Source organism: Motacilla alba, chromosome 7, assembly GCF_015832195.1.
Source record: "Motacilla alba alba isolate MOTALB_02 chromosome 7, Motacilla_alba_V1.0_pri, whole genome shotgun sequence".
In the NCBI taxonomy this organism is placed as follows: Eukaryota; Metazoa; Chordata; class Aves; order Passeriformes; family Motacillidae; genus Motacilla; species Motacilla alba.
Genome location: NC_052022.1, coordinates 9,005,791 through 9,077,372, shown reverse-complemented (window position 1 = coordinate 9,077,372; position 71,582 = coordinate 9,005,791). Strand labels below are relative to the sequence as shown.

Here is a 71,582-nt window from a genome sequence, read left to right as displayed (position 1 = left end):
AAAAGAAGGAAAAAAAAAAAAAATAGACACACAAAAAAGAGCATAAGGAAGAAGGAAGAACATTTGGGGATGAATGGGTAAAAGGTTCCCTCTCGGGACTGGAGGTGGACTCTGAGATCCTGCTCGGGGATGAGAGGTGCAAAGGTCGTGCTGATGTTGGGGCACGTGGGCTGCAGTCCTTGCTGGTTGCTGCAGCAGCTCTGGCACTTCAGCACGTGGCCAGGGAGCTGAGGGATGCCCAGTGCCAAAAATAGAGAAGTTTGTCGAGGTAGAGAAGAGCTTATTTTCCTGTGGAGAGAAAAAACCCCATGGAACAATGCATGGGCTGGTTTGAAGAGGGTTTTGGGTTGCCAAGGCTGCTGCATTAGGCTCTGCTCTCTAGTATAAGCCCACAGAGCCGTTCTAGAGACCAACCATTATAAATTAAATCCCTTAATTATGCTGTAGTATACCAGGAAAATGATTTGCCTGTGAATGTCTGGGGGTGGTTTTCCACTTTCCCTGGGGAGGTGAAAATGAGCATTGTGTAACAGCTTAGGCATTTTTCAGAGTATTAAACTCTCTCCAACACAAGTTGGAGAGAACACGCAGAATAAAAAACATTTTCCTTCTTGGACTCTGATCACAGGTGTGTACGTCACGTCCGACCTAACGGTGCCATTAATGTCAACACGACTCTCGGGCAAACTCGGGCACACCCGGGCACACTCAGGCACACTCAGGCACACCCGGGCACACCCGGGCACACTCAGGCACACTCAGGCACACTCAGACACACCCAGGCACACCCAGGCACACTCGGGCACACTCAGGCACACCGGGCACACTCAGGCACACCCAAGCACACCCGGGCACACCCGGGCACACTCAGGCACACTCAGACACACCCGGGCACACTCAGGCACACCCAGGCACACTCAGGCACACTCAGGCACACTCAGGCACACCAGACACACCCAGGCACACTCAGGCACACCCGGGCACACTCAGCACCAGGTACTCAGGCACACTCAGACCACTCAGGCACACTCAGGCACACTCGGGCACACTCAGGCACACCCAGACAGGCACACTCAGGGCACACTAAGGCACCCTCAGGCACACTCAGGCACACCCGGGCACACTCAGCACACTCAGACACACTCAGACACACTCAGGCACACCCAGGCAGACTCAGACACACTCAGGCACACTCAGGCACACCCGGGCACACTCAGGCACCCTCAGGCACACTCAGACACACTCAGATACACCCGGGCACACTCAGGCACACTCAGGCACACCCGGGCACACTCAGACACACTCAGGCACACCCGGGCACACTCAGACACACCCAGGCACACTCATGCACACCCAGGCACACCCGGGCACACTCAGGTACACTCAGGTACACTCAGGCACACCCAGGCACACTCAGACACACTCAGGCACACCCGGGCACACTCAGACACACTCAGGCACACTCAAGCACACCCAGGCACACTCAGGCACACTCGGGCACACTCAGGCACACTCAGGCACACCCAGGCACACCCGGGCACACTCAGGCACACTCAGGCACACCCAGGCACACTCAGACACACTCAGGCACACTCAGGCACACCCGGGCACACCCGGCACACCCGGGCACACTCGGGCACACTCAGGAACACCCGGGCACACTCAGGCACACTCAGACGGGCACACTCAGGCACACTCAGGCACACTCAGGCACACCCAGGCACACTCAGGCACACCCGGGCACCCTCAGGCACACCCGGGCACACTCAGGCACACTCGGGCACACTCAGGCACACCCAGGCACACCTGGGCACACTAAGGCACCCTCAGGCACACTCAGGCACACCCGGGCACACTCAGACACACTCAGACACACTCAGGCACACCCAGGCAGACTCAGACACACTCAGGCACACTCAGGCACACCCGGGCACACTCAGGCACCCTCAGGCACACTCAGGCACACCCGGGCACACTCAGGCACCCTCAGGCACACTCAGACACACTCAGATACACCCAGGCACACTCAGGCACACTCAGGCACACCCGGGCACACTCAGACACACCCGGGCACACTCAGACACACCCAGGCACACTCATGCACACCCAGGCACACCCGGGCACACTCAGGTACACTCAGGTACACTCAGGCACACCCAGGCACACCCGGGCACACTCAGACACACTCAGGCACACTCAAGCACACCCAGGCACACTCAGGCACACTCAGGCACACTCAGGCACACCCGGGCACACTCAGACACACCCAGGCACACTCGGGCACACCCAGGCACACCCGGGCACACTCAGACACACTCAGGCACACTCAGGCACACCCAGGCACACTCAGACACACTCAGGCACACCCAGGCACACTCAGGCACACTCAGACGCACTCAGGCACACTCAGACACACTCAGGCACACCCGGGCACACTCAGGCACACCCGGGCACACTCAGGCACCCTCAGGCACACTCAGGCACACCCGGGCACACTCAGACACACCCAGGCACACTCAGGCACACCCAGGCACACTCAGGCACACCCAGGCACACCCGGGCACACTCAGGCAGACTCAGGTACACTCAGGCACACCCAGGCACACTCAGGCACACCCGGGCACACTCAGGCACACTCAGACACACTCAGGCACACCCAGGCACACCCAGGCACACTCAGGCACACTCAGGCACACTCAGGCACACCCAGGCACACTCAGGCACACCCGGGCACACTCAGGCACACTCAGGCACACCCAGGCACACTCAGACACACTCAGGCACACCCAGGCACACTCAGGCACACTCCAGGCACACTCAGGCACACCCAGGCACACTCAGGCACACCCAGGCACACTCAGACACACTCAGGCACACCCAGGCACACTCAGGCACACCCAGGCACACTCAGACACACTCAGGCACACCCGGGCACACTCAGGCACACTCAGACACACTCAGGCACACCCAGGCACACTCAGGCACACTCGGGCACAGTCAGGCACACTCAGGCACACCCGGGCACACTCAGGCACACTCAGGCACACCCAGGCACACCCGGGCACACTCAGGCACACCCGGGCACACTCAGGCACATTCAGACACACTCAGGCACACTCAGGCACACCCGGGCACACTCAGGGCACACTCCAGGCACACCCGGGCACACTCAGGGCACACTCAGACACACCCAGACACACTAACACCCGGCACACTCAGCACACCCGGGCACACTCCGGCACACTCCGGCACACTCAGGCACACTCAGGCACACTCAGGCACACCCGGGCACACCACTCAGGCACACTCAGACACACTCAGGCACACTCAGGCACACTCAGGCACACCCAGGCACACTCAGACTCAGACACCCAGGCACACTCAGGCACACCCGGGCACACTCAGGCACACTCGGGCACACTCAGGCACACCCAGGCACACCTGGGCACACTCAGGCACCCTCAGGCACACTCAGACACACTCAGACACACTCAGGCACACTCATGCACACCGAGGCACACCCGGGCACACTCAGGCGCCCTCACACTCAGGCACACCCGGGCACACTCAGGCACCCTCAGGCACACTCAGACACACTCAGATACACCCAGGCACACTCAGGCACACTCAGGCACACCCGGGCACACTCAGACACACCCGGGCACACTCAGGCACACTCATGCACACCCAGGCACACCCGGGCACACTCAGGTACACTCAGGTACACTCAGGCACACCCAGGCACACTCAGACACACTCAGGCACACCCGGGCACACTCAGACACACTCAGGCACACTCAGAGCACACCCAGGCACACTCAGGCACACTCAGGCACACTCAGGCACACCCGGGCACACTCAGGCACACTCGGGCACACTCAGGCACACCCAGGCACACTCAGACACACTCAGGCACACTCAGGCACACTCAGGCACACTCAGGCACACTCAGGCACACCCAGGCACACTCAGGCACACCCAGGCACACCCAGGCACACTCAGGCACACTCAGGCACACTCAGGCACACCCGGGCACACCCAGGCACACTCAGGCACACCCAGGCACACTCAGACACACTCAGGCACACCCAAGCACACCAGGCACACTCATGCACACTCAGGCACACCCAGGCACACTCAGGCACACTCAGGCACACTCAGGCACACTCAGGCACACCCAGGCACACTCAGGCACACTCAGGCACACCCGGGCACACTCAGGCACACTCAGGCACACCCGGGCACACTCAGGCACACTCAGACACACTCAGGCACACTCAGGCACACCCAGGCACACCCGGGCACACTCAGGCACACTCAGGCACACCCGGCCACACTCAGGCACACTCAGGCACACCCGGGCACACCCAGGCACACTCAGGCACACCCAGGCACACTCAGACACACTCAGGCACACCCAGGGCACACTCAGGCACACTCAGGCACACCCGGGCACACTCAGGCACACCCGGCCACACCCGGGCACACTCAGGCACACTCAGGCACACTCAGACACACTCAGGCACACTCAGGCACACCCAGGCACACCCGGGCACACTCAGGCACACTCAGCACACTCAGGCACACTCAGACACACTCAGGCACACCCGGGCACACTCAGGCACACTCAGACACACTCAGGCACACCCAGGCACACTCAGGCACACCCGGGCACACTCAGGCACACTCAGGCACACCCGGGCACACTCAGGCACACTCAGGCACACCCAGGCACACCCGGGCACACTCAGGCACACACACTCAGGCACACTCAGACACACTCAGCACACCCAGGCACACCCAGGCACACTCAGGGCACACTCAGGCACACTCAGGCACACTCAGGCACACCCGGGCACACCCGGGCACACTCAGGCACACCCACTCAGGCACACTCAGACACACCCAGGCACACTCAGGCACACCCGGGCACACCCAGGCACACTCCAGCACACCCGGGCACACTCAGGCACACTCAGGCACACCCAGGCACACTCAGACACACTCAGGCACACTCAGGCACACCCGGGCACACTCAGGCACACTCAGGCACACCCAGGCACACTCAGACACACTCAGGCACACTCAGACACACTCAGGCACACACTCAGGCACACCCGGGCACACTCAGGCACACTCAGGCACACTCAGGCACACCCAGGCACACTCAGGCACACCCGGGCACCCTCAGGCACACCCGGGCACACTCAGGCACACTCGGGCACACTCAGGCACACCCAGGCACACCTGGGCACACTCAGGCACCCTCAGGCACACTCAGGCACACCCGGGCACACTCAGACACACTCAGACACACTCAGGCACACCCAGGCAGACTCAGACACACTCAGGCACACTCAGGCACACCAGGCACACCCAGGCACACTCAGACACACTCAGGCACTCAGGCACACTCAGACACACTCAGGCACACCCAGGCACACTCAGGCACACTCAGGCACACTCAGGCACACCCGGGCACACTCAGGCACACTCAGGCACATTCAGACACACTCAGACACACCCAGGCACACCCAGGCACACTCAGGCACACCCAGGCACACTCAGGCACACCCGGGCACTCAGGGCACACTCAGGCACACCCGGGCACACCCGGGCACACTCAGGCACACTCAGGCACACTCAGACACACCCAGGCACACTCAGGCACACTCAGGCACACCCGGGCACACTCAGGCACACTCAGGCACACTCAGGGCACACTCAGGCACACCCGGGCACACCCAGGCACACTAAGGCACACTCAGGGCACACCCAGGCACACCCGGGCACACTCAGGCACACTCAGACACATCCAGGCACACTAAGGCACACTCAGGCACACTCAGGCACACTCAGGCACACCCGGGCACACTCAGGCACACTCAGGCACACCCAGGCACACCCGGGCACACTCAGGCACACCCAGGCACACCCAGGCACACTCAGCACACCCAGGCACACTCAGGCACACCCAGGCACACTCAGGCACACTCAGGCACACTCAGGCACACCCGGGCACACTCAGGCACACTCAGGCACACCCAGGCACACTCAGACACACTCAGGCACACTCAGACACACTCAGGCACACCCGGGCACACTCAGGCACACCCGGGCACACTCAGGCACACCCGGGCACCCTCAGGCACACCCGGGCACACTCAGGCACACTCGGGCAGGCACACTCGGGCACACTCAGGCACACCCAGGCACACCTGGGCACACTCAGGCACCCTCAGGCACACTCAGGCACACCCGGGCACACTCAGGCACACCCAGGCAGACTCAGACACACTCAGGCACACTCAGGCACACCCGGGCACACTCAGGCACCCTCAGGCACACTCAGGCACACCCGGGCACACTCAGGCACCCTCAGGCACACTCAGACACACTCAGATACACCCAGGCACACTCAGACACACCCGGGCACACTCAGACACACCCAGGCACACTCATGCACACCCAGGCACACCCGGGCACACTCAGGCACTCACCCGGGCACACTCAGACACACTCAGGCACACTCAGACACACTCAGGCACACTCAAGCACACCCAGGCACACTCAGGCACACTCAGGCACACCCGGGCACACTCAGACACACCCGGGCACACTCGGGCACACCCAGGCACACCCGGGCACACTCAGACACACTCAGGCACACTCAGGCACACCCAGGCACACTCAGACACACTCAGGCACACCCAGGCACACTCAGGCACACTCAGACACACTCAGGCACACCCGGGCACACTCAGGCACACCCGGGCACACTCAGGCACCCTCAGGCACACTCAGGCACACTCAGGCACACCCGGGCACACTCAGACACACCCAGGCACACTCAGGCACACCCAGGCACACCCGGGCACACTCAGGTACACTCAGGTACACTCAGGCACACCCAGGCACACTCAGACACACTCAGGCACACCCGGGCACACTCAGGCACACTCAGGCACACCCAGGCACACTCAGGCACACTCCGGCACACTCAGGCACACCCGGGCACACTCAGGCACACTCCAGCACACCCGGGCACACTCAGGCACACCCGGGCACACTCAGGCACACTCAGGCACACCCAGGCACACCCGGGCACACTCAGGCACACCCGGGCACACCCGGGCACACTCAGGCACACCCAGGCACACACCCAGGCACACCCGGGCACACCCAGGCACACCCAGGCACACTCAGGCACACCCGGGCACACTCAGGCACACTCAGGCACACCCAGGCACACTCAGGCACACTCGGGCACACTCAGGCACACTCAGGCACACCCAGGCACACTCAGACACACCCAGGCACACCCGGGCACACTCAGGCACACCCGGGCACACCCAGGCACACTCAGGCACACTCAGACACACCCAGGCACACTAAGGCACACTCAGACACACTCAGGCACACTCAGGCACACTCAGGCACACCCGGGCACACTCAGGCACACCCAGGCACACCCGGGCACACTCAGGCACACCCGGGCACACTCAGACACACCCCGGCACACTCAGGCACACCCGGGCACACCCAGGCACACTCAGGCACACTCAGACACACCCAGGCACACTAAGGCACACTCAGACACACTCAGGCACACTCAGGCACACCCAGGCACACTCAGGCACACCCAGGCACACCCGGGCACACTCAGGCACACTCAGGCACACTCAGGCACACTCAGGCACACCCGGGCACACCCGGGCACACTCAGGCACACTCAGGCACACCCAGGCACACTCAGACACACTCAGGCACACTCAGACACACTTAGGCACACCCGGGCACACTCAGGCACACTCGGGCACACTCGGACACACTCAGGCACACCCGGGCACACTCAGGCACACCCGGGCACACTCAGGCACACTCAGGCACACCCAGGCACACTCAGGCACACCCGGGCACCCTCAGGCACACCCGGGCACACTCAGGCACACTCGGGCACACTCAGGCACACTCAGGCACACCCAGGCACACTCAGGCACACCCGGGCACCCTCAGGCACACTCAGGCACACTCAGGCACACTCGGGCACACTCAGGCACACCCAGGCACACCCGGGCACACTCAGGCACCCTCAGGCACACTCAGACACACTCAGACACACTCAGGCACACCCAGGCACACCCAGGTAGACTCAGACACACTCAGGCACACTCAGGCACACCCGGGCACACTCAGGCACCCTCAGGCACACTCAGACACACTCAGACACACTCAGACACACTCAGGCACACTCAAGCACACCCAGGCACACTCAGGCACACTCAGACACACCCGGGCACACTCAGACACACCCAGGCACACTCATGCACACCCAGACACACCCGGGCACACTCAGACACACCCAGGCACACTCATGCACACCCAGGCACACCCGGGCACACTCAGGTGCACTCAGGTACACTCAGGCACACCCAGGCACACTCAGACACACTCAGGCACACCCGGGCACACTCAGATACACTCAGGCACACTCAGACGCACTCAGGCACACTCAGACACACTCAGGCACACTCAGACGCACTCAGGCACACTCAGACACACTCAGACACACTCAGGCACACCCGGGCACACTCAGACACACCCGGGCACACTCGGGCACACCCAGGCACACCCGGGCACACTCAGGTACACTCAGGTACACTCAGGCACACCCAGGCACACTCAGACACACTCAGGCACACCCAGGCACACTCAGACGCACTCAGGCACACTCAGGCACACCCGGGCACACTCAGGCACACTCGGGCACACTCGGACACACTCAGGCACACTCAGGCACACCCGGGCACACTCAGACACACCCAGGCACACTCATGCACACCCAGGCACACCCGGGCACACTCAGGTACACTCAGGTACACTCAGACACACTCAGGCACACCCAGGCACACTCAGACACACTCAGACACACCCGGGCACACTCAGGCACACCCGGGCACACTCAGGCACACTCCGGCACACCCGGGCACACTCAGGCACACCCGGGCACACTCAGGAACACTCATGCACACCCAGGCACACCCGGGCACACTCAGGCACACTCAGGCACACCCGGGCACACTCAGGCACACTCAGGCACACTCAGGCACACCCAGGCACACTCAGGTACACTCAGGCACACTCAGACACACTCAGGCACACCCGGGCACACTCAGGCACACTCAGGCACACCCGGGCACACTCAGACACACCCGGCCACACTCGGGCACACTCAGGCACACCCGGGCACACTCAGGTACACTCAGGTACACTCAGGCACACTCCGGCACACTCAGACACACTCAGGCACACCCAGGCACACTCAGGCACACTCAGGCACACTCAGGCACACCCGGGCACACTCAGGCACACTCGGACACACTCAGGCACACCCGGGCACAGTCGGGCACACCCGGGCACACTCAGGCACCCTCAGGCACACTCAGGTACACTCAGGCACACCCGGGCACACTCAGACACACCCAGGCACACTCATGCACACCCAGGCACACCCGGGCACACTCAGGTACACTCAGGTACACTCAGGCACCCTCAGGCACACTCAGGCACACCCAGACACACTCAGACACACTCAGACACACTCAGGCACACCCAGGCACACTCAGGCACACTCAGGCACACCCGGGCACACTCAGGCACACCCAGGCACACCCGGGCACACTCAGGCACACCCAGGCACACTCAGACACACTCAGGCACACCCAGGCACACTCAGGCACACTCAGACGCACTCAGGCACACTCAGACACACTCAGGCACACCCGGGCACACTCAGGCTCACCCAGGCACACCCGGGCACACTCCGGCTCACCCAGGCACACTCAGGCACACCCGGGCACACTCAGGCACACTCAGGCACACCCGGGCACACCCAGGCACACTCAGGCACACCCAGGCATACCCGGGCACACTTAGACACACCCGGGCACACTCAGGCACTCTCGGGCACACTCAGGCACACTCAGGGACACTGGGTTTGGGTTTGTTTGTATTAGGACATTCTTCTGGAGCCCAGCTTGTGAAGTCTTCAATCACTTAAAGCCCACACAACACACTTGGATTTATCTATTGAAACATAACCCCCGTGGCAGGGAGGAATGATGAGGAGGATGCCATCTGCTCAGAAGGCTAATTAATTACTTTATTATACTATATTTTTCTATATTATTTTACACTCTGTTACATTTCATCTAAACTGAATCTGCCAAGCACTCAACTGCACTCCACTGCACAGAATCTCGTGGCTGTCCGCTGGCAGTCCCAGCACTCACACACACACACTTGGCCCTGACAGGCCAAGGAAACAAAACACCATCACTTTGGGTAAACAGTCTCCATACTGCATTCTACTTTTGCACAAACACAGGCACAGCGAATGATAAGAATTGTTTTTCCTTTCTCTGAGGTTCAGAGAATGTGAAACCCGGAAATATTCTTGGGAAGAATTGTGCTTTGCTTTTCTCTGTGAAGAGGAACATGGCTACATTCATCCACAGCACTTTCGCGTGTTTAGTGGGGAGTCTGGCGTGGCATTGCACAGTGCAGGTACTGGAGTGTGTAGTGTGCAGAATCTGTTTGTTTTGAGACCCTGTTACTGCTCCAGTGGGAATCACAGCAGTGAAATCCTGAAAGGCACAATGCTGTTGGATTTCTCACAAAAAAGAATTTTATTCTTTACACGAGGCCCGCCTGCACCTCCTTTTCCAGCCGTGCTTGTAGGCAGAGGAAAGGCAGTAATTCCTCCCTTTAATGTTTCCCAGGTCATTCAGAATTCATTCTCATGTCAGCAGAAGGCTCGACTGTCACGGTTCGCCTGGTGCGCTCCTTTGAGCACCGCAATTTCCGGCCCGTGGTGTACCGGGGCGTTCCCTTGGACCAGACCGTGCGGGACTTCATGGCCTTCGTGCGCCAGGGTGAGCTCTGCCTGCCTCGTTTGTCTGCTTCAGTCCCACGTGTGGCTGTCCCTCCACTTCCTTGTGGGGCAAGTGGCTCTGGTGGAGATGCCAAATTCGTGTTGACATCAATGGCACCGTTAGGTCGGACGTGACGTACACACCTGTGATCAGGGTCCGAGAAGGAAAATGTTTTTTATTCTGCATGTTCTCCAGCTTATACACTCTTAGCAAAGCGTGGTCTTAAGCCATTAACTACATCATAATTTATTATATTCATTGGTGCAAAGCAATTAACATCAATATAACTGGCAAAAGTTTTACAGAAATTTAATAAGGCACTTATACACATCTACTTATGCACGCAGTCCAGCTTACAAAGATTTTCATGTATCTTCTCTAATCTGTTTCCATGCTGATGGCTTTGTCTTCTTCCTTGCTATGGGTACACTCAAAAATCATCAATTGTTATTTCTTCTATTAACTCAGCTTTGCTTGCAGGCCAGCTGCCAAGCCCCTCCATACATCCCCCTGTGTGCTCTCCTTCCTTAGATGAAAGGTCTGGAGTTAATAAGAGCTTCCATGGTCAGTGTGCCTTGCTTGAATTTGGATGGACTGCTCCCCCATGCCCAAATCCCCACGTTTAGTCTAAAAGAAACAAGGGCATTGCTGCATTTGGCTCAGTGCCTCAGGCTCCTTGAGGGGTGCTGTCAGGCAAATATTCATCGATTAATAAGAATAAATTAATAGAATTTAGAACGGCTTTGATCCTAACTACGCAAATATGTGGAATGTGGGAACGCAAGTCTGTTTGCTATTTGTGAGAAAAGAGAATCTTGAAAATTTGTTTTTGACACTGTGTGGTCTCACTGAGTTTCTGTCTCCTTCTTGAGCTTTGTGGTGCAGATCTACTCATCTGTGAGCTTTCTCTTTCATAAGCCTGGTTGAAAGTGACAGTGAATCTAAAAGTTAAGTACTGCAGACCAGCCCACACAGTGACTTGATCATTAGGGTGTTACCCTTAATCCTGCAGGTGTATTTCCACACACCTCAATGGAGACATTCAAAGGGTACAAAATAACATAATTTGTTTGTTTTGTTTTGTTTTTTTTCATGAAGTCAGCTGAAACAAGTCTTGAGCTGTTATAGCTGGTAACATTTGAGCAACTCCTAGGACATTGCCCTAGGACTCATGGGTGTCTTGTGGAAATTTGGAAATTTCCATACTTCTAGACAGTGATAGGCATGGCAAGGTCTTAGCATGCTGTTGGAAAACTGCAAGCACTTTCAGAACATATGGCACAGCTGCTGTTATGAACAAGAAACAAAAAACCAATGCTACAAAACTTGCTTTTGATGTGTGCAATATTGCAACTCGCTGTTATTTGAGACAAACCAATGTTTTGAACAATACTTGGAACCTTGTTCCACAGGGGTGCAAAAGCCCTGTTCCTTCCTTTACAGTAATCTGTTTTGAAGAGGCAGTTTAAGATAAATGGTTAAACTACTGAAGAAGTCATGGCTTCAGCCACCTTGCTGCTGGGCACCCCACAGGTGGCTGGGCCTTCTGAGATCCTGCTGAAGTCACAGGGAGCATTGGCACCAGGGAAGGTGACAATGTTCCTGCAGTTACATATGGACTGTGTCCTGCAAGCAGCTAAAGAGTTAATTTTCTACAGTTTGGCTTCCTTTCTGTGGCATGTTTACCTAAGGATTCAGTTCGGGATGGCAGTTGTCAGCTGTTTGTATAAGGTAAAAAGAGATGCTGGGCAAACCATTAAAAGGATGTTCCTGGCAGATTTCTGAAGGACCAGGCTCCCGTGATCATACCCTAATTGCACTGACTCACCGTCCTCCTGGGGTGTTTTGTTCAGAGAGGCTTCATGCTCAAATGAAGTTATTCACATATGGAGTCGCTACAGAATCTGGGCCAAAGGCCGTGTTTTAGCATTTGATGCTCAAACAAGTCTCCTATGTTGCAGATTTATTTTCACTTAAAGGCTGCCCAGGGGATGCATACATTGCACAATAATGGAAAATGAAGGATTGGAAATAATTAAAAAAGAGAACTTTGTTTTAACTTTGTGCTTTTATTTTAATAGATGTGTCTTCGAGGTCAGGACTTCCTCCTCCTTTTAAAAATTACAAGTATGGTAGGTGGTTTTTATTTTTCTTGTTGTAATTACCATCAAATGACCACATGATATTTTACACCAGCCTTCATACAACTTAAAAGATAATTGCTGTACAATACTAATGTTGGTGCCAGTGCCTGCTTACATGTGCAACTCTGTCAAGCTCTTGTAGCTGGAGTAATGCCACTGGGATCTTGTCTGCAGAACTTGACCATTATTGTGAAGATCTGTTTTAATCTTTGCATTAGGCTGCATGGTTTACATTATTTGCCATTGGGAACTGATGGGTTTTGATATTAATTTTTTATTACATTTTTAAAGTTCCTTTTAACTCTGTCTTTACCCTAATGAGCAGCTTGTGATCTCAAAACACTTTGAAATTGTAGTTCTCTGTGTGTTTATGTACTTCAGTATCTGTTTACTGATGGTGAAGCAGAAGCTGAAGGCAAAAAGTAGAAAATGCTTAAGTCTTATATACTTAAATAGCTTACACAATATAAGAGAAACAGGGGAACTTTGCTCCAAGTAGATATGAAAGCCCTTAAATACAAGCTGGTGGTATGAAATAGCATGATGTGAAATTTAAGCTGACTTTATCAAAGCTATATTTATATTTCCTTTTTGTGCAAATTGGCATGAACATGCTCAATTCATCTGTTTGGGACAGAGAAAACTTTTTAAATAGACTGAGTTACTTCCTTTCTTGGAGTTTTCCTGCTAGTGATCCTCTGTGTCCCATGTTCTTGGAGTTGACCAACTCCTTCCTCTATGGTCATTCAAAGAACTGAGTGAAAAATCTACTTAACACATGTGAAGGGTAATTAACTCTATTGCCTATTTAAAGAAAAAAAACCAAAGGATTTAATTTTGTGCTCTTGCTGATGGTGAAACAGAGAGTGCAAATTGAAGCTAGAAAAAGAGTTAGGAATTAAGATTGATGATACATCAAGTGGCGGGGACTTGAATGTTTTTATTATTATTTTTAATGTGTTTCTTAAGGTCATAACATCTGGAAATGTAAGTTTGAGTTTGGAGGTGCCCTTCACCCCATTTGTGGTTTTGACTCTTTGAGGGGTTCCTGTCCAGAACTGCTGCTCTCAGTTGTATCCCTGGTGCTGCCCATCCCAGCTGCTTCTTCCATCACTTGGAGATCAGTTTAGCTTTTCCCAAGACATGTCTGGTGGCTGAGGGCCTGGCTGTGCCCTGTAGGACTGAGCATAACTTTAAAACCTGTTGCACCAGTTACTGGGAGCCTACTCTTACTGTGATGGTGCTAACTGCAGGAAAATTTTTCACACAGGAAAATCAAAGCCAGGTTCCTCACCTTCCCCTCAGGCTGTGAATCATCCAGGTTCATGTTTCTGGCATCTCTGCTATCTCTGTTGTGCTCTGCTGTCTTTCCTATGTTTTCTGTGTCTTTCCTATGTTTCTTGTGTTTTGTTATGAGGAAAGGGCACTGAGATTTCTGCATTAAAAGCCACATTTTTTCCTCCTGTTTTGTTTGGCAGTGCCAGAAATCTCAGTTGGATCTGGTTGTCTCTCACCTTGCCTGTTTCAGCTTCCTTCCCTGCAGAATTCAGCACCACTTCGTTTTAACATCATATATAATGCCATCACATTTTTGCTCTTGGATCAGTGCTGCAATTCACATCTCAGAGCTTCTGACTTCCATTTTCTCTTCATTTCTTTGTATGGATTATCCTGGTTCTTGGTCTAGAACTCTTCTGAGTCAGTCTTCTCTTAGCACCTGGTCATTGCCATCTGTTCACTGATGTTGGCAGTCTGGGTGCCAGCTTGTTCCACAAGCTGCTTCTCAGTTTTGTTACTTTCACCCATGAATGAGGAGCAGCATGGCAGGTAGTTCATAAAATCACCTAGAAAGTGGTATCTTATCAATTGCCATGGTAGACCTATTATCAGAAAAGGCAAGATCAAAACTTGGCAGTATGATTGAGTGGGGATGAAATAGCGAAGGCCAGTCAGAGGACTTAGCTTATGGGAAGAGATTATAGTTTCATCTCTGTGACAGAGTTAAAGAAGCCATCTAATAGCTCACATGAGCCCATGGTATACTGCTGGGTGCCAGTGGTGGAGTTCTGAGCAAGTAGAACTGAGACAATGCTTCGGGGCATGACTGGACAAAGACTAGAGAAAAGGGAATGTATCAGTGTAGACAGAGTCACTTAAAGCTAATAGGCACAGGCTGGGTTTATTTCCTGTAGTAGAAAGGTTTCATGATTGCAATATATTTTTTTCTGTTTGGTCTTTTTGTAATGTTTCTATGCAAGGTGGATCCTGGTGATTGCAATTTAGTGTCTCTCTTGCTTGTAATTCAACAGTTATCACAACATGCCAAGGCTGCCTTCTCAGTGACCTCTGCAGTGAGAATACAGAGTACTTCTTACCTTATGTAATGCTTTAAATAGTGTTCAAAATGGGCCAGAATGCTATGGAAGCAAACTTCTGAGTGGGAATGGGATCTCTGTTATTCTGAACATCTGAATACTTGCTCCTGGTAATTTGAAAGTTGGTTTAGCCAATAGTTAACTTGGCTGCATGCTTCTCTTACCAGATTATTGCAACATGAAATGTTCACACAATGCACAAAACTAAACTAGAACAGAAAATGAGCAGACAAGCAGAACTGGTTTTTCTTCTTTGCTGGGAAGGGATTGATGTGTTACTCCAGATTTGTTCAAACAGAGTCTTCAGGTTTCTTTTTATTTTTTTAGTGTTGCATGGCTTTAAGCTGTTCCCTCTGGATCTTTGCACTCATCCAGTTGCTTTAGTGACTGTGTTATTTTCCCCTGTGTTTCCCTTCTATTAACAAAGCCCTGCCCATGTTGCCAGGAGAAAGTGGTACTTTGTTTTTGTTTTTTTTTTTAATTTCTAAAAGCACTACACGACACAAACGTAAAATAAAAATTATTGAAGAGGGTATAGCATTAAAGAGAAGAGGCTATAGATATTCATGTAACATGAACTTGCTTAATGAAATTTCTACTGTGGGTGGTGGGTGTTGTATTCATGAGAAGGAAAATTTCAAGGGGTGATCTGAAGTGATCAGGTTACTGTGTCTTAATTACTTGCTGCCTATCAACTTGGCTGTAGCAGTTGACAGTGCATAAATGCTGTTGGTCCTGCCCCAATTGCATGTGTAAAGCCTATTAAGTTAAAACACCCTAAGTGGCATTTAAATTGATGTGTTTTGACTGGCAATTGAGATGGTCATTAGTTGATTATTGTAATTCAGCCAGAAGCCCAATAGGATGTGGTACCTTAATGTTGCATTGACTGCTTTAAGGCTGTGGCCGCAGAACTGTGAGATTAAGATGTTTTCTCCTCTTTCAGGTTGAATACACAAAATTGTTAATAACAAAATATTTTGAAGCTTCCCCCTTTGTTTGTTTTTTTTTTTCCCCAGTACAACTTTCAGTGCTGCTTATTAAGCCTTATTTTAGGAAAACGCTGTTTTTTCTTTCAGATACAATGAAGATTATTCACCAAGCACACAAAGCTAAGGTAAGATTATTAGCTGTGTTCTTCCCCTTTTGCATGCTTTGATGCAGGCAGATCTCTGCACTGTCAAACAAGACTGGAGCAGAGGAAATTCTTATTTTTGTATTCTGGTTCTCTGATTTGTAGACTGGTGAGCTTGTAGTGAGTTTGGAAGATGACGACAAACTGATTTTGAAGGAAGACAGCACGCTGAAAGCAGCTGGAGTAGGTAGGAGTACATTTGTATTGACTGAAGATGCTGTTCCTTGTGGCAGCATTAAACTGATAGCTGGCTGATTATGTTTGGACAGGCTGCTGAAAAGTAAATGCTATTTCTGATGCTCTTTACACGACTTGATAATTATTCAGGGAAGCATTATTCAAATCATTGGTCTGAGGGCAGCAGGTATCTGCACTCCAAATGTTCAGAATGCAAATTGTGATTTTTAGAGGCTATGCTTATAATTCTGCTGAGAGTAATTTTAAATGATTGACAGATAGGTTATTAGTACCTTGTCTGCTTAGTCTTATCAGTAACATTTAAACTGATGTTTTGGTTAGAAATGTAAGTAGTGGAACCAGCATGGAATAATGAAATAAGATTAGATTTGTTTAATGTGCAGCATACAGTGTCTGATAGCCAGATTGCTCAGGAAAGCTCGAGCAGTATCTCTTAGAGAATGTGCTGAACATAGCAAAGAGTTGAAACTTGACCTGATTTCTCACATTTTGACAGGAGACTACATATAGGGCATGTCTTTTGGTAATAATGTAAAGAAATATCTGTCATGGTAAAATTGATGGTGCCTGGATGTCCTTTGGGCTTCTCATAAATGTGGCTGAATGACTTTGTGGCAGCAGGGTGCTTAAGGGATGTGGTTGTATTCCACCTTGATATGGACATTTGCTCATTTGAATCTGATTTGCCTGGCTGGAAAGCTTTCCCTGCCTGTGCTCTAAGTGCAGGGGCTTCACCGAGGAGGCTCCCTCCTGCTCCTGCTGCTCACTGATTGCTCCCCAGCTACTGAATGGGATTTCTTTCTCGTAGGTTACTTGGCTCTCCTGTTTCCTGTGATTTATTTTCTGGTTTTAAGTGACTTGGGATGTCTCTTCAATGTTTTTCTCTGGTGTGAACTACAACTGGCTCCAATATACCTTCCCTAAAGGTCTTTGAGTGTTCCTGTAATATGAATCATAGTTTTTACTACACCAGGTCTTTTTGTCTGCAGGATGGGGGGGAAAAAATGAGGATTACTGGTACCCAAGCCCTGCAGATTTGTAATTTAGTTACCAGAAGATTCGTTTAACCATGATCTTTATCTGTGTAAGGCATAAGAGACAGTGCAGCTCAGGAGAGGGACTGATGACAGTGCCAAATGTTGAATTAGAAACAACAAAGCTGTCTTCTTTCAAAAAGGTGTGGATGAGTATTTGTATATATTATCTGTCTGTGAAGCTGGGTTTGTAGCTACAGCAGTTAAACAGTTGGACGTGATCTCAAAAAAGGTGTCAAAACATCAGACTAAATGTTACACTGAAAGGAAATAGGAATGCAGCAGCCTGTTCTGTGTCTCTGTACAAAGGGAGGGCTGGTTCCTTTAGGGCAGAAAATGATTTAATGCTGCTTTTTTTTTTTCTTTTTCTTCTGAATAACAACAGTTGTTAGTAATTAGAATATAGAGGATATTTGTGATAGAAGAGGAAAACCCATTCTTTGGAAAATGCAATGTGCCATTATGCCATTTTGAATTTGGATATGTTCCAGTGTATCTTGACATGAAAATTAGCTAAGTTAGGAGTGGGGTCTTTGTAGTAAAATCTTGAAGATTTTACTTTTCTCCTTCAACAAGAAGTAGAAAAGAGTAAGCTAAGGAGGTGATATCATGTATCATGTACCACTGGTCCTCATTTTGTGCAAAACAATAAATTTTGCACATTTTCTATAAATCAGTAAGAAAATTTGAAATCTCCTATTGAGATAAGAAATTTTTCCCACATCTAGTCTGGACAAGACTTACTAGAATAAAACAATCAGAATCACCATTAGGAAATCTGGGAAATTCCGATACATGCAGAACAGTTTTCCTAAGCTGCAGTTGATTGCCCTTGGCACTATGCAGGGTTGGGCTGGAGAGTTATAAATGATGAGGACATTAGATAAGTATCCTCAGGAAAGCCTCTGTAGTAGTGATTATTATTACAGTTATTATCCAGTCAGCAAAGTTAATGCTTGCACTTTTTTAAAAAAGCAGAGTGTATGATAATAAAGTGTTCAGTATTCATTACAAATAGTCTTGTCTGTTTTCTAGTTGAGATTCTAAAATCCCTTCTACACTTTTTTGTTTCTTTTTTTTTTTTTTTTACAAGACAGGCAGACTTCATTAACTTGAGGTTTAATTTAAAAAAAACGAATGTGGAATTTATTGGCTCAGCACCTTAAAGAATTTCATGTTTAATAATTGTGAAGGCATTCCATCAGATTTGTCTCTGTTCTGAATTAGTAATGTTGCTGACTTATTGTTTTAGAAGAGGAAGTCCTTGACCTACTGGGTTGAAAGAATTGTGACTGTTCTGAACCTTTGTGGGTCCTTTAGCTCTGCCATATCCCCTGTGAATAATTAGAGGTATTTGAAGGTATTGCTGGAGAAGCCAATTTGTGTCTTTCACTTTGCATATTGTCGAAGCCTCATGAATTAATCATCAGCAGGGCAAAAAATTAACTTCTTCAGACACATATTTTGATGGGTCATGAGGGAGAATGTAAAGTGATCTGTAAAATATTCTACTGATCCTCTAAGTATTAAATTATTATACCTACAGGCTAATTTAATGGGAAAAAGAAGTTTCTTTCTCCCTTCCCTAACAGAAAAATGCACAAAAAAAGGAGTGTATCACGCTTCATTACTTTCCTAGCATTTGAAGGTGTTGGAAATGCAATCACTTAATTTGCTGAATGCTTTTACAAACAATTCTGAATACTGTGTTAAACAAATCTTGACATATTTACTTCTATACATTCATGTTCTCGGTGGTTTTGTTTGTTTGGGGTGTTTTTTAATGAGGTTTAGTGGCATCTTTAATAATATTTTTCAAAAACATGATGAAGAAGAAAAAAAAGCATGTGGTGATTTATAATTGTCTTTGACCATAAAGTTGATAATTGTCTTCTAAGAGTCTAAATAGCTGGCTGTTGGTTCATTTGCTGGTGTGCTAAATATTTAATTTTTTTATTCCTTCTAGCAAACGAGACGGAATTAGCATTCTTCTGTGAGGAAGATTACAGAAACTACAGAGCTAATCCTGTTTCGGCCTGGTGAAGATCCCAAGAGATTGTTTTGTTTTCCCATACCTGTTGTAAATTTTCCTTATTCTGCTTAATGAGATTTTTCTTAAAGATCAATAAATCCTAGAGGATTTCTTTGCAAACAGTGCAATTCCCTTCCTATAGAAATTAATTTCTGTCAATATGCTAAGGCTGAGAGAGGAAAAACTGGGGGACATAAATGACTTTTTCCTTCCTCCCTTTTCTTTTTGCTGTGCTTGGCTCTTGAGCCTCAGGCAGTGCCATCCCTGACCCGTGACACAGTTCTTGGTGTGATCCCACAGCACACAGTAACTGCATATGGAAATTATAGAATGCACAGGATGATCCCATCACAGTACTAGCTTCTAATGAAAATGAAGTGAAACCTCCTTCAAATAAAATGAAATATTTTATGACCAAATCACTGGATATTTTAAAGAACTTGAGAATCTCTCTGTTTCAAGTCACAGCTTTACTCCTCTCATTTTATGTTTGGTCTCTTTTGTTTAAACAGTGCAGGCTGGCCAGTGTTTCATGCTTTTCAGTGGTGAATGCTGTCCATTATCCTCTCTTCCAGCCCTCTTTAGCATGCTGAAAGGGACAAAAGTCTGTTGGAGGCTTTTGTGTCGCCTGTTTCTAGCTTCACTTCATGGAGACACCTTCACACAGGGGTAGCAGCTCGAGTTCTGCCAGGACATCAGTGTGCCTAAGTAGGAACTGGGCATTTCTCCAAGTGGAGTGAAAGCTCATGGTTTCAGTTTTAAGAATAAAACCTGAATGATTGCATTTTTTGCAAGGAGAGGCCCAGCCTGTGAGCCACATGTCTTCAAGACTGGAATTGATTCCTTTACGCTTTCCATGAGCCAAATACTCTGTTGCTATGTGTTTGTTCTTGGTAATGCTGGCCTTTCCTACTACATGGACCAAATTAAGAGTAAAAGAAAATAATCATGCATCCCATAAAGTGCCTGTAGGTAGACATCAGTTATGAAATGCTTTTTAAGGGGTACCAGCATGAGACACTGTGCCTTTAAGCCTCCCCTCACTGAAACAGGAGTGATGCTGGCTCTCTGCCCTAGCAGGCTTTTTGGGCTCTGCTGAACTGAATGAGACCTCACGTGCAATTGCTTCAGACCCACACATCTATGCTGAGCTCTGGGTGAGGGCTGACAGTGCTATAGCCATGAGACTTCCTGGAGGAGTAACCCTGCCATTTCCTAGAGCTTTGATTATTGTTTTTATTGACATGTGTGGTTTCCAAAGTATCTAAGTAAAATTTCCCTTTGTTTTAGATGTAGGGCCAAAGAACCCTCTTTGTATTGTTCCCACCTAATTTTCTTCATCCTTCCTGACAACTCTCTGGTTTAGGCTGTTTTACTCACCAACAGCTTTGCTTCAGAGTTTTATTCTCTAGTGAAAGACCTCTACCACCTTCTCGACTGTGATTAAATTGTTGTATCTTTGTCTTGTAAGGAGAAGTCCTGTGTCACTGAAGTCACCTATGTTCTCCTGGGATGTAGATGCCATTATGCATGCCCTGATGAATTTATGAGGAGAATTTACCTCTTGCCTTCTCTTTCTGTCCAGGCAGCCTCTCTGTTGCTGGTACCTGCTCCCCAAACATGGGCTCACAATCAGCCTTCTTACAGTCTGTCGTGTTTGCAGATTTATGTGGTTCATACAAGTTTGTGCTTATCTTCTCAGTTCAGGCTGATGCACTGCACTCCAGGCTATCTCATCTTTGTTCAGCCAAATTTACAATAAGGAAGGAAACTTTGTAAGAACAGATAGTGTACCAGAGACATCAGTGTCTCAGGCTGGCCTGCCAAGGCATCTAAATGGTGTCTGTCAGCACATGCAGGCTCTCAGACGGAGCATGACTGAATTTGGTCTCCAGCCCTTCCAGACAGATTTGGATTAGTTTTGTGATCCCTTTTCTCTAAAGCATTTATGTTTGAAAGAGTGACCACATTTTAACAATTGTCCTTTCTGGGCTTGTACAGTTCCAAACTTGCAGTGTCACATCGAGTGTGGTGCAGTGGAAGAGCAATTCTACAGCATCAGGGAGAAAAACTGTAAATGTTCTACTGCAAATAGTCAAGAATGATGTGACTGGCACTCCAGATTAACTTCTCTTTCCAAGGGAAGAGTTAAACTACTGCTTTGTGAGCTCAGTTCACTCTGGCAATGGCACTTCATTGGCTTCTGTCTCCAGCAGCACAGTGGAGCCTTTTGTAATGCTCTCAATGGCCATACTTGTAAACTGGTTTCTTCCTGAAGTGTTTTTCTACTGTGGTTTTTTATTTATTTATTTTACTATAAAAACTTTTTTTGGTGTGACTTTCAGTAATGCTTCTTTCTAGTAAACACCACAAAACCACAGATAATAACTGAAAACTTGTTAGGAAAAAAACCATCTTGTTAGGAAAGATGCTGTTCCAACTTTTTTTTTTTTTTTTTTTGGTGGGATATGGTACAGCCTTGTATCAAAGCATGTTTGGTTCCAGGATTGCTGAGTACTGAATGAAATCTCTGAGCACTGGCTGATAAATTAGTAAAGACTGAGATGTCTTTGCCCATGTTGTTTTGAAATCCTCTTTGTGTTGAAGGAAATCACAGAGCTGGTGCTGTGGTTTGTTATCCTGGCAGAAATCATGAACTGCATTGGTTTACAGCTGCTTTTAATCAGAGCTGCAGTGGGGTAAGTCATACTGCTTTGCCAGTGGTCTTAGGCATGGTGGGGTTAATAAGGATTTACAGTGGGATGTTCTTGGAACCACTCACCATTTTTGTGTTAAACAAAAGAGCAATATCCAGAAAGGACTCTGAAAGAAGATAAAATTTCTCCTGGGTTATAACACTGCAGCAGGGAAAGGCAGTCAAACTGGAATCCTGGGGTGGTGTGTCAGGCGTGGCTGTTTCTTGGAGAAAAAAATCACTTCAGAGAGACTGGAGTTTTGATTAGGAGGTGTGAAAACTGAAGAAGGAGAGAGGAAATTTTGAAAGGAATTACCATAAATAGGAAGAAGAGATAACAGTGAAGTAAATACACAGCAAAATTTGCATGTGCAACGCTCTTGGTGCAGAGATACCAGAGCAGTGCTGCTTTCTGTAGAACTAAAGGTATAAAAATGGTGCTTTTTCATAAATTTGGAACTGAATTAATGAACTGCTCCAATAGGCATCTTATTCTTTCTGGCTTTGTCACATTATACTTTCTGCATCCAACAGTTTTAATGATTTTTTCTGCCCAGAGGTAGTTATGTTGCCTTTTGAAGAAGCAAGAGTAAAGAAAAATCTGCTGACATGGACAGCTGAGTTGACCAATGGCATAAAGGAGAACTCAAAGATCTGATAAGCACCACTTTTACAGTTAACTGCTTTATCTGATGTAAACATTGTGACTTAAAGGTGATCCAGAAATATATTGTAAGCTGTGGTGTTTCTCTTTCACTCCCAGGCAGTATTTAACATTCCCTGACAGAACACTTATTTAAAAATGAGCCTGCAAATAGCAGTCCAAGAGTTCCCACAGCCATGATGGGACATCCATGGCCTGTCCTTGGAAAATAATAGCCACAGAAATCCAGAGAGTCCAAAGAAGCTAAAACCAGAGCATAGGATGCTCATTCGTAGTGTCCTGTGACTGGTGGGATCCCAGATACAGAGTGGGCAGATGACTGGAGGAATTGCAAAGGCCTGAGGCAAATGCCCACTTTTGTTTATTGAACAGCTTGGACTGAGCCCAGGCTTCCTGGCTGGCAACTGATCCCCCTTGCATGGCTTCCTTTCCATAGAACTGCTTGGCACAGATTTGCAAGTGATTAATGAGTCAAGAAATGCCCAGCAGACAACTTTTGTTGCTTTTCATTTTATCAGGATATTGACTTTTCTCTACTCCCCATTTCCTATTGAGTCAGAGACACACACAGAGCTTCAAACGTTTCTCCAACCACTTCCCTTTGCTTCTTGCTGCCACTTCTGCTGATTTGCAGTGCCTTAGTGGTGAGCTTGACACCTCAGCTGATATGCAACAGCAGCGTTTCCTGTGGCAGCGAATGTACACTTTTAAAAATTTGTTCATGAGAAAATATGCTTTGATATGGAGACTTTTTCTACACTGTAGCTAATAGTGCACAACAAAGGCTCTTTTCTTGCTTTGCAGCAAGACTTGCATTGGAGGACAGCACTGTCCCCCAGTCAGTGGAAACAAAAATGATTTTATCATAATGCTTTGAATCTTGTAAGGAGATGAAGGAGTTACATCAGGAAAGGAAAAAAGAAAAGAAAAAAAAAAAAAGGCAGTGAAAAGCCAAGACCTCTTGCCATGAACTCTGCCTGCAGAGAAAGCCACCAGATGTCAGCACAGCCTGTTCTTTGCTTCTCCAGAACCTCTGCAAGCTAAGAGATGTGTCATGTTTATGAAAAGTGCTTATCTGTGAACTGGTTTAGCCTGTGAAGTCTGTGCTAGGGTTCTGGTGATGAAAGCTGAGTCTTTCCTCGCAGAAAGTATTTCTTTTTATATTAAAATCAAAAAGCGGCAAATTGAACTGGTTTCAGTGCTTAAATTCCTCTTGTTAGAGAGCATCCTTTGCAGAGCCAGTTCCCAGCGTATCTAAGTCTTTGCATGCTGTGAGGAGGCATTTGCAGAACATTCATTTGAAGAATTGTCTGGAAAAGATCAGTGTTAATTTGCTGAGGTTTTGTAAAGTAGATTTTAAGTATGCCTATTTCTTTTAAACACGAGGAAAACCACCTGGAACAGGCACACATGCAAAGCAGAGAAAAACATCTTCAGCAACACAGCTTAAACACACAACAAATGTATCCTCCATGCTTCTGACCCTAAGCTCCCACTCTTTCCTCCTTGTAGTGCAAGGGCTAAGCAGAAACTGGTACTGCATTCTCCAGGCTGTGCTTCCTGAGCTGGGATGTGAGTTTCAGAGCTCAAATCCAAGCACTGTGCACAGCTTTATGCTGTCAGCGATTAGAGCATGCATAGATGCTGCCTGGTTAAAAGGCAAAATTTGAATTTTTGCTCAGGGACAAGGTGCGACAGAGCTTTCTGCTCAGGTTCCCATCACTTTTCTTGCAGCAGCTTGCAGGTGCCAGGGAGGTGCCAAAGAGAGGGAAGTTAAAGTGGCAGCTAGAGCCTGGGTGATGTAAATATTCCTTCCTCCTGTGTTGGGCTGCTCGTTTAGTTCCTTTCTTCTAGCCTCATCACACTGGTGTCCTGTTAGGGGTTTGCCACAGCTTGCTGTGTATGGGAACTGCTTCTCAATTCAAAACTACCCCTAGAACCCTCAAACACTGCTCACATTCTGGAGGTGATGCCAGAGAAATTGCAGCTGTGTGGTCTTAGGCTGGGTGCAGGGGAAGCCTGTGGTGTGCATGGGTGCAGCCAGTGTGGTGTGCAGGTTGTCTGGGAGGTGTTAGTCTTGCTTCTGTCCCTTCTGCACAGCACCGAGTTCTGCTTTGCTGGGGACCAGGACCTGGTCTGGGAGCTTGGCACACGTGACAGATAGATGAGAGGAGAGCTAGGTGTTTAAGTGTTTTATGTCCCTGCAGATGTGGTATTTTTGATCAGATATGGATTGTAACTTCTGTTCGTTACCATCCTCTCCCTCTGATACCAATAGATTCATTCTATTGTAGTGGGACAGGAGCAGCTAGCCAGAAGAGTGGCACTTCCAGCTGGTAGTGAATACATTAAAGGGCTCAGTGTGACAGATTAATGTAAGAATTTACCTTTGTCTGTCCATTCCTGCTCTCCGGCAGGTGACTTACAGTGTTGTGGACCAGGAATGTCAGTGAGAACTGTAAGAACTGCTGCTGTCTGCTCTCATTCCACACCTGACAAGTTTTAATTCTGCTTTCTAACCTAAAGCAAATGGAACATATTCTTTAGGAACAGTTTGGGAAGCCCCTTTTCTTCAGTGAACTGGGATTTTTAAAATGGAAGGCATGGTGTTGGTCTGATTTCAACACTACTTGCAAGTCACATCTTTGTCTCTCTGCTTTTGTTTTGGTGTTGGTCTCTTCCTTCAAGTCACCGGTGACAGGACAAGAGGAAATGTCCTCAAGTTGTGCCAGAGGAGGTTTAGATTGGATATTTATTCACCAAAAGGGTTGTGAAGCATTGGAACAGGCTGTCCTGGGATATGGGGTCACCAACTCCGGAGGGATTTACAGGACTTGTAGGTGTGGCACTCAGGTTGTGTGATGGGCTTGGCACTGCTGGGATAACAGTTGGACTCAATTGATGTTAAAGGTGTTTTTCTGTGCTTCTCTGATTATGTCCACCCAATTGGAGGGCATCAGCTGGCTTTAGAGTCAAAGAACAATCTAGCCATGACAGCTTTATATCCCAGCAGTTACCATCCTGGCCGTTTCTTCACAACTATTCCCCTGGCCCAGCCCTCCCAAATCAAATACAACCGGTTTTGCAGAACACAGACTTGAATCTTGCACAGCAACTCTGTTTTCTAGAGTGCTGAACAAGACAGCTACTTGAAAGCAGACATCTGGCTGCAGACAGCTCTTTAAGGCAGCAGGCTGGCATGCAGCAGCTGAAGGTAGCTAATTGCAGATCAGATATGGGAAACAGGTAACAAGAGGAACTAACCAGCTGAACAGCAGCTGGAGTGCATCCTCCAGTGCTGAGATTTCTAAATCTAAAGCAGATTATCTTTCTAGGAGGATGCACTTTAATTCTTTGAAAGGTTTCAGTAATACTTTGGCTTGTGATACGTGATCCTCCTGACTGGCCCCAGACAATGCTTATTTTTAGTCTTTGATTATGGACGTCCTGTACATGCTCTGCTAACAAGAACTGGCCCTAATCATAGATGGTATCTGTGTATTCTGTGCTCAGCTTTAAAATGTGTGTGGTTCTCACAAACACAGTAAAAAACTCGTGCAGGAATTCTGCAAAACTGATGCTGCTTATTAAGGCACAATAAATAGATAAAAGAAAACTGTCCTAGTGTAACAAATCTCGTTCCTCAAACCCAAAGCACAGTCTGCAAATCCTTCTAGCTCAGTGTGTGAAATTCAGAGCTCAAGAATAACACCAGGTTTTGTGGCTGATTGTAGCTGTGCTGGCCATCTTGGAGAGACTGGAGGAAATATATTGCACAGAGGTGCTGAAGCAGGTGCATCCCCCTCAAGACTTAACTATGGTTTGATATATCACTTTGTGAGTAAATCCCTTAAGAGCAAGAAACCAATTGCACTGTTTAAAGCTTTGTATTATAAAACTGAAGGAGTGAGAGAACTGTACCTGCAGAGGTTAATCTTCAGCTCAGGAATTTAAATGAACTCATTAAAATCAACTTACAAATTAGCTCATTAAAATGCAATACTGCAGATCCAGAAGTTGGTAGATCTGGCATGCCACTTGTATGAAAAAGTGACTTAAGAAGCAGAGAACAAATTTATAGTATTAAAACTCCATCTTTACAGTCCCCCATATGGAACTCCTTCTTCCTTGAACTGTGTATCAACAGCACTTTCTATTTAGTGAATTAAGCTTGTTTGATCCTGTGCTACAAGTGCTGTGTAATATCAGAAGCCCCCTGTAATGAAATATATGTCTGCACACACTTGTGCCCTCTCACACTCATAGGAACTCTGTAATTGAGCCCTGGCACCATGGGTCACAGCAATGATCATTTTATTACCTTGATAATGAGATTCTGCAAGCTGCTGCCTGTATTGGGTTTTATTTCTTAGTGGTTAAATTCTAGATAATCACACTACTCTACTACTGCCATTACAGTAATGGTTTTGTTTGGGGGGAGGCAGGAAAAAAGACTCACACGAGTTCTGATATAATTATGTAGATCTGTTCAGAATATCTTTATATAACTACAGAAGCCAGAGATTAAAACTGGCCTTACTCTTACAGCTTTTCATTTGGTTCTTACATATCCCAGAGGCACATAGTAGGCAGTACAGAAAATAAAAATACAAAGATTTTTACATTCAAGCTATATATTCTGCAAATAAGATACATATATTTATGTGTTTGTGTACATATATACAGAAAGAGAGAAAAACTTCAAGTACAAAACCAGTTAAATGGTAAATTTTAAGCCAATCTCACTGAATGTCCTATGCATATCAAAAATGCTTAGGGAAAAGATAACTGAAAAATCCCTTACTTTCATTTTCAGCATTCCAGAATCAGAAGAAATGACTAAAACAGTTGTGTCCCATGTTTTAAGGACCAAATGCATACAGAGGGCATCATGTGAAATGCTGTTCTGCATTTATAAGGATTGGTTTTGGTTTTCAAAAGGGATGGTGGCTGGCTGGCCAGTCTGTTGGCACAGGCATTACCTGGAGACACTTGACCAGTTTTTTTTTCTTTAGATGCTGTAGAGCTGCAGTAACTGTGGGGATTTTGAGCTGGCTTGTCTGTCCCTTTGTGTCCATCTGAAAAGAACCATGCTGACTCACTGACTGCCCCTCTGCTCATGGAAACTCTCCCTTTGCCATGGGAAAGGGTTTGTAGGCATGGAAGTCTTGTAAACAAAGCAAGGGTGCAAACCTTCTGCTGGGCAGAAAGGTGAGTCTTTAACCTTGCAGTGATTCAAAATAAATCATTCTTTTCCCCTTGAAGACAAAGCCTGCCAGCCTGTGTAATGCTCTTTCTCTGCCTCCTAATCTTTTTTTGCCACTAGACAGTAGTCTTGCTTAACCTAAAGATGTGAAAAGAAACCTAGATGGGAAAAAAAGGCATTGCAATACACCATAAACTGTGTAAACTGGTGCTTTTATCTTGTCTTTGCCTAATGATGAAATGGAAAAGACAACTAAAAAACCAGGCTTTCTGAATCCAGTCTTCCCTCGAGGATGAGTTGAGTGGAGTGAGTGGAATTGTATTCAGGTGAAACTGTCTCAAATCTATGGGGAAACTTAACCTATCACCTAACCAGAAAGAAATGGTGGTGGGTCATCAGTCTGCTTGGAGAGTGATTTGGTCAGGTGCCAATCTGGGCTAGGTTCTGAGGCGGATGGGGAAACCTAACAAACTCAGCTTGCTGAGGGGGACAGTGGTAAAGAATGGTGTCTTCACCATGTTGTCCAAACCCCATGAAAACAACAACAAAAAAGTCACCTTATTATGAAATCTAGGCTTTCCCCTCAAGAAGCAGCATTTGGAGACTTTACTGTAAGTGTTAGGCAAGAACTGACAGTCAATATCATCACGGGCCACGTGAGCAATATTTGGAGAATATGACTCACTGCAGTTACTTGAGGCTAAACAGGGAATTCTTGTGAGTCTCCATCTGTGCAGAACTCTTCCAGGTTATGGAAGCAATGGCTTGTAGAGGGGCTCATGTGCCCCAAAGCTGCTAATTCCCCCTCCCCTTTATATTAACTGGTCTGGTACTTGTCCCACAAGCTGTACCTCATTTTGGGCTGACAGCTCTTGTTTTCTCAAAGCAATACTGAACACTGAGTGTCTTTTCCTTAACTGTAGGAAAATGAGGCTGTTCCAGGCATGTCCTTGTACCTGACCTTACTGAGGTAGTCTTCTTGTGTCATCCCAATTGCTTGCTTTGAAATGAGCTTTAGTGAATGCCTGTCCATTCACTGTTTGGTGATTTGGATGTCCAAAACCTAAAGAATTATTCTGATAAAGAGTAAGAACTTCATAGAAAGCAACAGGTGAAACATGAAATTAGGACAGAAATCTTCTTTGCCCCGTGCCTTGTCCACAGTGGATGTGAAATCAGAAGAGCATTTCATACCTGCTTTGAGATCTAGCAGGGGACTTTTTAAGGTGTAAGGCAATGAAGGACTGTGCCCAAAATGTACAACACGTTTTCATGTTGTGGTCAAGACTTGATGATCCCTTTGCAGGACTGTTCAAAGATCTTATTATTGCTATGAAACCAGTGGGTTTAGAGCTGCTGTTTTGTTTGCTTAAATGGGAATGTTCAGGTGACAGCCATTTCTAAAAGCTTCACCCTATTATTTGATGTAAGGCCAGCTGGAAGGCCTTGGTTTTCTCCATGTAATTTTGTGAAGCAGCAAACCTTTCCAATAATTATCCTCACTCTATTTCAATCAAATACTGCTTGAAACTTTGGCTCAGTGTAACAGAGAACATGCAGCAGTAGCTGTCACCTCAGAGCCAGCAGTGCAGACCAGACGTCTGGTATTGGGGATGTCTCTCTCTCAAATGCTTTTATACTCCTGGAAAAGGTGCTTTATTTCCTCAGCTTATAAACATGCATCAGGCACTGCTTCCAGGACCAGAAGTGCTGCCTGTATTTGAGAGAACAGGGATACTGGGCTTGCTGTCATATTTGATGATTTTAGTAAGATCTGCTGTCACAGTAACATGAATATAGCTGTACTGACTTGTCCACAGAGCTCATTGAGGAGAACAAAACCAGAGGCAATTGATCTTTCTAAACCTCATTGCCTTGATTGATCCACACACTCAAGAGGTATGGTATCTTTGCACTCATAAACTCCAGAAAATCTGTGCAACCTCATATTAAAAAATAAAGGCATTGAAATTTATGAGAGCAGCTAGGAAAGCAACTGAGAAGTACTGGTTTGGGGAGCTGCCAGGCAGCACCTCCAGTGACTGATCTGACTAACAGAGTCCATCAGTTTCCATGTATATTAGTGCTGCTAGCTTGGCTCTCACAATTAAGGCAATAATTGTCCTAGCAAATCAGCAATATAATTTAACTGCTACTGGCTAACCTAAGTTTGATGGTCATCCATTTTTGGAAGTCACCAAATTTTATTATTTTATCAACAATACCATTATACCAAAACATACATATATTTAAGAAACACCTTTGAACTTAGAAATGTTGATAGTGCTTTGAAATCCTCAAAGCTGGGGCTGTTAGACATTACTGGAGGTCTCCCCACTTGAAAACTCCCCCGTTGCACTGGGCAGAACAAATTTGACATATCTGCCCTTCTCCCAGCCCCTCCTGATTCTCACAAGTCTGTGCTGGATGCAGGGCAAACTGAAGATGACTTTGGCTATGATGACAGTGCATGGGACGAGCAGGGTGAGGGTGTAGGTTGGGGGCAGGTAGAATTTGTACTGGTTCTCATCGAAGGCCCTCGACCAGCCGTACGTGAGCGTGTGCAGAGTGCTGATCACCAAGGCAATAAATCCAAGGGAGGACTGAAAGGAAAAGAAACACACACCAGTTAGCAGAGTGCCTTGTGCCTGGCTGTCTTTCCGTATTTTTGACATTATTTTCTAAGTGTACATGGCACAGAGGAAGCAATGGGTATTCCCGCGTTTCCTGGACACAATAAAACATGGCTGGAAACCCTTCCTGGGGAGTGTCCCAGACTGTGCTTTTCTTTGTCTAGTCAGAGGTTAAGTGTGACATTAGAAGCTCTGCAGGAATTTCCCAGCAGGTGCTGTCAACTCAGCAGAGAGGAGGGCTCCTGCATCCTGTGAAGCAGCAGCCCCCAACCCCTGCTGGGCAGGTGGGCACAGGCAGCTCCCAAGGGCTCCTTCCTGAGCTGCAGTGCCAGCTCTGCTCTGCCAGCTCTGCTCTGCCACTCCCTGGCTGCCTGAGGCTTCCGACCAGCAGGATGAAGCATCAGGGATGTGGCTCTGGACAACAGCTGGCACTGCTGGAAGTGGGTGAAGCCACAGTTCCGCAAAGAGCAAAGACATCTTCAGGTGACTGGTGTCATCTACAGGAAAATGAGATTGTGCAAACAGAAGTGCTCTGTTCTGAGGTGAGCAACAGCCCTCAAGGGTTTCCTCCTCTGTCTTAGAGATCTGTGTTGGTTCAAAGGCTGTGTGAAGAGCCCTTTATCCCCTCAGGGAGGCAGCAAGGACACAGCCCCTGTTCTACAGGCCAGAACTTCCCCCGTTTTCAGCTGAGATCATTCTCCAAAGCACCCACAGAGACAACACCTCCTGAGTATTTCCAGCTCCCTCTGAGGGTTGCTCTCAAAGATAGGTTTTAAATTCTTTCCCTCACTGAGGGCTTCCTGCCAGCATCAGAGGTGGTGGCTCCCGAGGCTGCCAGCTCCCACTGCCTGCGGGCACTCAGCAGCCCTGGGCACTCGCTGTGCTCTGCTCTGTGCAGGCCTTTGCTGCTGTATTTTCACAGGAAAGTGCAGGTCGAGCATCTTGCCTTGCTGCCCTACTTTGAATGCTTGGTCTAAGTTTGGAATAACAACCAAATTTCAAGATGCCTAGACAGGGAAAATGTTGCTGCTTATGTCCCTAACTTAGGGAAGAAAGCCTTTAAAAGCCAAAAGATTTGTCTTGGTGCAGAGATCAGCAAGAAACACAATCTTCCTGAAGGTAAGTCCAGGAAAGAGGCCATGGCTGGGAAATGAGGAACCAGGGCAAGATGAGAGGAAGGACTCATTGTCTTTTGAAAAAAACAGTTCCATGCAAAGAACTCCTCAATTCACAGATTCTCCTTCTATTTTTGATTGCTGAGAAACAATTAAAAAACCCAGACAACTTTTAAAAATGTACCATGTTATTACCAAAAAGAAACCAGACCAAGACTCCTCTAAACTTCAGAGCTAATCTTTTAAGCAGCTGAGGAGACTGGGCAAGGGAGGGAAGGAGAGCTCTAAAATGTGCTACCAGATCTAGGTACTTCACTTTTACAGTATCTATCAGCAAGTCATGTGGGTGTCACTGAGTCCTGCCAAGGCAGGGAAGAACTCTTCTCTGTGTTACAGCTGAGCATTACTCAAGGTCATGCCAGGAAGTGGGAACAGAGCTGGGAACTGAGCCTTAGTCCTGTGTGCAAGCCCACACTTACCCTTTCTTTCATGTCCTTCTTGCCACAAGCTGTGTCCATGTCCTAAACCAAAGTGGTAACAAGCAGCAAACCCAACAGGGTCAAGACTAGCTGCATTTGGAAAATTAAAGAGGAGTTTGCTGAAATGTGCTCAGCGTGGTCACAGCTGAACCTAAGAGCAGGACCTGACCCACAGATCATCCATCATTTATAGGTTAAGATTCTCTCCAACAGGCAAAAAACTCCCAGAGTGGCAAAAGGTTTGAAGTACCAGATTAGGAGTCATCTGGCAAAGGAGGGCAGGGAAAAGGGGACAGAGGGAACCCAAGAGCAGAAGCTTTCTGCCCTGGGCAGGGGATGCATTGAGTCAGCCCCAGCAGGGCTCTGTGCATGGCAGAGATGTCAGAGCTGGAGATAATTACCTTGTGCCTCTACAGTTTCTTTTTAAAGAGCTGCTGGGATTGGGGGAGAGCAGGAGAGGAAATTAATAGCACAAAAGGTGACAAACCATCACAGGCACTCCTTGACTGACCCACCTTTGTGTGTGGATGGAGGGGATGAAAAAAAAAGGCAAATTGGCAACAAACACATGGCAACAAACACATGGCTAAGCTGCTGGAGCCAGGGCTGGCAGCTCCTCTGGCAGCAGCAATGGGCTGATCCACTTTCAGCACAAACGAGGAGCTGACTGGGGTGAGCAGAAGGGTCCCAGAGCTGATGCTGGCTAAAGGAGCTGGCTGCACCCGCCAGACAGCTGGATACAGGCAGGTCTGTAAGGGCACAGAGCCCCAAAGTTTTGCTGCTTGCAGCTTGGCTCAGTGTTTACAGCTCAATATACACTCGGTGTAGCACAATGCAGAGCCTGCTGAACACCCCAGGGGGCCGATTTGCAAAGTGCTTAGCCCTGATACCACTCTTGTGCCCTCACTGATCCTCTCCATGCAGTTCCTGGCTATGAAATCTTCCTGGGTTTTGTTTTAAACAGTGGCAGAGGCTTTTTTTGTACTGTCACAACATGGGGAGTGTGGGGCCAGCAGCCCTGGGGGTGTTAAAGCTCTCTGAAAGGTGCTGTATGAAGACAGTGTCTTCCCGATGCAGGTTTTGCATGTATTTTCTCTTCTGCATTAACTCTTCTACCTCCCCCGCTTCCTGCAGGCTCCCTGTAACACCCCAGCAAAGGTGACCCAGTCACATGTGGCTCATTTAGAAATGCTTGGGCAGCACTGAAAGCAAAGAGCCCCTTCCTGACCCAGATAAGTTTCTGACTTGTGCAGCCATCAGTACTACGAAATGATTCGCTCCATGGAAGCAGCCCTGGCCCCTTGCACTGCCTCGACAGGAGGGTTAGAAAAGGTCTGATCACAGATTCTTTACATCTTACGCTACATGAACTATGAAAGAAACCAGGTCAATTCAACCTTCAAATTCCAGGAGGGCTTCTCAGGATAGGAAGGTAAAGGCAATCATACACATTTTTACTTCTCAGGCAATTAGAGCTGATTTGTAAATCACTGGGGAACATTAAAAATGTCTCCTATAAGTTGAATTACATACAAATCATTCCTGTTAGCCAGTCTTTCAATTCTGTACATTTTCTGTTAAAACTGGACACACAGGGGAACGGTGTATCCAATTTAACCACATTTAATTGAAATTTGAGTATGTGCAGGAGCTACTGTGAAAATCAACCTTTTTTTCCTATAACTTTGGCAACAATACAAATGGGATTTTCAACCTGTCAGGCAACAGATGTGTATTTTAATACTGTGGCAGTACATGGCACTAACACTGGCTGCTGGAAAATGTCAGACTTGGGGAGCTCTGGGTAAGGAGGAGACTGAAGGGACTCCCGAATTTGCCTCACATGTGGCTTTCGGTACAGCATCTCTCAAACACCATCCAGTTCAACTGAGATGGGAACAAACTGGGCATTTTCTGGAAGGCATCTGGCTGGGGCATCTGCATTTCACCTCTTTTATGCTGTACAAGTGCTAGAAATCCCAAATATTTGAGAAAGCAGCCTCATGCTTCACCCCTTGTATTTACACTGTGCCACTGTGCATTAATTCAGGGAGGCTCACTCTGAGCTATGTGAATACAACCTCAGGAGCCTGGAACCAGTAGCTGTAGCTGCTCTTTTAATTTCCTCAAGAAAGGCACCACCAACTTATTGAGGAGTAAATAATTTAAAAGATCCCTCATTTAAAAGAAAGTAATATGGAAGCTAACATGCCAGGAGATCTGTAACCTGCTCTTTTCACATGGTATTTCCACAAAGAGGCACAATACCAGCCGTGCCTCTCCTGCCTGTGATCAGCTGGGAGCTCGTGTCACACCGTCACACTTTATTCCATGCAGACAGAAATAGGTGTGAGTATCTTTCCATGAACTAAGCCAGCCAGTTCCCATGTGGGGCAGCCAAGAGCTATTTTGGAACTGACCGTCACGAATTTGTCTGGTCCCAGTGCTGACATACCCTTGGAAAGGCTGGGAAGGGGTCCCAAAGGGCAGCTGGGACAGTCGTGTTACACACACGAGCTGCCACGACAATGTTTGTGTTACATGACACAACACCAGCACCCTCCAGGACAGCTGCCGGGCTGCCTGGGGAGCCAAAGGGAAATGCAGGGGGTTTCAAAGCCTCCTTCCAGGCTGCAAGGAGATACTTCCCTTCGTTTGGGATTCCTGGTATGAGATGTGCAAGTCAGGGCTGATTTATCCAGTGTCCCAGCAGCTGCAGCCCTCCCCTGAGACACGGCAGTGAGAATTAATATGCTCCCATTGTCCAGTCTGAAGGAGAGGTTTAAAGCCAGTCTCCCCTCTCCTCAAGGGATGATCTCTTGGGGTCAAGCTCTCCTGGGGCAGCTCTTCTACTCAGTGTAAATAATTACTGGCTAGCCCACAGCAAGAGGGGAAAGAAGACCAACTGGATTGCTCGTTTGGTGATCGGGGCACTCGTGGGAGAAGCAGGGGAGCAGACTTCAAACTCCTGCTCTAATGAATATTGAATTATTTATATAGCCCTGAAGAGCTTCAGCAGAGCTTAACAGAGGCTGGATGATAGATATTCACCTCTGCATCCCTGAGCCCTGCCCTCCCCTTTGGAAGGGTTAGGTGTGTGCCAGCATGGTGCAAAGGGAGGCTGCACAGGGGAGCTGCAGGGGAACGGGGTCCTGGTGGGGCTCACACACCTTGGGTGCCACAGGGGTTACAAAGCCTGGTGCATGCTAAGCAGCCCTGCTGCAGGAGGCACAAGTAACAGGGGGTTTTAGGGCTGTGGGGTATGACCGTGCCACAGTGAGTGGAATCTGGCCTCAAAATCAACTTTAATGCGCAGGGGATACTTGAAAGATTCATTCTCTGCTATCTCCATTAATCAGCCCTAAGCCTGGCTCCAAATGCATCCCTGAAAAAGCTGCAGCCACTGAATACAGTGTCTGTGAAAATCCCACGGGGTAGACTCAGGTCACCAAGGGAATTTGGCCTTTGAGAGCTTGGCCATCACTGCAAGTGGCAGGAAGCTCCTAAACCACTGGGGAAAAACTAAAGTTTTCTGCACTTCTTAGAATCAGACAGTTTTCTGCACTTCTTAGAATCAGACATGGCCTTTTCATTGAAATCATACCCAGTTCCCTGTGCTGCGTGGGCTCTGGCAGTTTACAGACCACTGTAAGCCTTTTTGAACTTGTCCATTGAGCACCTGGGTGCATGCAGGCTCTGCCAAACCTGTCTCCCCTGCACTGTCCTCCCAGGCTCTCTCCTTTTCAGCAGCTCACTCTCCCTGGACAGCAAGGGCAAATCTGTGTCCTTTAGCCAGCTGTGAGTTCCCTGCCTGCCCTCCACAGCCTGGTGCTGTATTTTCCCTTGTATTTTCCCTTCTCCTGAGAAAAGCACCTTTCCTAGACAGGACAAGCGCTGTGTGAGAGCAGCACAGCCGCAGGGCACACCACTCTGCCCCTCTCCTGCTCTGGGTCTCACCTCCTGGACGAGGGGTCTGTGGCTCTGGGGTGCGTGGGCAGGTTTTGCTGCTGACACCAATGCACAGCTGCCCCGCCAGAGCAGGATGGGCTGGGAAAGCAGGTCAACCCCTGCCCTGTCTGTGTGAGGGCCTGACTCTGATTCTGCAGAATCACACTCTGGCATCAGCAAATATCAACTTTACCTGAATGAAACTGAATTCCCTCCAGTTGAGAGAGTTTGCGATGGATGGAAGTGAAGTGATGGCAAGTAACGACAGCAAGCCCAGGGCAATTATTCCAACAGAGATATAAATCTCCATCCTCCAGACTTCCTCCTCTACCCAGACTGTCATCTTCTTCTCCATAGCCTGGCATGACAATGAAGGTTTGTTAAAATGGGGCGCTTAGGGACACAGAAACTGAGTTTTATCTGTTTTGGTTTGGGAAGCAGGTTCCTGTTCACATCTCCAGCACTATTTGCCTGTTTGGGAGATGTGGAAATGCTCTCTCTTATCCCAAAGCCATTTGGCCAAAGCTAGACCTGATTTGAAGCCTGCTGGGAAGAACTGCTGAATGCTCTCAGCTCCCATGCCTGTAACCACAGCAGCAAGCCCCAAAGTCACATTTGGAAAGATAATTACAATGAGAACTCAGTTTCAAGCCATGAAAACAAATACAGATGCTTGAATATGCAGTAGTCTCCTAATAACCTTTGTTTTAAGTGCATTTAGGGGGGAAATTGTTCATGCTAATGGAAGGGAAGATGGGTTTTATACTGCATGGCAAAGAGGAACATTTAGAACCGTCCTCTTTAGCCCATTAAATGGGTTTAATTTACTAAACAAAGATGTTGTGAGAAAACAGGAGGTGGAGGGGAAATGAAAACAGGATGCTTGCCTGAGATTAATGTTCAACTGTGGCACTTGAGAAGAATCTGCTCAAGGTTGGAGCTGAGAGGCTGGGAATGGTGTTTGATGGATGCTCTGAACAGACACTGCTGCCCAAACCAGCCATCCTGCTCCCCGCTGCCCCCACAGCCCTTTCCCTCCTTTTTGGGACAAATATTTGGAATCACTCAGCCACATACCCCAGCACAGAAAGCAGAGGGGTTGTGGGGTAATCCCTTGATCACATTCCCCCCTCAGCTGCAGGAAGCCTGTGCCATCCCAGGAGGGAGCAGTGTGGAGCAGTGAGAAGCCAGGGGCAGGAAAGAGCAATTCCCATCCTCCCATGGTACTACAGAGCTGGCTGAACTGCCAGAAGGCAGCAATCTCACACTGGATAAACACTGCTGAGAGTGTCCATAAAGCAATAAAGGCCTTCTCCATTTCCTTGTTCTTATATAACCAGTTCTTCACCACCATTTTGTTAAACCCCGGCAGGCACAGGGTGATGAGAACACACAGCCCTCTCTGGGTTATGACTTGGTTACTCCAGCAGGCACAATTATGAACATCAGTGTGAACAAACAGGGATCTCCCGAGATTTTGGGAGCTGAAGGGAACTCTATTCCTCCTACCACTGGGCTTCCTCTCGCCTAGCATTTTTCCTGCCTCTGACCTAGTCTCAGACACACCAGTGCCTGGCAAGGCTGGTTTCAAAGCTTCCAGTGTTTCTGGGGAGCAGTGGCACGGGAGGGTTGTGCCACTGCTGTGTATTGAGGGAGATGGCAGCTCCTCAGCACAGAGTGCTCAGTCTGTGCCGTGTGCCTGACCTGTGGGGGAAATACTCCTAGAGAGCTTTTTCCCACTGCCCCACACCTGCTTTGGAAAATGAATGAAAACCCCAAGATATTAGGCCCACCACCCAAGATGTGCACGAGTTCAGCAGATTCCTGCAGGTGCTGACCTGAGGAGCACCCCCGTTACCTGCTTGACGGCCGTCTCGATTAACAGGTACCGGTGGGAGCGGCGCATGGGCAGGCACAGGCTGTACACGGCGTGCAGGGCTGCACAGAAGAAGCTGAGCAGACCAATCTGCTTTCTGTGCTGCAGCCACTGGTCCAGCCAGTCTGGGAAACGCCTGTACTTGGTGCCATAGTAGAGCTGGGAGCAGGCTGCCAGCACCCCGGGCAGGTAGACCAGGGACAGCATGACGTAGGACACGCACGGCAGCGTGGTGTTGACCACCTCGATGGGGATCTTGTACAGCTTGTTCTTCTGCTCCCTGATGTAAGGGTGGATGACCTGCCGGATCAGGTTGTAGGTGAAGAAGCAAAGAAAAAGCCCCAGAGCCAAAAAGATGGGGATTTTCCAGGCTGGCAAGAGGCGCAGGGGAATGTTCTCGATCTCACAGGCTGATGACATGCAGCCCATGTCCACAGGGGTGAATCCCATGACTTGAGCAATTTCTGCTATGGTGCGCTTGGCTTCTTGATTATTTGAGCAGATCAGAACCTGCAACGAACAGAAATAGATACATAGGGCAAAGAAATCAGGCTGCTGGGATCGAGGGCATCCAGAGGGATTCTGTGTCACAGGGAGCCTATGTTATTCCACTGAGCATCATGATTCCTGGCAGAATTGACAGGGATTCCTTTTTGACAGGGATTTACCATGCCTGCCAAAGACCTCTCTCCTGGACAGGTTTCCTTTCATGCATGTACCGCCAGTTTGTTTCACTGGCTCTGTTTAGATAAACAGACAGCTGAATAATACTTTTCACTTGGGCAGATGCTCCAAGGACTACAAAGTATGAACTGAGTGAAGGTACTTAATTTCTGGACAAAGAAATGCAGAAGCTAAGGGGTGGTCTCTGGATTCCACAGCCAGCACTCAAGACTCCTTCTTCTGGAGCCTAAGACCATTTGCTGATGCTGCCAGACCTCAGCTGCTGAAACAGCTGGGATTTAGCCCTTGCTGGAAGAAAACAATACCTGCTTATTTCCATCCCTGGCACCCGACTGCAGCGTCCACGCAGAAACCACATTAAAGGCCTTTACCACAGTGCAGGCTGGGAACAGGGAGGCCAAGTACTCCGCGTTGGATTCCTTGTGGTGGTTGATCTCCGTGTTGTTGCTGACATCCACCAGGATCTTGCCCACCAGCACATCAGCCAGGTCACAGAGGGTGGAGTAATGTTCCCTGAAAATCGCCACGAAGATGACATCCGCCTTCTTCACGGCCTCGGCCTGGAAGGTGACCTCTGCTGCAGCAGGGAAGAGGCTGGCCTTGCGCTTCGGGTTGCGGCTGCCCACCACCACCCTGAAGCCGGAGCACACCAGGCGCACGGCCAAGGAGCGCGCAAAGTCCCCGCTGCCCAGCACGCCCACGGTGCGGCCCGCCGGCGCCGGGGGGCTGCGCTCACCCGCCGTGCTGCCAGGGCCCAGCAGGGGTTTGGCCATGTCTCCTCTGGACATCCTGGCAGGAAAAACAAGGAGAAATGCAAATTCACTGTGGAGCTCTCACAGAGACCCAGACCACGTGTGGGGTCACGGGGAAAAGTGCCGCTTAGGCCACTCGAACACGGTTTTGGTCCCAGCGGCCCAGGACCTGTTTGCCAAACCCATCAGGAAATGTGCAGTAATGTACAGGCACCACTGGAGGGGCACAAAACACCAGGCTGGGTTGGAAGGTGAAGGCTTTTATGGAGGTTTCCCAAGGCTGTGTGATTCAACACCTGCTGGATGCACTCATCCATCCTCTGCTGTCCTTCATGCTGGCATCTCACACTGCAAAGCCAGGCCAACACTGACAGCAATCAGAACCAGAACCTCTGAGATTCCCACAGAGCTACCAGATACCTCCTAAAGAAAGGGGTCCATGAAGATCCCTGAGACTACATCTGGAAAAGCTGGACGGGTGCTTCTGATTTGCCAGAGCAGAATCAAGGCAGAAAGTCAAATTGAAATGAAAGTGTCCTAAAAGTGGTAAATGAAGAGTTGCAGTCCTTGCCTGTCCCAATATTTGGGTCTGGCAAGTGCTGTTTGCTTCAGCTCTTTAATGAGTAATGAGAACTTACTCATGACATTTCAAAAATATATTAAAACATGATGGGATTTACTCATGAAAGATCTTGATGAGCTTTACAAACGTTAATGAATTTTGCCCTGTAACAGATTAGATATTGAGGGCATGGAGGGGTTTTAAGCAGATCAATGAATTCACAGGCAGCACAGCAGCTGAACCTGGAGGTCAGAAGAAAATTGGGCAGGGAACTGCCAGACTGCTCATGGGCTGTGTCAGTGGCTCAAATGTGCCTCCCAACTTAAGAACAGCAAATTTACCCTAAAGGAATGGCAAATTCCCATTTTGGATGAGATTTTAAGAGGGCTCAGAAGGCAGCCCATGGAACTTACACACCAGGACATCTGGCTTTTGTATTGGCACACTGCTAGAGAGTATAATAAAGACTGTAATTTACAGACTTGTGATATACGGGGGATGGAAACAAATTGGTTTTGCTGGAGTGCAGTCTTGCCTTGTACCTGCTCAAGTTCTTTCAAAGTGAAGGTGACCATTTGGATGAGGTGACCTAGTCCCTGGCACAGGTGTTTTTCATAGGCTTTTGGAAATGTCCTTCACCCAAGGCTCTTCTGGGATTGGCACAGCAGTGGTGCAAAGGGGAAGGGCACTTCTGCATGAATAATTACCAATGGGAAACAAAGAGTGAGAAGAAATAAATTATTTTCATAATGGGAATAGGTTGCCAAGGGATTTCCTTGAGGATTTATGCTGTTCAACATGCTCATAGGTGATCTGGGAAAGGGAGTGAATATTGACAAGATGGAACTCCTGTGTAGTGATCACAGAATGGCTCAGGTTGGAAGGGACTTAAAGATCATCTACTTCCAACCCCTTGCCATGGGCAGGGACACCTTCTACTGGACCAGGCTGGTCAAAGCCCCATCCAACCTGGTCCTGAACACCTCCAGAGATAGTCACAGGATCTCTTTGCAACCTGTTCCCATGCCTCACCACCCTTATAACTAAAGAATTTCTTTCTATTATCTACTCAAAATCATTTAGGACAGTCAATCTTTCTTGTGAAGAATCTGCAAAAGGATCTCCCCATTCAAAGTGCCTGAGCACCAAAATTCACTACAGAAGCAAGAGAGACATGGCAAGAGCTGCCTGTGGGCATAAACTCTCCTAACCGTATATACACTTCAAAGAGCTGTAAATTTGTAAAAACCACTCAGAAAAATGATCAAAGGGTCACATTACTATGAAAACACCAACTTGGAGGCTCCTGGCAGACAAACATCAAGCACAGCCAAGTTACTGGAGATCTCTCACACAGCAGGCAGGATCTCAATCCTGCTCCTCACTGAAAACCTGCAAAACACCTTCAGCAGATGGACTTTGAAACTATAATTCACTGTCCTGGGTACAAACTGGGTACAAACCCATCATGGTTTCAGTGACCACACTGTTTCTATGGCAGAGGTCTGTCTGCTCTCCTTGCCTCTCACCAAGCACCACTTTATCCCAGAGACCAAAACCTGTGCTCATGGAAGAAGTGCTAGCAGGGGAAAACAAGTGCCAAAGAAGTGCACGGTGATGACTTCCCCTTAAAAACACACGTCCACTGTATAAACAGAGAGATCAAACAGCATACTGCAGTTCTCCTTATTCCACTGGAAAAAAAAATAGGGAGAATAAACGTAGAAAGGGGCCACAGGGATGACTTTCAGATCTCTGTCTGCAAAGATACTGTTTTTCTTTTTTTCCTGGTCCCTTCTTATCAGAAGCTTTATCACACACTCATTGCTTTACTTTTTTTGAAACCCTTTTGCTTCACCTAAATGTAGTCATGTCCAGAACCATTTGTTCTCGGGCCAACACTATTGCTCAGAACAATTAGCTTGCCCTCCCATACCCCCCCTCCCCTTTTCCACCACCTGTGCACACAAAATATTACCCCAAAATAAAAAAACATATCTCTGGCTCTCAGCCATGGGGGGAGAAATCAGCATTCAGGGTGACAAAGTGATTGTTACCCACAGACTCATTTCATAATCAATTTAAGGCACCTCAGAAGTTCTCTCTGTGGTCCCACTGGGATGCAAATGTTGCTGCAAGCAATTTTTCTTACACTGTGCTTCCTCTGTCCTGCAGCTGCCACTGAACATGTAGAGAGATGTTGGTAATGTTTGGAGATAAACATCTTTGCTGTCTCCAGTTATTCTGATTAAAAGGGATGACAGAATTAAACAGCCTTTGAAGTCAGCAGGAGAGTTACAAAGTAAGAAGACTCAAAATCTTTTCTGTGAATTTTGGTGTGATTATTTCAGTCATGCTCTGAGTGGTGGGGCTTTGGAGCAGGACTCATCCCTGCTGCCAGCCCATGGTGGGATGGTCCCTGGCGCTGGCTGCTGCCTGTGGGTTGCATTGCTGTCATTGCCATGCACTGAAATCCTCCTGAGAAAGGAGGGGAACATCCCTCTTTCACCATAAACACATTTCCCTCAGACAAACACTGTGGTCTCTCCTAACAGATGCCTGGCAATGGACTGTCTGATTAGGCAACAGCTTTTCTTCACTTCTGTATCTCTGGGGAGCACACAGACCCCCCCCTCCTGCCACCACCCCTGACTTACCATGTCCACACTGCTTCTTCTGCACCTATGGACATGTCACCTGCTTGAAACTCTCCCTCACAAAGCTAATTCACCACAGCAAGGCCAACCCATCCAGAGTGGGTGCAAAGCACCATGGCCAGGATGCTGCAGAGGAGGTCACGAGTGAATATCATGGTGCTTAGACATCTTTAGCATCTCCAGACTTGGATAAACCCCATTTATTGAACTTCCTTGTCAAGCAAACTGCATCCCTGCTGAGTTATAGCATGTGCAATTCAAGGAGATCAGTTTCTTACCAAGGAAGCTACAAGATGATTTAAAGCACAGCCCAATGGGAACAAGCTCCAATTCCAAGTGGGCAGCAGCTCCCTGACTAAAATACTGAATACAACGTACAGCTCCCCTTCAGCTTAGCTGCGAGTGACACCCTTACATCACTGCTGTGTCCACTTGTAGCACACTTGTTCCCATGTGCAGTTCAGTGACTGCACTGCCACTACTGCTGTTAATTGCAGGGCAATAGCAGTGATGGGCAGTGAGCAAGATGGGGAGCTCTCCTCTGCTGGGCACTCTTCAAAAACTGTCCAGAAGGCAACTTCTGCCCCAAGGAGTGGGATCAGACAGACAGCAATGGCATGAAATGAAGCAGTCAAATCTCTGTTGCCCAGGCAGAGGTAGGGAGGGGTTCTCACAGAAGAAACACAGGGATAATTCTACATATTTTGCACCTGAGGCTTGGCAGAGGCTGTTAGCTTAGGCTCAGTGCCAGGCAAACAAGGTTTTTCTGCCTCTCTGCCCACACTGAGAGGCCTCACTCAGGTTTTGCAGCAGGACAGCCGTTCAGGATGGAGCTGGGCTGCAGAACCCGCTCAGGTGTCCCTGGGCTCACAGCAGGGTCCATCTGCTGAGCAGATCATCCCCCACAGCCACTGGGGAAGAGGCACACTTGTTATCCTCTTTCAGCAGACTGGAGGAAGGAGATACTAACAATGATGGGACTCCGGCAAGTTTGTCTGGGATGACCCAGATATCTTGCACCATGACTTTAACTATGAGACCATCTTTTGGGGCCCTTTTCACATCCTCTGGTGCAGGAGGATAGCCTAGCTAGTTCCTGTAATTTGCAGTCCAGAGGTGTTTGAGTTGTACACCCTGAAGAAGGATGGACCTGTGGTGGCAAGGCTTGCTGCAGTTCTGGACAAAAAAAAATAAAAAAAATAAAGATTCATTTCAATGCCCTGGTATTCAGATTTATCAGATAAAAGACAAGTTAGTTTTACCATAACTCTAATAAAAAGGCAGTGTTTTAAACATATCAAACTGTGCTGAAGAATATGGCAGCAATCTCATACAGAGCTCCAAAAAAATGTCCTGTCCAGTGAAACCAAACTGGTTCCTGTTTGCACAGAAACTCATCTTTGAGCTCAGCCTCACATACTCAGTCTACACCACCTTGGCTAAAACAACTGCTTTTATGTCTTCCACCAAAGTCAGTGTTTGTTTAGACTGACCACGACTGAGTCTCCATAAGCTGTGGATTCAACCCGTGCAGGTCATCAAAGAGCCTGCTCTGTGCTTCAGTTTCTGCTTGGGTGCCACTCGAGATAAAGCACATGATTATTACACACATTCCTTGACAAGCACATGGGCTGAAACACCAGCAAGGCTCATGAGGAATCAAAGGATGCAGCAGAGCCTTTGGTCAGGTCACTGCAGAGGAGTGTCATGATTTCTGCACTGGGAAGGTCCCTTTGGGCCCTGCCAGCCATGGCTGGCACCAGCTCGGTCCCACAAACAAAAACTCCAGGGACAGGGGTGATCTCTGCCCCCAGGGGACTTCCAGTCTGCATGGAGAGACCTTTGAACCATGAAGCCAAAGCCCTCCAGCCTCTGTTTGCAGAGCATCTCTTGCTGTGTTAACCCTCCAAAAGCCCCAGCTGGAGAGGAGCATTCAGCACTTGAAGTGTTCCTCTCGCCTCTGCTTGCTCTGAGCAGAAATACTCTTTTTTAAAATTTGCTACCACTATTTTATTTCCAGGGAAAATCAAATGTTTAAGTCTCTTTCCCACACAAACAGCATCCCTCCCAGGAGCACAGCAAGTGCCATGAACCTGAACCTGTTGGAACTGGAACAGATTTAAGTAATAAAAGAGCTTATCCAAAGCTGCTTTAATCTCAGCTCTGGTGCACATTTCTGGAGAGCTTGCAGTGCTGCCCAGGCTGCCTGGAAATGACTTCCCCGGCTCTGCCAGCAAGAGAGAGTCAGGGAAACCAAGCCTGCTGCCTTTTTGCTTGTCCCTTTTCTTCTTTCTCCTTCCAAAGCAGAGTTATCTCCCGAATGGTGCAAACCGGGAACTGGCAAAGGATGTAAATCGCCCTTCCAGAAAAGCCATATTACAAACCCAGCCGGGCTGCCAGCCAGGACGTGAGAATGAGGAAATGCTGGGAGCTGGGCTGTCCCCGCTGCTGTCCTCCAGCCCACGGGCACAGGCATCAGGGGCTGTGCTCCCCGTGTCCCTGCTGCTGGGGTGGGGAGGAGGGACAGGGACCTGCGGCAGGGAGCTGGTGCTGCACGAGCCGGCATCACTGCGTGCTGAGCATGGCACTGCGGGGCACGGACTGCTGCGACCCCAGACCTGCTCCAGGGACTGCTGTGACCCCTCACCTGCTGTGGATCCAGGGACTGCTGTGACCCCTCACCTGCTGTGGATCCAGGGACTGCTGTGACCCCTCACCTGCTGTGGGGCTCCAGGAGTTGCCACGTGTCCCCCTGCAATTGTTCTCCACCCTGATGCACTCTGCATTCGCAAGTCCTTATCCCTCCTCCTGCCCCAGGGCAGCTCTTTATCTGATTACCTCATTATCAGGCATTTATCTGCCAAAACCACTTCCATAAGCTCCTGCAGAGCCCCGCTTTCTCTCCTCTTTATCTCTCAATCCAGTTAACCTTATCCCTTCCTCTTTTACCCCCAAAGGACATGGCAAATGATTTGCCTTCTCCTCTTCAGACACATTCTGTATTTGGAGAACACGTTTCACATCTCTCTTCGGTTTTTCCTGCACAAATGAAACCCAACTCTTTCATCAGAGCTGTTATTTACCGAATGTCCAACAACTCAGCCTCTGTTCCTTGCTCTCATTTTTCCTGGAGGATGCCCAGAGCCGCATTTTCCAACTGAGCCCCTAAAAGGCACCAGCTGGAGCAGAGACGCTGCTTCCCCACTGCACCACTTCTCTTTATCCATCCCAAGAAGACTGTTTGCTTTTGCACAACCGTGTGCCCCTGTTAACCCATGGGGCACAGTGTCCCTGTCCTCTGGCTCCAGTGACCACTGCCTGGCTGGTTGCTCACCTGGTGTCCAGGCGGTCAGTCAGTCCTACCACACAGGACAGAACGTGTGCCCTGTTTTTTTTTTAAACCAGCTCTCCAGCTTGTCACAATCTTCAATTCTTAGTCTCTTCTCTAAAATGTTTCCAGTCCCTCCTAGCTCAGTGTCACCTACAAATTCAGTATCTGCCTCCCTACTCCATCACACACTAATGAAAACACGGGCTGACAGGCACTGACCCTCCCAACTCCATACCCCCTCTGGTTTATACACTGAAAAAAAAAAAAAATCAGAATGTTGTTTTTGGAAGCCAGCAGTGAAGCCTAAGGCATGTCCACGTCCCTGACCACAAGATGTTCTTCACCAGGACCAAAATTGAAAAACAGCTTTCAGAACAGGGGAAAGTAGAGGAGAAAGGGCTACCAGAATTTCCCACAGGGACAAAATAATCTCTTTTCCCCACACAAGCTCAGACATTTTGGCTACAGTTCTCCTACAAAACTACACCAGCTTGTGATCACTTGGCAGGGACAATTTCTCTCTCCAAGGATAAATCCTCCATTTTAATGCTGAGCAGGAAAACTACCTATCTATTATAAACAACTGGAAAACAAAACCTTTGGCCTGTTTTCATCAAAACTATGTACTTAAAAGCACAGTTACCAACAGGTTCTGCCACAGATATCTTCAAACTTTTCTCCCCCAAATTTGCCTCCATTTGCAGTGCCACTTCTCTGCAGCAGTCCTTGTCTGAAGAACTTCCTCTGCTCTTCTGCAAAAACATCTTGCTGCCTGTGTCCACTGTGTTGATTGAGTAATGAGAAGCCTGAGTAGGCTTCTACCCTTCGCAGGGTACCCGAGACCTATCCTGTAGTAAAACATCATGAAATGGGATCTGAAAGTCTGGGAAATCCTGAGGCTTCACTCTGAGACCGTGGAAGGCACAGACCTGAAGGAAGACGTAGTTTGCAGGAGCAGTGCTGATGCTGACACAGCACACAGGAGCTTTTCTGGCTGATGTGACTCTGAATGAGAAGGTTATGTTCTCAGCTTAGCATCTCACAGTTCTTAAGTGACATAAAAGGGTGGTTTATAACAACTTCAGGCACTGCACTTAAGTCTTGTATGGCTTCTCCTGCTTTTTTGGGGGGGGGTTTCATTCTTTTGCTGCTCTTACAAGTTGACAATTCAGTGACTCACCCATTTCTGAGCCTTCCCCTCCCCAAGTGCGAGAAGAGCAGGAAAGCAACTCAAAGCCTGGATAGTGGAAACTTCTCAGGTAGATCTAGTAATTCCCTGCAGGCAGGCACGATGGGTGGAGATGCTCCCGTTAAAATGAGCTGGGACTTCCACCCTTCTCTGGGCTACAGAGATCAGGCAGGACCTGACTTCAGCAGTCACCACAGGGAGCTGGCAGGCTCCAGCTCTCTCTTTAAAATCTCTTTGTTTCTTTCCAGGAAAGGCACGGAGGAATTGTGCTGAGCATGCACAGAAATATTTGTATTGGCCATTTCCGTGCCGCAGCTCCTGTTAGAAGGGTCTCCAAGATCAGCACTCTCCTGCCTTTCTGAATTTGCTTCACCCACTCAGAAGATGCACAGGACCGCACGGGGAGAAGATGCCTGGGAGACAGTGTGGGGTGGAAGGAAGACACAGCCTATGGCAGAGGGCCAGCCTATCTCCTGCTGATCTGTTTTTTCCCCTCCATGGAGCACAGGCATGACACAGTACAGAGGTAGCTCTGAGCCAGCCCTGAAAACTGGAAAGGCAACCCATGTAGGGCCATGTAATGCCTCTTCTGATTTTCCCAGCAGCTCCTGGGAAGCTCCGGGGAGAGAGGCAAACACAACTGACTGACCAGGTAGTTATCTTTGGAGACACAGATGGGTAAGAGAGAGATGCTCTTTGCTGGAAGTCAACTCACTGCCCTGCCTTCCCCTTCCACTCACACCTTTTGCCTTCAGTCCAGCATCCTGCACAGCAGATCCAGCTTCCTTTCCCCTGCACTGGCAGGAGTCTTGCAGATGAGCCCAGAAGAGACAAATCCATGCAGTGTGAACAATATGCCTCCCCCCAGGACCCAAATCCTTAGTGATACCCACGTGTGCTGGACAGGTACGAACACCATGTATTTCACCAGTGCAAGCTGCACCGGCACATGTTCTGTCCTGTAACCAACCCCAGCATAAGAAGGATGTTGGACCTGCTAGAATGAGTCCAAAGAAGGGTCACAGAGGTGCTCAGAAGGATGGAGCCCCTCTCCTGTTAAGACAGGCTGAGAGAGTTGGGGTTGTTCAGCCTGGAGAACAGAAGACATCATGAAGACCTTAGAGCAACTTCCAGTAGCTGAAGAGAGCTGGAGAGGGACTTTTTACAAGGGCTGTAGCAGTAGGACAATGGGGAATGTCCTTACAGTGATGGAGGGCAGGTTTATATCAGATATAAGGAGGAAATTCTTCACGATGAGGTGGTGAGGCACTGGCTCAGACTGCCCAGCAAAGCTGTGGATGACACAAACACTTTCCATCCTTGGAAGTGTTCAGGATCAGGTTGGACCAGGTTTAGAGCAACATGGTCAAGTGGAAGGTACCCCTGACCATGGTGGGAGTCGGAATGAGATGATCTTTAAGGTCCCTTCCAACTCAAACCACTGTGGAGCTCTATGAGCTATCAGTGCTTGCACATGATCTGCAGTTGGTATCAGGCTCCTTCAGTGGTGGACGTGTTATCTACAGACCCTGATTCTTGAAGCCTACATTCTGTGGGGAGCTCTTAAGACATTTTTTCCAAAGACTACAGTGGTGTATTCACACTAAATGGAAATGCACGTGTTGTCAAAACCATGGCTTTAGAGAGACTCACTGAAAATGTGAGAACCTGGAAAAAGGATGGGAGGAATTTCCTCCCATCAGTACCTTAAACCCCAGGAAAAATTCCAAAATGTTTAGGCCCCAGAGTATGTAAAGGCTTTAGGAAATGTGTTGGAAGCTCCCACATCACTGACACACTTTCAGAAGCTTTTTACTTTCAGTTAAGTGACAGTTCACTTAAACTTAGATGAAGATGGGAAGCTGCTTAATCCACTCTAGGTCTGCAGAGGAAAACCTATGAAGAAGCAATAAATACAAATTTGAAAATAGCATTTTCTTCCATTATGATGTTGACAAAAAGCTAACTCTAATCAGTGATGGTAAATTTATAGATAACAAATTGGTGTATTTTAATTCCTGGTGTGTGACATTTCTTATCACAGCTGCCACTGCCTTTCCCACCTCTCAAGAGAGCTGGCATGGCTGGCCTACTTCTTCCATCATCGGAAAAAATGTGTTTCCCCTGAATCTAAACCTGCTTCTATTTATGGGTGTGATGTTACAAGGTCATAGTCAAAGCACAGTTCTTAACAATAAAAAGCAAAACAACCCCAAAACAAAAATAAATAGCAAAATAAACAACAAAAAAATTATTACACTGTCAAAGAGCATGTTTTCCTGGAGTTTGATGTGGTTTTGTTAAACACAGACTTGTTGAGTCATCAACATTTTCTCCTTTACCATCACAGAGGAAATCAAATATGTGCAGTGACTGCGGCATCTTATATTACTGTACATTTGTTTCATAGCAAATGTGATTTTAGAAGAAAACGAAAGCTTGATGCAGTATTTAAATCTTATTAGTCCTGCATCTCCTCAGCCCACAGGAGTATTGATGCTGTAGGCGACAGCCTTCCTCTCCTGCTGTCTCTCAGTTTTGGTTCCTTGCCACAGCAGGCAATTCTCTGTGTTATTTTTATTTAGACTACTCTGATTGAAATGATCTCGGGTTCTCTATACCCCTCTGCCCCGCTCAGGCATTATGAACACAAACACTCCCCCAAGCTCCCGGGTGTCCATCTGTCACGGGCAGATGTCACACCCTGGACAGGGCCACGGGACAGGGACAGTCCAGCCCAGCTTCCATCACCTGTGGGATGTTCGTACTACAAAGTCACCTCTACAATTCCTTCACAGCTTCCATCCCTTTTTACTCTCACATGGATCAAATGCTGAAGTCCCCCTCAAAAAGCATCCAACCGTGGCAGCTTTTACTAGTCCCTACAGTGGTTCAGAAACCCCACACCGGCTCCCTGCTCACCTCTGAGGGATCCTGGGCCCTGGCCAAGATTCTCCCCAAGTTTTTTTTTAATATCTCGGTGCTGATTTCTCCGTGGCTGGAAAGAGCCACTCATCTCCTCAAAGCATTTAGCGAGCTGAGAATGAAAAGTGAAACCTAGGCGCCAAGTGCTGCTCCCTGAGGAGCACAGCCTGAACGTCCGTCCATCCATCCATCCATCCATCCATCCATCCATCCATCCATCCATCCATCCATCCATCCATCCCCTGCGCTCACGAGGATCGCACCACTCGGAACCGGGAACCCGGCCCGTTCCGGGGGGTCTGTGCCCGGTTTGTGCCAGGGACAGGGAGTTTCCCCGAGCCGCACGGATGTGTCCAGCAGCCAGGGAAGGAAGGAAGAAAGGAAAGCGCTTCCCGCGGGCAGCCCGCACCGCAGCCCGGCGGACCCGCGTCCCACCGAGCTCTGCCAGTGCCCGCCCGGACCGAGACACGGCGGCCGCCGCAGACATCCCCGCCCGGGACCAGCCCCAGCCCCGGCCCCAGCCCCAACCCTCGCACCGAGGCGTCCGAGAGCGCCCTGGGACCCCCGCCCGAGCGCGGGGGCGGAGCGGGCCGCGGGCACGGAGCAGCCCCGCCGCGGGGACCCCGGGCCGGGCTGCGGCGGAACGGGGGCCCGGCACCGGCGCTCGGCGGCGGGAGAGCTCCCGCTGACCCGGGACATTCCCCCCGGCTAGAGCAGCCCCGGCGGCGCCGAGCCGAGCCGAGCCGAGCCAGCCCTGCCTGCCCGGCGCGGGCGGTTCGAGCCCCGCTGGCGGCTCCTCGCCGTGCTGGCGGTGCCCGAGCCCCGCCGTGCCCGTCCCCCCGCGCTCCTCACCTCTGCGCGGCGGCGGGAGGGCGAACGGCGCCGTCCGGCAGCGCGGAGCCGAGCCGTGATGTCAGGCCGCGGGCTCCGCCCTCTGCCCATGTGCCCGCCGGGGCCGCGGGCACCGCTCGGCTGCGCTCGGCTCGGCTCGGCTCGGCTCGGCTCGGCTCGGCTCGGCTCGGCTCGGCTCGGCTCGGCTCGGCTCGGCTCGGCTCGGCTCGGCTGCGCTCGGCTCGGCTCGGCTCGGCTCGGCTCGGCTCGGCTCGGCTCGGCTCGGCTCGGCTCGGCTCGGCTCGGCACCGCCCGGCCCGGCACGGCTCGGCACCGCCCGCCTCACAGCGAGGGATCCCCAGCCCCGGCCCCGCAGGGCTGCGCGGGCGTCACTGCCGTGCCCGGGTTAAACACACGCGGCAGGAGGGCATCGCTGCCGGGGCGGCCGGGCCGCGGTGCCCATTACAGACAGGAGTCGAAGGCAGACCTGAATTCTCTATTTATGAACGCATTTCTGCGCCAGCCGGTGTCTCGTTTTAATGGGCGGGTGCGGCTTGTTGCGCCTGTGCCCCTGCTATCAGGGGCCGCGCACTCGTTCCGCAAAGCTGTGCCGGGAGGCGTGGAGCAGATAAAGGTTCCCCACCCCGAGAGCTGTCCTGCTGCGAGCGCCCCGACACTGCCGCACGGCCCCGCTCCCGTGGGCCGGGCAGCGCGCTCCCAAAGCGGCCGTGAGCTGGCACCACAGGGAGAGTCCCCGGGCAAAAGCACTGGGGCAAAGCCACAGGGACTTGAAAACAAATCCCTCTGGAGCTTGGTTTGCTCACTGAGCAGAGGAGAGCAGCACGGAGGAAAGGGACCTGAAGGGGTTGTCTCATCCGCCCTCGGCCCTGGCGAGGCGGTTGCAGTGTGTGTTTGAAGCCCAGGCAGAGGATGTGCAGCCCCTCGGAACCCAGCCTGAAGTGCAGTCAGGAGGGTTTTCCTAATCTTTGCCAAGTGCCGTCCCCTCTGTGTCCTCCTTGCACATGGGGCATGTCTTCCTGGGATGAAACAAGCCACACTTTTTTTCTCTCTCCTGGGCAGGCTGTGATTTTAACTATCTCAGCTCATTCTCACCGCTGTCCTGTGCAGATGTGCCCCCTCTCCAGTCCCTGTGCTGCCTGCAAGCGGGCCCAGATGCCAGCCAGGACTGGCCCACCTTGCAGGGTCACTCACCACCTCTCACATCCACGGAGTGGGAGATACAGAAACCTGCAGATATGGAGAGGCTTCAGCAAAGATGTGGGATTGCTGGGGAAAGTTCCCGTTGGTGACTCCCAGTGGCTGGATGCTGGATAAGACAGAGCTCCATAGGCTCGAGATGCTCAAGCTGCAAACTTTGAGATGCTGTGAGTTCCCTGGGTATTGGACAGTACTGGAGAGGTGTGAAAACCTATTGGCATGGTCAGGAGAAGGAGGATTATTGGGACAGCTGTACTTCATCAACCCTCTGCAAAGGCCATCTGTGACTAAATGTGTCTGGTAGAATGAGATTACTTCTTAGCCCCTTCCTGCCCGTACTGGCCCCTGCCTCCTCATGCCTGTCATGGGGATAATTTATGTGCCACGATCAGCTCTTTGTGGACAGTGAAGGACAGAAATCATTGAACTCTCCTGCACCTGCTGTATCTTGTTACCTGCTCTCCCACATTATGTAAAGGACAAATTTTGCCTTTAAATTTATTTACAGAATCCATAGTCATTGCCTTGTTTGCCTTGGTCATTGCAATTCATCTTACAGATTCCCCTTTGCTCTCTCAGGTCTCTGCACCGTGTGGGTCTCTCCCCGTTCCTGTTTCCCTGCATGGGGCAAGGCTGCTGGCAGGACAGTGTGGTTGGTTCCCTGGATAATTACCAACCCTCTGGAAGTGCTGAAATCTGCTTCTCCTTTTTTTAGATTGCACTTCCTTTTTTGTAAATTAGCAAACTTTTCACCGAAACACCTTCTGCTTTCCTACCTTTATTTCACAGAGAAGAATGAATACCAAATTTATACATTTTTTTCCCCTCTTCTCAAACCTGTGGTTAGCCCTGTCCAGGCCACCTGTTTGCTGGACAGTTTGAATCCTGCAGCCCCATTTTTTCTGCAGCCATCTCAGTAGGCAGCTAAGACCTCCCCAGCTCCCAGACCTTGACTGGCTTTATTGGTTGCTCAAAAGATTCCCTTGGAATCCATGTTTCTGATGAGAGATTTGATGTGGGCTTGCAAATTGGCTTAATTTCTCTTCTACCCAGAGAGACCCAGTTTGCCAGGATTGTGCTGAACTTGGCCAGTATTTCTGGGGTTCTTTTCCCCCTTTTTCCTTGCTGATCCTGAGCAAGGGCTTTTCTCTGTCATCTGGACTGTTCTTCTCCCAGCAATCCTCTTTTCCTGGCCCATCACTCGCTGGTCAGAGCTGCAGCTCTCTGGCAGCACCATCTGTGTCCCTGTGCCCAGCTGGCTGTTTCCTGCTGTCCCCTTAGCCATGATGCCACCTGCACCCTCCCTCCCTGTCCTTCCCCTCCATGGGGACAGGGAGTTGCCTTAGATCTGCTCAGGGCTGGGGCTGCCAGGCTCCTCCAGTGCCCGTGTGCTGGCACAGCATGGCACCAGTGAGCAGATGAACCTCGACAGCTCCTGGCTGCCCAGCCAGGGAGCCATGGGGAGTCCCCACCTCCCACGCTGGTTTGGGGGGCCTGGAGGTGTCAGTGTCATCCAAGGTGACAGTGTGGAGGGGTTCACAGGCCAGCTCAGCTCCTGCCCACACCCAATCAATAAGGGGCTAATGCAGGGCATGCCCAGCTTTACTGCAGTAAGACACAGAGGCAGTGGTCCCTGAGCCTCCCTGTGCCCCCTGTCCCCTGCCAGCTCCCTTGGGCTCATCATGTGCCAGCCCGAGGGCTGCTGTGCACCCAGAGGCCACGGGGATGCAGAAGTGCTGGGCAGCAGTGGCTGCACCTGAGCAGATGCTGTGACAAAAGCAGAGTTTGGGGAACATCACCTCACCTGCCACTCGCAATGTCATAGCCAGGAAATGGCTCAGCTTCCCCGTGAAATCCTGGGGCAGTAATGGCAAACTTACCACTGGAAAACCAAACCTATTTGGTGGGGCAGTCAGTACACGCAGCTCCTCCTCTGGCCGTCCCAAAGCTGTGGTTTAAGCTGGAATCTGCTGTCTTGGGCCTGCTGGTACCGTTTGGGTTGGGAAATTGGGTTATCAGCACAACAGGGCTCTGTCTGCTCTGGACTGGCACATGGTCCGGGGCTGCCGAAAATGCCAAGCTCAGAAAGGAGCTGAGAGGCTGGAACATGTGCAGTGTACATGTACAGTGGAGGAGGAGTGTGGAGATAACATGGTTAATTATTGCCAGCGAGTTAGTTTGGCACGGTTGTGAAACAGAGAGCTCGTGTAGGGGCATGATCTGGGGACTGCAAAGGTGGGATGTGGGGAGCTGTGATGGCTCTGTGAAGTCAGAGCTGGGCACACAGTGTCTTTGTTGGGTGAAAAAGTGGTAGCTCATGCTGTCACTCGACCTCTCTGGGGTTACCCAGAAGGACCGGGAGTGATGCTGACACCTGACAGCTCTGGCTGAATCCTCATGGAAGTGCCAGGAGGGAGCAGGCAGAGGGAAGCAGCCTCGGGGCAGTTTTCAGGTGTGACAAAGCACTGCTGTGTCCCTCCCAGACTATCCCAGGTAGGGAGGGATGGGCTGTACCCCCACAGCCCTTCTCCCAGCTGAGAGCTGTGTGGGGGCAATGGTGGCTGTGTGGTGCTCAGTCTGGTCTGTAGCACACCAGTCACACCACTGGTTGCATGTCTCCTGCTGGAGATCCAGAAATGCCAATGAAATGCCCGGTTTTTTGGACTAGGCTTTTGAGGTGAGCTGTGGCTAAATGTGGGTGCCACACGCTTCATCCCCAGCATCTTCCTTGCCACAGCCGTGCTTGCCAGGGTGCTCAGCAGGATGTCTGGGCTGGAAGTGTTCATACAGGGCTTTTGCACACCTGGGCTCTGCTGGCTGCAGCTCCTGGATGGCTCCCATCATCCCCCTCCCTCCTGGGGTCTGGCAGCGCCCCTGGGGAAGCACAGTTAACGTGGTGCTACCAGAAAACAGCTTCCCGCTCCTAATCAGCTCCCGGCAGGTTCTCGAGTTCTCAACTGCCTGGCTTTTCGGGGAAAAGTGTCATTTATCTGCCCTTCACGGAGGAAACCTGTTAGAGATGCTCCCCGCTGGGGCTCGTCTCCGCCTGTCGTGCAGGCGCCACCTAGTAGGAAAAGGAGAAAACGGACCAAAGTCAGGGAAAGTGGATGTAGAAATTCAGTTTCTCTCTGGGCAAACTGTTTAATCCAACACAAAGCTGCTCTGGGGCACGGCTCTAGGGCTAAGCCCGTGGTTTGGGTACTTGCAACAGAATTCTCTGCAGGGAAATGATGAAGTGTGGAGATGCTCCAAACTGGAGCACAGCTTGTCCAGCATGGGTCTGAATTTACTTGATCTAAAAATAGACTTTGACATATAGAATAATTTCCAGACAGCTCCTTGATAACATTGTTGGGGCTGGATTTGATTAACTAGCTGTATGGGTTAATTGCATTATGCTACCTTCTGCTCTGGTGGGTGACAGATGTTTTGAGCACTGAGGTCATCCCATCAGCTGGATGCTTTACTTACAGCTGGAAACCTCTCTCTGCCATCCATGTACATTTACAGTTCACATTCATGGTTTTACCACAAATCCCATACTGCTGTTGTCATCTTCTAAGAATCACATGGATTTTCAGTATGATTTCCCAGCCCTAGAAAACCTCCCCAAATCAACCCTTCCCAGGGTGGAATAAAAGGGACTTATAACAATAATTTCCTTTGAACAAAGAAAAAAAAAATCATGATTTTGTACCAATCTTGCGATTTTTGCGCAGCTTGACTCCCCCTTTCCCATGTGGGGAGGTGATAAATGCTGGTGTCTGTTATCTGCTGAATTCCTGCAGGCAGGCAGTGTGTCCCCTGCCATGGATACACAGCTGCACACCCCCGTGCAGCAGCTCTCTCCTGATATGTGTGTGCTGTGGTGAGTCCTGCTCGAGGCATGTCACCCTCTAGTCTTCCCCCTTCATCCCCCAAAATATCAAGAGTGGGAGGCCAGGGATGCTGCAGTTGTCACCCAGGTCCTGGGGGTCCAGTGGCTTCACCCTGCCAGGGACTGCACAAGCATCATTGCCCTTTGCCTAGGGCAGAACCTTAATTCATCTCCACTTTCACAGATAAAAGCCTGGATTAATTAAAGAAGAGAATAGAAACCACTTTGATTTCCAGAACACCGGAAACTCCTAATTATCACGGCTCCCAAAAGCACTGCAATAATTAAGGGGCTCTCACTGTTGCCACTGCAGACCCAATTTTTGCAGGGATTTACAAGTGGCACCTACATTTTTTGCTTTTGGTGAAGTAAAGCAACTGAAGGCATGAATTCTGGCTCCAGGTGCATCCCTTAAATCAGCCAGAACACCACTGAAACAGCATCTAATTCCCTCATGGATTTCTTATTAGAAAACCAGAGTCCCCAATGGCAGTCTGCTATAGACAGCGTCTGCTCTCCAATTATAGTCTGATTATACAAAATAATAAAACTGGGGGCCTTTTTTTTTTTCTTTGCCTGCTGTCTTTCCGTCTTCAAAATACACTTGGGGGCTGATTCTGGCTTTTTTACCATAACCAGCATTTATTAGTATTTTATTACTATTTAAAAAAGGCAGTGGAAGCTGAATTTCTCACCTGATCTCTGGTCCTCTGGTTCCTGTAACCTTTCCAGAAGCACTGAAAGCATCGTGATGACACTGATGGTGGAACAGCCAGACTTTGCTATAGCATAAAAGCAGCAAAACACCCCTAAAGCAATAACTGAGTAAATCCCACAGGAGCATTTTCCCTGCAAATGCCAGGTCTCGTGCTGCTGGGCAGGACAGGAGTGCCTTTTGCCCTCTTGTGTCAGAGAACTGGCCAGGTAAAGATGTAGCTGATAATGCACATCACCTCCACGTGCAGAGGTTTATCCTTGGGCTGCCGCTGCTTTCCTGTCTTTATCCCGAAATGGGATGGGTTTGGATTAAATATTAGGAAGAAATTCTTTTCTGTGAGGGTGCTGAGGCCCTGGAACAGATTGCCTGGAGAAGCTGTAGATGCTCCATCACTGGAAGTGTTCAAGAAAGGCTGGATGGGGCTCTGAGCCAGCTGGCCTAGAGGAAGGTGTCCCTGGCAGGGGGGGCAGGAGGGGTTGGAACAATATCATCTTTAAAGTCCCATCCAACCCAAACCATTCTGTGATTTTCTCTTCTATCACCTCTTTACTAAGAGGTGTTGTCTGAAGTCTGCCCACTGCCAACAGTTTTCTTGATGAGTGTCAGCTTCACCACCAGGGTGGTTCTTCTGCTCCCTGGGTGCTTCACAGATGTGCATGAAACTGGCCTAGAAATTCTCCTTCCTTTTGTCAGCTGCTTTCCCTGTCTGTCGAATGGCCCTGGTTTTGCCCAGGCATCCCCATCCTGTCCAGGAGGTACTGTCTGACTGCAGAAGTCTCATGGGACTTCAGAGCTGGTGCATGGCTTGCAGGAGGGATGGCTTTGGGTCCAGTATTGGGGCAGTGAGCTGTGCTTGTGTGTCCGGTGTGCTGAGCTGCAATGCACTGAATATCAGACATGAAATCAGCAGTCTGGCTTGCTCTGAGCTCTCCCAGGTACTTGTAACCCGTGTTTAACACCATGCTTTCCATGGAACACTTCCTCTTCTCCCTTTGGAAGGGGTAAATGCATAAAGGCTGTGTTTGAAGGGATACTCAAAAAAGCAGAGGGATATTCCTGGACCTCTAACCACAGGGTTTTCCATCTCCACCTGCTGATGCAGGAGCCTGTCCCAAGTTTGCTGCCCTGTGACTCTGAGTTTCCTCCCTGGTCATGGGGAGCACAAGCATCCTGACATCAAGCAGAGGCAGGTGACCTGTAAAAAATATGTTTTCCCTCTCTGCAGTGTTGTTTTAGTAGCCATCACTTGTGTATGGGAGATGCAAATGTGATCAGACCAAACTATGGCTCTGCTCTGATCCCATTGCTGGAAATTTGTGTTGTTAAGCAAAATGTTACCAGCTTGGCGAAAAAAGAAGGAAAGTAAAAGGAACGAATGCAAAATTTGCCTGCATTAGAGATGCAGGGAAGCATTGGAAGTTAGGGAGATCACAGACAATTGAATTTAATTGAAAAATATGATTAACTAGAATGAGACTTGAATATGAAGATCTAATTTGAATTAAAGAAACATGCTGATTGCCTGAAGAAAAAAGTTGGAGGATTAAAATTATTTTGTATAATATGGGTTCCAGTATAATGGGTTTCAGCACTGCTTATATAGGATAGCTCATAAAAAAATCCCCAACTCCACCCTCAAAGTGGTTTTACCATCAAAATTACCTTTTTTTTTTTTTTTTTTTTGAGATGGTCACAGGGAAACAGGGTTCTTACTTGATCTCATGGGCTTAAGGGAGATTTGAGCTATGGATGGTAAATCTTGATCCAAGACTTAGAGCTTCCCAGCATCATCTCAGGTCTGGTAGCTCCTGCCTTACAGGGACTGGAACAAAACACAAACCCTGGGAGCAAACCAGGGGCCAGTGACAGATGGACACTTTCCTCAGGAAGGACAGTGGAAGGAACTTTTCCAGGATTGTTGAAGCCTGGTGCAAGTGCTCTGAGCAGGAGCCCCAGGGGCAGGCAGTGCTGGCAGCTCATGCTCACTGCTCATGTCCAGGCTCTGCTCCCACACCAACTCCTGGAAGCAAAATCAGCAAGAAAATAGTTTCAGGGAAAATGAATGGTCTGTATTCACAGCACAAACAGGAAAATTATATACCAGCAAGTAGCACAAATGGGGGAAATAAGAGCTTAATTTACAGTAATTTTGTAGATTTATAAGCATCTTTATTCCAAGGGAGTTCTCCTCAAAGCAGCAAAATGGTTTAGTGCATCCCCCTGCAGCTTTTTAAATTTTCACTTGGCTGCTGCACCCTCTGCCACAGCATTTCCAGCCAGCAGCGTCCTCCTCCTCACTGAACAGTCCCCCTGGTCACGGTGACACCGTGATGGCCGTGTCCCCCTGCTCCCCACAGGCAGGCAAGATCTGTCCTCTGTGGGATGGGTCATCTGGGAGCCCACGGGAGGCACTGCCTGGCCTTGTGCTGGGAGCAGCTGGGTGTGCTGGGCGCTGTGGATGAGCCAGCAAAGGTCACTTCCATGTCACCCTGTGGCAGGGCTGGCCGGGAGGGACCTGCGGGCACACTGGCTGGCACGGCGGGGCACAGGGGTCCAAGGGGCTATCAGAGCCCTCAGCCTGGGGACTTGGGGATGGGGGAGAGGGAGGCACTTCAGGAGGATGGAGAATTCGTTGGACTCTTTCCAGATGATAATTTTGACATTTTGTTGTCTCTTGAGGATATTGAAATAGGAATAAATGCAGCGTCAGGGCTCATTTGTACTGACTGTCACTGCCAGACTGGGGGCTGACCTGAGCGTGCTTTTAATGCATATTTAATGGCTACAAGTGGTCTCTTGGCCCCATCTTAAGCTGCTGCACACCCGCACTTTGACACCACACACCTGAGCCCATCGCAGTGCACCCACTGCCTGCCCCTCCTCGCCCATCCCTGCGTGTGCTTCATTCCCAGCCTCCCTCACCTCCTGCAGTCCCTGCCCCACCAGCATCTGCTCCACCCCAAGGAAACACAGACAGGGATGTATTTCCTCCAGTGCTCCATGGGAGAACATGACCAGGGTAGTGCACGTCCTGCAAGCTGGTCTGGTAGCACATCCCAGAGCAGGTGATAACCTGCCCCACACCCCAGGGATTACCCCAGATATCCTCTGCCCTCATATTGTGTGAGGATCTCATTTCTGAGCAAAATCCAGCTGTGGTTTCATTAAAGAGGCTCTTGCTCCTCGTGCTGAATATTTAATTTAGCACAAGTGTGCGCGTGTTGAGTTCAGGGTGTTGATTAAGCATGACTTGAGATAGAGGGAAATTAGTAATATGGGAAAGTGCAGCCAGTATTTCATGGCAAAGAGTAATTGAGCTAACAGTTGACATATGGAGTTGTGTGGGCAAACTAATTAAATTTTACATCTTCCCAAGCATTTGTGAGTTTTATAAGTGTTTGATTTATATATTAATTAAACCTCAGAGTGAAATAAAGAGGACACAACTATTTATACTGCAAATGTGTCCATCAAGAGGAAGGGCTTTAATGTATTTTCAAGCAGATGCTGAAGGACCTCTGTGAGTCCCCAGCTCAGCTCAGTGGTGATATCCCCTATGGTGTCTCTTCCTCCTCTTCATTATCAGGAAAAAGCTCTCTGCTTTTTGGTATCTCCCTGATGGCTGCAGACCACAGGTTTCCCACTGATCTGGATGCTTTGCAAGTAGCTAGTGAGAAATCTAACACATGATTTGAATATTTTTCTGACCCATTAGTAAGGCACCAGAGGTAGTTATGGCATGTCCTGGGATGATCTTGCTGAGGTTTTCTGGAGTTGTCTTATTTGCATTATTTCATATTTAAAGGGAACTTGCACTGTGTTTATTTGCAGGTGGACAGAAGGACATGTGGAGCATTCATGGTGGTCAGCATCGTTTTCAGCCTGGTTGATGCTCTGTGGAAAATAGGAGTTCCTGAAGTTGTAGGATCAGTTGTGCTCCTGGGATCTTGGGCATGGAGCTGGGAGAAGATGGTATTTGGGTTCAGTGACAGTGAGGGGTCCTAAAATGTGCAGCCCTGGCCCTGATTTTTCTTTTAGGCTGTTGTGCACTCCCCACCACTGACACGTCTCTCTGGAGGCCAGCACACATCTCCCAGGTCTGTTTGGGTGAGCTGGGGGCCAGTGCTGGGCTGATGTTGGGGCAGTCCTGGGAGGTGCAGGGCTGGCTGGGGGCTTCTGGCTGTGCTGGGCTGAGCTGAGAGTCTTTGTGGAGCAGGAGCACTGAGTTTAGTTCCAGGGCTGAGTTCCAGAGCTTGGGCTGCTCCTGCCCAGGGCAGTCTGACTTATTGCCTCAGTGAGTGTCCCTGCTCCTCTCCAGAGCTGCTCCTGCTAAACTGCCCTTACTGCCATGTACATTTTATTCCTGGGGGTTAACGTGCCTGTAAACCCCTCTGATTCCAAAATAAATAGAATAAGGAAGTGTTTCTATTCTGCTCTGAAATGATGCTTCCCCAGGAGCACAGGTGATGGGGACATGCCAGAGAGCTTGCATCCATTTGTATACCCCGGCTCTGAAATCCTGATCATGCTAAAAAATAAATCTACCTTTTATATTTGCTATTACTGAGGGGTTATTTTTTCCTCTTTTGAATGGAGAAACAGAAGCTGTTTATGTCAGCAGTGATATAAGATTCAGAAGACATTAGGTTTTGATAGGATAATGGAACTACAGCTAAAACATGGGTATTAAAACTCCCTTAAATTTAGTAAATTATTCAGGTATGTAGCATATTATAATCTACAAATGCTGTGAAATAGATGGCAGCTATGTTAAGAGTCATTCTGCGTGCCACCCCCGGTCCCACCTGGCCTCTTTGGACTCCATCAGTCTTGTGATGGCCAATGATCCCTGTTCACAGTGTCAGTGATTAATATATTTGCCCATTGGAGAGGAGGAATTACAAAAACTTAGTGTTTGTGTGCAGTTAGAAGCTGTGGGGACAGGAGCAACCAGGACCAGGTCGGAATGAAAATGGGAGGAAAGGAAAGGCTGGTGCTCAGCATCAGCTGCTTTTAAGAATTGGTGCTTTGTGAGCATCTTCCCCAGAAACCTTGAGAGAAGGAAGATGCAAAAGGCTCCTGTCACATGGCACAGGGGATCGTGGTGCCTCCTGCAGTGCTGCATTGCAACATCTCAAACCCTGGAAAAATGCAGTCCACTGCCAAATACAATCTGTAGGACTAAATAGGTGAAGCAGTGTAAAATCGAAGCAGCCTCTGTCCTCTGCTGCCACTGATGTTGAACAGGCCCATGCAAGGCTGCTCTTGGATGTCCTGCATGAGTGCTGTTTGTCCTGCTGGAGCAGGTACCCAGGCCAGTGCTGCAGCCCTTCCCAGGACTGTGGTCTGAAGGAGCTGGGAATGCCCATCCTGGGGCCTCTCTGCTCCTCAGCATCCCTCAGCCCTGGTGGCATTGCTTGACTTTCTCTGCATAATCCCTGTGCCTCTAGCTGCTTTCAGAGTAGAGGGGACTGGAAGAGTTGCTCCAAAATAACATATAAATAGGAAGTGAAAGGTCAAGACTTCCCACAGAATAATTTTGCCCAGAGTATCAGAAAACAGAAGGGATGAGAAGGGATGAGGACTCATATGGTGATCAGCCAGTGATCAGCTCCAGGTAGCACAGCCCTGGCCCTGGGCAGCCTTCTGGTTTCTGTTTCCTCTCTGGTTTTTGCAAACTGCCCTGTCAGACCTCACTTACTGGGAAGACCCATGTGCAGTTTTTAAGATGCTGTTGGCTGCTCCCTGTTCCTCTTCCATCCTAATGTGAAATCTGTCATTGCACTCTATCAGGGTGCCTGCATCCTGTGTGAGCTCCAGATTGCTACTGATAGGTGGGAGAGCCATGACAATCTTGAGGAAATTTGTGATCTGGTCCTGGCATATTTGACAGATAACACTCCAAATACAAATGTCAAAACGCATTTAGGTTTTTCCCCTTTTCTAACTTGCCCTGAAGAAAATGCAAACACTTCTTGACAGAATCAGTTCAGGAGCCTCCTCTAAGCCAGGCCTTGAGTGTTAGAAGAATCTGCCTCTTAAAGCCATATAGATCCACTGCTGCTGTATAAAAAAATATTCTTTACCCTGAGGCAGAATTACTGAAGAAAATCCTGACGTGATTAGACACCACTCTCTTCTGAGAAAAGAGTAACTATACTATTAAAGGATAACTGAGATGCTGCATAAACTGACAGTATTTAAATTACTCAATGTCTCAGTTCCAAAACGTCATTTGGCATGAGGGCACAAGGAAGGACTTGAATATTTGCTGGCTACCACTGTGCAGCTATTCTGTAGCCTGAATATGATCTGCTGGAAGCACTTGCAGGTGCTGTCACTGCCCTCCACCTGCTGACATGAGGTATATTTAGGCTCTGGGTTTGTAAAATTTATAAATGCAGGCTTGAACAATTTATAATAATTAATAAATAAGGAGCTTGCAATTTTTGCATATGCTTTAGCATGCAGGAATTCCTCTTGCCTTAAATCAGTGTAATGATGTCAGTTAAACAATTATCTCACTTGTAGTGCCTAAGAGCCTGGCTCCACCACTCTGTTCAGTGTCACACAGTTTAAACACAAAGCCAGGGTCTATATTTGTATGCAAATACCATCAAGTTCAAGCTTAAATCACAATATTTTTGAAGTCAAGAGTGTGTGTTAAATAATACTCCATGCATGTGTGTAATTATATATCAGTGGTGTAAAACCCTTCAGACTTCAACCCTAAACCACAGCAGGCAAAAGGGCTGAGCCCAGAGCACGTGGATAACCACAACCCCCCTGGCTTGTGTAGATTTTGGGGGGCAGTATGAGTATTTTGTGTTAGCTCAGAGCTCTGATCCAACCAGCTTTGATAGCTCTTGGGAATATGTGTGATTAACCAGCCCAGCCACAATATGTCACCAGCACTCCACACAAACAGCTCTGCTACTGCTGGAGAGCAGGCAGAGGGAAAACATCACATCCTGCAGCTAGGGGAGGGAAAAATAGCATGAAGGGACAGGGAAGAAACTTGAGAAGAAGGTGATAAGGGACAAAATGGAGATTCCTGGAAAAATGATCATAGGAAAGGTGAGGTCAGCAGCAGGTTAGGTGGAGCTGCACGAGTTGTTGTCCCTGGGATATGCTGGCACCCCAGCATTGGGGTTTACAGGCTGTAACTTAAAATCACTCATTCCTTCAACTTTGCTTTCCATTTTGAAGGATTGTTTTTCCTCGTGATTAAGGAGGAAAAAGCCTTGCCTGTTGTGAACTGAAACTACTCAGTACACTAGTTCCCATTCCCAGTGCTCCTCTCCTCTCCTCTCCTCTCCTCTCCTCTCCTCTCCTCTCCTCTCCTCTCCTCTCCTCTCCTCTCCTCTCCTCTCCTCTCCTCTCCTCTCCTCTCCTCTCCTCTCCTCTCCTCTCCTCTCCTCTCCTCTCCTCTCCTCTCCTCTCCTCTCCTCTCCTCTCCTCTCCTCTCCTCTCCTCTCCTCTCCTCTCCACCTCTCCAGCACCAAGCACTGGGTATTACCAACAAAAAAGCTGTGTCAGAAATAAAATGCCTGAAAATAAAGGAGCTTCAGCAGCTACATGCAAGTGCAAAGAAAACACATCCCGATGCAATGAGCGTAGAGCCCGGATAGAGCATGACCTTTGTCAGGGGCTACTAATCATTCCTGGCAGTGTTTGCTCATGAGGATTGGGAAATGTGGGCAGCCCATTAACCTGTGCCACTCAGGATCCCCATGGCTGAGCATCACGAGCACGGAGTGGCTGAAACAGCCCTTAAAGCTCTCTGCTCCCTCTGCTGGGTCTCACAGCACGGACGGGGACCAGGGGATTCACTCGGGGTCTCGTGGGTTTGGAATGGGAGGGATGCAACGCAGCTCTATCTTGTAGTGCAGCTCTTTCCTTCCCTTCATGGCTTTGGCAAACTCATCAGGCCATGTTGCTGCTTGGCCAAGTGGCAGGGGAGTGGGTCAGTCCTTCTGCAGACACCTGGAGCTTTGGGGAGCCCAGCTCTGTGTGTTTGCATGAGCACTGTACATGCTGATACCACTGGAAACACAGCTGGGGTGATTACCATAATATATTCCGAAACAGAAAAGAGGATGCATCTCTTCATGGATTTGCTGTCTTTTTGCTATTGGGTTAAAATTTAAGAATCTTTAATTCCCAGTTTACAGGGTAATATGCAGTTCACTTATAGATGTGCTTTAGTGTGTTTCAAATATACCAGTTTGTGCCTTTATATGGAGAGCAAAGCTGCCTCCCCCAGGGAGGGAGGAGAAAACCATTTCCGTCAGGCACTGAAAGGCTTAAATCAGCTTGCCTGGCACTATACGGGTCTGGGGACGCTGAGGAAGTGGAGGTGTGATGTAAAAGTATGGTATTCAGCACGTGTAATACCAGGGGAGTCTCACTGGGGAGTGACAACCCTGTCAGCCCAGCCCAGATGGGACGCAGTTCCTCTGGTCAAACCCCACAAGACCCAGCAGTAAGGCTGAGGTTTCTGTAGCTGGAGGTGAAGGTTCAGCCAGCCAGATTTATCATGCAGTATAGCCTGAGATGTGTAAAGATGTGTTGTGGCTCTGTTTTTGCATAAAACTTTTTTTCTTAGTATGAGCTACATAGTAAAATCATTTACTGCATAACAAAGCAGCGGACACAGGAAAAAAAACAAAACATATAGAATATTCATGCTGTGTGATGCTAAGCACCTGATTTAAAGGTTTGGTGTCTGAGCTTCTCTACAAGTGACTGAGAAAGCTGTTCCCCCAGAGCACAGCAGTATTGTGGGTGCTATGAATTATCCTCCTTTTCTTTCTCACTCTGCAGAGACCCTGGTTGCATATGATCCCTGAAAGGAGGAAGGTCGCTCCCTTGGTATCCAGGTGGATGCCCTGGTTTCACTGTTTCTGGACTATTTTTAGTTGTGTGCACTCATGCTGATACCCAGCCCTGCAGGCTGCCTGCTGTGCTGGCTGGGTTGGTGGCAGTGTGATGGGGTGTCTGACATGGGCTCGGGGGGGCTCCGCGCTGCGGAGAGGGGACGTCAGCCCGGGAGCAAAGCCAGCTTCTGGCTGACCCTGCCAGAGAGGTAAAACCAGAGCTTTATGCAACGGTGTGTGCAGCACACCCGGGCCAATTAACTCGGAAAAGGATTACTGGTATGCCACTGGGATGCATCTGTGACAAGTTCAACCTCTGATGGCCACTGAGTAAGGCAGTGCTGATGCTAATATGCAAAGATTCCCAAATTGTCATGAATTAATCAAATTAGGAGCAGGAACTCCTTAAGGGTGATTAAAACATTTAAGTCAGCATTTATTCAAGGCTGACAACTCTTATGGGCACTAGGGAGAGAAAGAGGAAGATTTGGGGCCAGGATGTCTGCAGTGGGGACATGGGGTGGGAGCAGCCGTGGTACAGGAGGCACAGCTTCCCAGGGAGGTTTATCAGGAGACCCTGGAGGATACTGCTGCGCTAAAGCAAAGTGCAAGGCAGAGATGAAGAAAAGGCAATGACAAATGTGAAGTGCTTTGTTTCTGCTTTTGTATCTGTGTTGAGGACGGGTTGTGCAGCTCAGCTCTCACTGCAGAGCTGTCGCTCAGGGGGAGCCTGGAGCGGCTCCGTGTTCGGGCTGTGACGTGCGGCCGGTGCTGCTGCCAGCCTTCGGACACGTCACGCTCTCCTGAGCAGCCATACAGGGGTTTTGCTTGCTTAAAACCGTGTTCAAGTCCAGGAGAGCTTCTCCAGTGCTGGCTCCACAGCAGGATTCTGTCTTTCAGTGGCATCTTGCAAGCACTGCTGGTGGATGGTGTTTACCTGTGCCCAGCTCCCTCCCCCTGCGGCAGTGTTTTGCGTGCTCCTTCTCAGTCCCCTCACTGACAACCAGTGTGCCAGGAAGCAAAAACACAAGGGGATTTGGACCACAAAACTTTTGGACCTCTCCTCCTGAGGGTCCTGTCAGTTTTGTCCCAGCTTTGTCTTGTGTCTGCCTGGCTGTGGGGCTGAGCCTGACCTCATAGAACTGAAGTGGCCAATGAAGAGTCACCGTCCCTGCCTTAACTGAGGCAGGTGCCTGCTTTGGCTTTGTGTCCTGTCAAACACTGCCTAAGTCTTAAACTCTGTCTGATGAATAACAAGGATGGTACTGAAACCAGCCAAGAGGTCTCCACACTCCACCAGGGTGTCAGCAAGTGAGCAAGACTTCAAATGGGTCTGGGAGCAGAGCAACACAGACAAGATGGACTTGACATGAGGACCTGATCTCACATCCTTCTAACAGCTGAACTTCAATTTTACACCATGTTGTACACAACTGCTCTGTCAGATCAACAAGAAAAGCTCACTATATCCTTTCAGCACCTTTGTTCTACATATTTTGCTGTTAATGGGGAGAGGAATTGAGGTGGGATTTCGTGGTGGCTCTGCAGGCTCAGCAATGCTGCATCTGCAGCAAAAAGCCCCTTCCATCCCCATGTGGGGCTGTGCCACCATGCCAGCTGCAATCCACAAGCAATTAAAACTGCTTAGTAAGGCAGACAAATCACTTATTACATTTTCCACCCTCTCCTTTCCCATTTTTATATCTGTAGAGCAGGCAAACACAGCTTTTGCAGAAGTCCTGACAGGGAATTTTAAAAGCCATCCTGCCCTCCCACTTGTTTAAATGTGTTTGTAGTGAGATTTTGCCAGCGCTGGCAGACTCAGAGGATGAGAATCCTCCAGGGATTTCCCCTAAATGACACTTTCAAAGTCAGATCTGCATATGCACTGCATCAGACACCATTTAGAGTGTACATGTAAGATCCCAGTTAAAGGAATCACATTTGCTAATATTTTCCCTCTGTTTATTCTGGGTCAGTGTGCATTATAGACGAGGCAGAGATAGCCATGTTGCAGAGTTTGATGGGATAATGGCAAAGGGAGAAGAGACGAGTTCAGAGAGATGGGAGATGCTGATGCAGTTTTGTAGGACAAGGTAGGATTTGCAGGGCGTCATTCAAAATAATTGTGAAAAGTATAACTGAAATGGTGGAAGCAGAACAAATCTGAATGTGCCTTTTTTTTTGTGGCAAAGCACTATTTTCAGCTAACATGGATTTGATTTGAAAGGGAGCTTCAGTGGAGTGAAGAATAAATGGAATTTGAACATTGTTTTCAGATTTCTCTGTGATACAGAGTGATGCAGAAATTAACCTTACCCTGTTCTAAGTAATACAGACTGTGATGTCTAGTTAAGATGTCTAAACATGATAAGATTAAGGTTTTCACTGGATTATAACTTTACTAAACATTAGCTCTTTCAGTGGAAGTTGTTCAGCCTGGAGTTGGTACAAACATGGTAATTTAATATTTGCTTATAGGTATCGATGCAAATTTTCAGCTCAGAGAATATAGTTATTCTTGGGAATAAATTTAGAGAAATGCAGGTAATCAATCCACATTTTAGAAGTTGCTATGGATGTTTGGCCTAGAAGAAACTCCATGCTTTGGAGGGGAAGCTCCAAGTTTGACAGCAGGGATGCTTTCCAGGTGGTATCACCCTCATTTACAACCCCAGACTGGGTGAAGTGATAAGCCTGAAAATCTCAGATACATGAACATCACAGAGAGACGGGGCCCCAGTGGTTCCCTTCCCAAGGGCTTCTGCCAGCACCCAGCAGAGCCTCTGAGTGCACCTTTACTGACCAGGCTGTCCCTGTTCCTGCCCATCCCACTGGGATGCTGGGCACAGCCTGGGAAATGTCTCCTGGGGCCCTTCATGTTCCCAGGGTGAGGGCTGGCCCTTGCTGGGTTGCTGTTGTAGGAAGCTGTGTGGAGTGCAGTGTTTAAGGTGTTCAGTGAGAGATGGGGGTTAGATTTGGTGTAGGTGACAGACCTCAGAGTGAGGCAGAAGCACTGACAAAGCCTGGATGCACTGCAGGATGCAGGATGCACTGCATTTAGCTCATCATCATCCAGAGTGGCAAAATCTGGGCTCAAGAACTCCAATTCCCCTGCCTGCGATCTGCCCCCATCATGAACTCTCCCTGACCCATGGAACTAGGACAGTTCCTCATCAGGATGATTTAAAAATCCTTGGCTTTTAAAAATCAGAGGAATAGACACAGTGCTTCACTTCAAACTTATTTCCAGGGGCAAGGTCTCCAAAGGCCAGAGACTCTCTGCCTGGTGCCATTTGATTTCCTCCTGCATTAGCATTACACGCTGGGATTTGGGCTGATGTACAAGTTTCTTTTCCAAGATGCCAGCCTTGGCTGGTGCTGTTTTGCCTGGTTTTGGGATGCAGGCTGGGAAGCCAGGGGCAGTTCAGCCAGCCCCAGCTCTTCTCTGCCAGCCTTGCAGCAGTGACTTTGGGGAGAAGTTGGAGCAGACTGAGGTGGTGTTGGAAACCACCAGAGCAAGGTTTGCTGGAGCTCATTTATTGTCACCTCCAGTTCGTAACCCCAGCTGACCTCAGGGGGTGTTTTGAGGCTGCATTCATTAGTGTCTGTAAGAAATTAAGATGCTTCAGTGCTACAGCTGTGGAAAAGTACAGGATGAAATTTGTGTGGGAATTAGATGCACCAAGTAAGATGTGTAGACTGATGAAGAACAGAAGTCTGTTTTCCAATGGATTTGCACATTCTTCTCCCTCCATCCACCTCCTCCCCTGTGTGTGACACTCCTGGTGGCTGAAAGTGGCCTCCTTGGTTGGCTTGTCCTGCCAGAGGTGGTGTAACCCTTGGGGACATTCTGTCTCCTCTCACCAGAGCACTGATTTGTGCCTCTCTGATTTCCATGACACTTGTAGGAACAGAATTTTGAAAGGCATTGTCCCAGTTTGGTTTAAGCTGTGCCATGGGCCTTACCCACTGATGGAGAGACAGTGTGGTTACTCAAGTGTCATCTCTTTTTTTAGGAACCTGGATAAATATCCTCCTCACCACCAAGGAGTAAAAACCATCCTTGTCCTGGGAGGCTCAGGGAGGCCTCAGGGAGCCTTGCATCTTCCTCCTTGCAGGCAGGCAAGGATGGAAGAGTGTTGCTTTGATGTATATTTAATGTAACATACACAGCAAAGGTAAGCAGGAAAATTGCAAATTTTTAAATGTCCTTAATTACATTTTTAGCTTCACTTTGGGGTCAACTGATACCACCACAGAGCTGGTGCCCATTCAAAAGAGTCATGCAGATGCTTTGGGATTGGGTCCAGTGACTTAAAATAATTTTACTCCTGATGTAAACAAGAGCAGAATAGAGCTACGAAAGTTTATAAATAACAAGAGCAAGGTTTTGACTAAATCTATAGTATTTTTTCTGGCATTCACCTTGCATATATTAAGACATTTCCATAAATAAAAAGGAAACTTAATAAGCCTCAGAAAGGTTAGACTGTTTCCATTGGATTTTATGCCTGTTGCATAAATCCTACCCAAGTAATTCCATACTTTGTGTGGACATAATTTTTTTACAGTATGAATTCCATTAACACATTCATGCCATATGTGCCATATATTAAAACAAGCAGCCTCCTGCACTCCCAGTAAATCACTAGCATCCATGCCTGCTTCCCAATTCCATCAGCATGGATCTGCTTGGGCAGTGTGGTGGTGAGAGATCCTGTATGGAGCCTCAGGGCTGCAAAACCAGCCTGTCTGGGCTATATCTCTGGCTGTAGTGAGGCTTTTCCATGATAAAAGATGATATCCTTGCTGTGATCCCATGATAAAGAGGATAAGCCTCTTCTCTTCTCTTCTCTTCTCTTCTCTTCTCTTCTCTTCTCTTCTCTTCTCTTCTCTTCTCTTCTCTTCTCTTCTCTTCTCTTCTCTTCTCTTCTCTTCTCTTCTCTTCTCTTCTCTTCTCTTCTCTTCTCTTCTCTTCTCTTCTCTCCTCTCCTCTCCTCTCCTCTCCTCTCCTCTCCTCTCCTCTCCTCTCCTCTCCTCTCCTCTCCTCTCCTCTCCTCTCCTCTCCTCTCCTCTCCTCTCCTCTCCTCTCGTCCTTTTTCTTCTGAAATGTTGAAGTTGACACTAATAACCTGGGATGCAAAGAATTGCTTTAATTTCCAGATGTTCTGAATATCCTGAGAATTTGTAAAAGAAAATTATCCTCTTTATCCTAATCAAAAGTAATTAAAAGTACACTTAAATAGAGCACAGATCTGTGCTTAATTCCAAATGTTTTGCACGTACAAACAACAGGAGTTGTTACTAACTCTTCAGCTCCACAGGCAACAGCAGAGCCCCCTTTTTGCTGCCACAGGTGCTTTGCAAATTCACAGTCAGATTTTCTGGCTGGAATGCTTTACCTTGGTAATGGCCTGTGCAGATCAAAAGTCCATCAAATAAGATGAAGTTTCATTGCTTGCCACAACCAGTGCCATGATTTAGCACT

General features: G+C 48.8%; 2 protein-coding genes across 7 annotated transcripts in view; one reads left to right on the top strand and one right to left on the bottom strand.

The window, feature by feature from the left end:
• C7H2orf76 (chromosome 7 C2orf76 homolog) overlaps nt 1-23,049 on the top strand; it is a 24,292-nt gene extending 1,243 nt beyond the window's left edge. For 2 of the 4 annotated variants that reach the window (XM_038142487.1, XM_038142486.1), the window contains exons 2-6: nt 10,782-10,934; nt 13,016-13,066; nt 16,533-16,570; nt 16,694-16,775; nt 19,787-23,049. In XM_038142487.1, coding sequence (XP_037998415.1) covers nt 10,802-10,934; nt 13,016-13,066; nt 16,533-16,570; nt 16,694-16,775; nt 19,787-19,863 — 381 coding nt within the window. In that variant the 5' untranslated portion in view covers nt 10,782-10,801 and the 3' untranslated portion in view covers nt 19,864-23,049. Of the gene's footprint in view, nt 1-10,431; nt 10,567-10,781; nt 10,935-13,015; nt 13,067-16,532; nt 16,571-16,693; nt 16,776-19,786 lie in introns of those variants that run through there. The other 2 variants (XM_038142488.1, XM_038142490.1) reach the window with 2 other exon arrangements.
• Nucleotides 23,050-27,683: 4,634 nt separating this feature from the next.
• On the bottom strand, nt 27,684-54,698 carry STEAP3 (STEAP3 metalloreductase). Of its 3 annotated transcripts, none has more exons than XM_038142485.1 (5): nt 54,498-54,698; nt 39,458-39,941; nt 38,451-38,978; nt 36,786-36,950; nt 27,684-31,020 (listed from the first exon to the last, which is right to left on the bottom strand). In XM_038142485.1, exons 2-5 carry the CDS (start codon nt 39,938-39,940, stop codon nt 30,730-30,732), a joined length of 1,467 nt encoding a protein of 488 aa, XP_037998413.1. In that variant the 5' UTR covers nt 39,941; nt 54,498-54,698; the 3' UTR covers nt 27,684-30,729. The 3 variants fall into 3 exon arrangements, with proteins under 3 accessions (XP_037998413.1, XP_037998412.1, XP_037998411.1); XM_038142484.1 differs by lacking the exon at nt 54,498-54,698 and adding an exon at nt 51,421-51,563; XM_038142483.1 differs by lacking the exon at nt 54,498-54,698 and adding an exon at nt 45,806-51,408.
• Between the last annotated feature and the right edge of the window lie 16,884 nt (nt 54,699-71,582).

Excerpts from the sequence above, each read along its gene's own strand:
- STEAP3 (XM_038142483.1), bottom strand. The coding sequence starts at position 45,909 with ATGCAGAGTGCATCAGGGTGGAGAACAATTGCAGGGGGACACGTGGCA. Across the intron at positions 38,979-39,457 it reads CCAGGGATGGAAATAAGCAG|GTTCTGATCTGCTCAAATAA; the intron begins GTATTGTTTTCT and ends TGTTCGTTGCAG. Across the intron at positions 36,951-38,450 it reads TCGAGACGGCCGTCAAGCAG|GCTATGGAGAAGAAGATGAC; the intron begins GTAACGGGGGTG and ends TTGTCATGCCAG.